General features: G+C 42.2%; 2 protein-coding genes and 1 pseudogene across 7 annotated transcripts; 1 reads left to right on the top strand and 2 right to left on the bottom strand.

Annotated features, from left to right (window-relative positions):
* LOC133913977 (uncharacterized) overlaps window positions 1–4,686 on the bottom strand; it is a 5,902-nt pseudogene extending 1,216 nt beyond the window's left edge.
* A 21,041-nt stretch (window positions 4,687–25,727) lies between these two features.
* On the top strand, window positions 25,728–28,083 carry LOC133888516 (polygalacturonase At1g48100-like). Of its 2 annotated transcripts, none has more exons than XM_062328800.1 (7): window positions 25,728–25,893; window positions 26,214–26,513; window positions 26,640–26,681; window positions 26,795–27,002; window positions 27,077–27,158; window positions 27,332–27,440; window positions 27,546–28,083. In XM_062328800.1, exons 1-7 carry the CDS (start codon window positions 25,741–25,743, stop codon window positions 27,951–27,953), a joined length of 1,302 nt encoding a protein of 433 aa, XP_062184784.1. In that variant the 5' UTR covers window positions 25,728–25,740; the 3' UTR covers window positions 27,954–28,083. The 2 variants fall into 2 exon arrangements, with proteins under 2 accessions (XP_062184784.1, XP_062184777.1); XM_062328793.1 differs by having other exon boundaries at window positions 27,326–27,440.
* Window positions 28,084–28,693: 610 nt separating this feature from the next.
* LOC133913951 (protein MICRORCHIDIA 6-like) lies at window positions 28,694–47,501 on the bottom strand. Of its 5 annotated transcripts, XR_009909156.1 has the most exons (21): window positions 46,937–47,498; window positions 46,729–46,803; window positions 46,045–46,079; window positions 45,872–45,950; window positions 45,688–45,777; window positions 45,522–45,597; window positions 44,656–44,734; window positions 44,419–44,553; window positions 43,811–43,909; window positions 42,138–42,236; window positions 41,905–42,051; window positions 40,872–40,964; window positions 40,342–40,393; window positions 40,136–40,247; window positions 38,452–38,672; window positions 38,293–38,378; window positions 37,989–38,059; window positions 36,910–36,952; window positions 29,351–29,542; window positions 29,124–29,259; window positions 28,694–29,038 (listed from the first exon to the last, which is right to left on the bottom strand). XR_009909156.1 is itself a non-coding variant. In XM_062357151.1 (19 exons), exons 1-19 carry the CDS (start codon window positions 47,268–47,270, stop codon window positions 29,447–29,449), a joined length of 2,022 nt encoding a protein of 673 aa, XP_062213135.1. In that variant the 5' UTR covers window positions 47,271–47,497; the 3' UTR covers window positions 28,694–29,446. The 5 variants fall into 5 exon arrangements, 1 of the variants encoding a protein (XP_062213135.1); XR_009909155.1 differs by having other exon boundaries at window positions 29,124–29,542; window positions 46,937–47,497; XR_009909157.1 differs by lacking the exon at window positions 46,729–46,803 and having other exon boundaries at window positions 29,124–29,542; window positions 46,937–47,497.
* Window positions 47,502–72,089: the final 24,588 nt, after the last annotated feature.

Below are 72,089 nucleotides of genomic sequence, written 5' to 3'. Positions count from 1 at the left end.
CAACAAGGACCTTTGCCTTTCTTAGGATATCAACTGCTTGAACAGTGCATGTCATATTTGAACCTGCAGTTGGCAAAATATTTTAATAGCAGATGATAAAACAGAAGAGCAATTGAAATGACAAAATTCAGGACTTACATTCTATAAGAACACGGCAACCAGAGTTAATTATTGCAACAGCCTCCCCTTGGTCAATCTCATTATGTGATGCACAAGGAAATGCAACATCACACTGCTCACTCCACGGCTTTGCATCATCTATATACTTGGCATGTGGATATGATTTCAAGTACTCCCTGTTTGATTAAATGGAGAATGGTATCTCAAAAACTCGAAATATACAAACAAAAATAAGGGAAAGGCATGTGCCCACTTGAGGCTCCTTTGCTGAGCCTTAATATCCCTTAGAAGTGAATATTTCATATAATCGAACCCATCTTCATCTAACAGATAGCCCTTAGAATCTGCAACAGTCATGACAATTGACAGTTGGGCCTTCATTAGAATTGTTATAGTTACTGTATATTTTGTTATATAATAGGCGTCCACAATCCACCTACTGGTTTGTTAAGCGAGAAAAAAAACCATTTAAAGTCCCTTATACTGCTGTTCAAGGAGAGCTAACAAGGGCAAAAAAACTATCATAACAATATACTAGTATACAGGTCGGTAAGAGTTCACAATATAGGGCCTATTTTGAAACCATATACAAGCACCGTTAAGTTTTATATATTAATGACATGAGATCCTGGTCATGGATCATGATAAATTCACCTAATGCGAGGTGCCTCTGATACCAACAATCATAATCATGCTCTTCCAAATCATAATATCTCATGATATATCATCCTGTGTAAGTAATCCAAAGAGAGCTGAGTCTGTATACCTGAGACTGTAACAGGAATGGCTCCACATGGTAGAAGCTTTTCCAAGACATGCATTGCTATCTTTCCAGAACCACTGATCACACATCTGCAAAATACTGCACAGTATGAAACTACCACATGGCTAAATTATAACACTGATAAACGAAATGGATCTCTGTAAGAAACCTTAATCCTTTAAGCTCCTTGTTTATCTCAGCAAGTAAAAGACGCGCAAAAAATACCTGCATGAACAGACTGACTTAATATGTTGTATCACTTAGAACATGAATAATGGTCCAGTTAACACACGCAGCAAATTATTACTTGTGAAACAACTGTGGTACACACAACACATACACTAGCGGCAATCAAATGAACAGTTAAGGTACCACTTTACCAGCCCATATCCAGTAGCTTCTGTTCGAAAACTTGAACCAGATCAGAAGATTTTAGGTCCTGTAAAATTTCCCTGCATAAGCACGACAGTTGAAATCTACAGGCAAGAGAAACTGATGAACCAAAGAAGTGAAAGCAGAAACTAAACAAATAGCCTCAAAGTAGACAAAAGGGACTAGTGGAATCACATAACATGTTCAGTATGGGACAGAATCTTCAAATTACAATGAATCAATAAGAAACAATAGTTTTATTTTTTTTCCTTCAAGCATGTAGCTGAATTTGACTACCTGCAGACATCATGAAACAAATGTTTGATCAGGCAACTGCCAAGATGATATATCATTGTCCACTGGGAAATGATATGGTCAAAAGCATGTCTAACAGAATTTTCCAATAATCTAACCAAGGAACATCAGTCCCTTCATTTTCTTTCTTTGGTAAATAATCCTTACTTCTTGATGTGTAGTGATGACAAGAACAAGAACAAGAACAACAGCCTTTGTCCCAAGCAAGTTGGGGGTAGGCTAGAGACACCTGCAGCCTTTGTCCCAAGCAAGTGATGACAAGAACCAGGGTAAACAAAAGAAAAGACACCTGCAGCAGCAAATAGACATTATTTCGGAAATCATGCACTTCAGAATGACCAGTGTACCTGAAAATGACCAGAAAGGCGTCTATACTGCCCAAAAAGGTAACCCATTTCTCTTGGACCAACACCAACATCTTCAGTGGGAAAATCCTGCAGCAAAAAATTGAAGTATGAATTACCGAATACACTGACAGTCATGTTTCCATTTAACTAGTGCAGAAATGAATAACTCAGACAAATGCATATTATGTTTGACCGGGAAGTACCTGATCTGGGCCCAAATATCTATACAGCTCATCCATGAAACTTTGACAAAAACGCATTATCTGGCATGAAAATATTTTAGATTTACATGCAGTAAATATTATTGTCCACAGAAAATAAAATACGGCACACATACATACCTCATTATCACTTTTACCCTTTGGATCAAAATCACTTCCTCCAGCAGCACCTCCAAGTTTATATAATGACAAAGCATTCTTCAAAGTCTGTATAGAAGAAAAATAATATTGCGAGGGCATGTTAAAGTTCCACCATAGAGCACCGCAAACATTGAAACTGCACAAAACTCAGTTCCATATGTATGCTATTGGACGCTCATCTTCTTTTGGCAGCAGTGAATTGAGTTTAGCTAGGGGGGCAAAAAACCTTCCTGGTGCTTTTAGCATGTCATGTAAAAAGATAAAAAATATTAAATAACTTAACATACTACAAGTACAAGCACATGACGTATACAGGATGGAAAAGCATGTTGTAGCATAAAAAAAATATTTGCATGAAAAGTGTATTTTAGCCTAGTATATAATATTACCTGCTCAAAGGCTAGAAACTTTGCCACACTTAAGTTCATGGATGGGTGAAAACGAAGACTACCCCTGCATGGACCTAACGCCTGACTGAATTGCACACGGAAACCTCTATTGACATGCACTTCACCTCTGTCATCAACCCATGGAACTCTGAAGATAAAGCATCTCTCAGGTTCCAACAAACGTTCCAAAATCTGAACATATCTGAAAAATTGCCAAATGAAACCATGTTATACTTGAGGTTTAGGCAAATTGTTTCTCAGGAAGGGAGTGAGGGAGAGTTGAAGAGTAACTGGGTGTTCTTCACCAAAACTGGTTCTAAGGAATGAACCACCTCCTGGATAGATTGTATAAATTCGGCTTCATGGGGGTCCCTCCTTAGGACAGATTCAAGTATTGATGCTGCTGTTTTCGACAACGCTGGAATAGACATGCCAAAATTCAGACAAAATTTAGGTATTAAAGGTGATTTCAGCTGTTGGATCATTGAAAGGGGTGAAATATCGTAGAGCTGTTTGGCTTTGATAGAAAATGTAGCACATTGAAATACAAGGATACATGTCACTGGAATTAAAAGCGTAGATGATGATCTCGTTTAGCATATGTAGTGACTAATGGTGACTGAAAGGAAAACTGGTGATTCCTCTCCAAAGAAAACGAAAAATGGAAATCAAGCCTTCAAAATTATTATTTGCTTTATGCTATGTTAATTTCTAGTAGCACATAGAAGCACTTGCCAATTGTGTATTGGTGGCACAGGATGAAGTAATGGATACTAACATTATTTCTCTAAATGCACATTCAAATATAGCATCGCTTTATGATTGGACATTATATGTTACACATAACAGGATAAAGCTTGCGAGAACAAATAATATCTCGAAAACCATGTTATCTACTTCTCAAAATGCAGTATACAGAATTGAAACTGGAAGTTAATATATTTCCTGAAATATCCAAATGATACACTAGTTGTAGCGACAAATTTGTTACACATTTCCTAATTCCTACAACGGTCCACAGGCGAACCTGCAGCATAATCGCAGGAGCTGGGTCAACAAGCTGACAACACCAACCTTTGACATAGACCGGCCTCTCGATCTCGGGGGGCAGCAACTTCTCCTTGGAGGCCATCTGCAACCGGAGCGCCTCCTTATGCAGCAAGCTATTGTTGTGCTCCTCGAGCGCACTCATCTGCATGTTCCTGCTCCCCTCATTGCCATAAGGGTTCCGGCGGTGCTTCCGGCCGTACTCCTTGCACACCGAGCAGAAGATCCTGGTGGTGGTGTCGTGCACGGCGACGTAAGCCCACTTGTAGGTGTCCGCCCACTCCTCCCGCCATTTCTTCACCACCTTCTTCTTCTTGTGCGCTGGCAGCCTGAGCATCCCTTCATGCTCCTTCCCCCGCGGTAGCGATGGTGGAGGCGGCGGCTGCGCCTGCCCGTCCGCCGCGCCTGCCCGTCCGCCGCGCTGGGCTGCGAGCACGAGATGAGGAGGCTCTTGTAGTCATCGACGGGGACAACGGGGTCGTGCGCGGATGTGACAGCGACAAGTGCCGCGCCGGAGAAGGAGCGGTCGCCGCCGGGGCCGATTTCGAGGTCGATTTCCTCGCCGATGCCGCGCACCATCAGGTGGTGCTGTTGCTGGTGCTGCCGCTGCGCCTGCCGCAGCAGGTTGATCTCATCCATCTCCGAGTTCATGCGCGCGCGCGCTGCACCATTCGGGGCGGCTCAGTTCACCGCTGGCACTAGCCGGTGCCGGGGGAATCCAGCTCCGATTGGCGCTACAGAATGGGGGATTTTGGCGATAGGGTTTGGGGAATTCGGTGGCTCCGGCGGACGGGGAGGGTGTTGGGGTCGACGCCGGCGTCGATCTGGGTGAGGAGGAGGAGGCGGGGAGGCGTCGCAGCGCAGACGGTGGCCGGCGAGGGCGAGCGGAAACTGCCGCGACGGCCTCACGCTTCTAACTTCTGTATCTAGTCACATTAAACATGCCGCCCCACGCTTTTTTAGCGCGGCAACGTGCGGAATGCAGGAAGGGGTGGCTCGGCTCGGCTCGCTCGAGCTCGCAGAATGACGAGCCGACTCGGCTCGGTAAATGAAACGAGTTAGAAAGGGGGCTCGGTCCAGGTTCGACTTGGCTCGGTGAAGCTCGCGAGCTAGGGTTTCCTCATCACAAAAACCACCGTCGCCTGTTGTTCACTGCGCCGCCACCATCCACCTCTCCACCGCCCAACGTCGGCCCCCTCGTCCACCGCATCGCCACCCGACGCCGGCATCCGCCGTCCACCATGCCACTGAACGCCGCCATCCAGAGAGGAGGAGACAGCGCTGGCAGCGGAGCAAGCACGAATCGCGAGAGCTGCACTGCCTGCACACGCGACCGACGGCGTGGGTAACGGCGAGCATCACGGAGGTCGGAGGAGGAGGCGTTGCGCTGTCGCGCCGCTGCGCTCGAGGAGGAGCTTCAAAACCACGGCTCGCGGCAGGCGGCGGCCATGGGTGGAGAGATGGCAGGTGGGCGGCGCTGCCGGGTGGAGAGGTGCGGGGCGGGCAGCGGCCATGGGCGGGTGGTGGCGCCGGGAGGAGAAGTGGTGGGCGGAGAGGCCACAAGCAGGCAGTGCGGGCGGTAAAAGAGGCGGCGGCGCTGCAGCACCGGGCGGGCGGGGGCTCTAACCGAAGAGGCAATGAAATGGTGGAAGACGTGCTGTGCTGGGCCAAAGGGGGCTCCTTTGTGGCTCTTGTGTGCGCTGGGCTCCTGTGTGGGCTGGGCTGGCTCGCGAGCCAATAAGCTGCTCGTGAGCCAGCTCGGGCTCGGCTCGATTTGTGACCGAGCTGGCGAGGCGGCTCGGGCTCGGCTCGTTTGGCCTCCGAGCGGAACTGAGCCGAGCCGAGCCTTTACGAGCTCGAGCTGGCTCGCGAGCCTCAAGCTTTATTTCCAGCCCTAAATGCAGGTGTGAGCGCGCCTGGCAGATGGGTACACGCGGGAGAGGACGTGAGAGTGGTAGGTGGGCTCACGCAAGAGCACGCGGTAGCATGCGTGACGTGAGTCCACACGAGGGAACGGAATGAAACGTAGGCACCGGAAATATCGGAAGCGGAACATATCCTAGCGAAAAAAGAATCATTACATATTTTTAAGTGGTAAAGATAAATATATGATATGAATCAATGAATGAAACACGATTATCACTGGATTCTCCTTTCTCAATCTCTTGATTCTATTGCATTTCTGATTGTTCTACAATATATTATCCGCACCCTCTTCTACAACGATTGTTGGTATTTGTGAAACATTGATTTAATGAACTTGTTGAAAAAATAGAGGAGAACATACATAGATTTTATATAGCTTCGGGCCTCTTATACATAATAACTACATGTAATATTTGTGTTGTATTGATTTGAACATGTTACAAAGGATATGTGACTAGTCTAGATGGATTTAAATCTAAGTCTAGATGGATTTAAATCTAATCAGGAACTTTCTTCCTCGGTTTTGAGTGTCTTCTGGTTTGTCAAAAGATTTGAGCAATTTCTTCGATTTCTATTAGCTCTTGTTCAACTTGTCTTCCACGGAGTCTCTGACTCTCTCTCTATATATCCTCTTTAGTCCTCTTTTTTGTCTTTGAAGATAAAACTTCTTGTTTATAAGATGTCTTAGGTACCTACCGGTAGTTTTTTTTATCCAGATATCCCCTTCTTAAAGATAGAGATATACTCCGATATTTGCAGGAAATCTTAGGATGCCCGGATATGGTAACTATTATGTATTCATTATCAAGCCCCCTATCAGTACGTGAAATGAAGCTTAAATGGGTCAAGTATATGGCCAACAAAGATAAGTTTTTTCCCCTGACTATTTCATTGAGTAGGACTCGGATTCCCGATTAGGGTGAAGCATCTAATCAGGTTCTCCAGATTCTCATATCATCTACTCGGGATTCCAAATACCTCCGAGTTCTCAAGCGTGTCCTCGAGAAAGTGTTCCATCTGGGTAGATTTTCTAATCGGCCCGTAAATATTATCTTGTTCTTGCGAAGGTACAAGAAAAATAAGACTCATCACTGGTCAAACTCGAAAGTTGAACTGTCGCAACAGAAATTTTGCATAGTGGTGAAAAGAGTCTCTATGTCACGAGCACGAAAGAGTTGTTGTACCGTATTTTCGACTGTGCCCCATGCACTGAAAAAATCAACGAACAAAGAGGTGCACCCGCGACTGCCTCTTTGTTTTTGCGAGCCAGCTGAAAAGACGTAGTCTCGATGATTGCACATCAATTGAGCGTTTGTGGCTCATAATGTGGACGCGCCCAAAATTAATATTTGGGAGATTAAGTGCTACGTCTCTTGACCAAGTCTATATAAACCTCCGGGTGCCAGAGCTCGGCTACGTCAAACCTAAATCCGATCATGAAATGTCCTCCTTCGTCTGAATACACACCTTCTTCTCTTGACTATTCCCTGGCCTCCCCCTAGTACTCACCCCTTACCCCGTTGTCGTCTCCAACCAAATATGGTTCGGTGATAGAGGTTATCGACGTCTCCTCTGACGAGGAGGATGAAGAGAAGGTGGCGACTAGCGGCATCTCTGTTAAAGACGACAAATCCCTGGTGTCTCCAGTCCAAGATGAGGTGGACTGGACCTCTTGGAGGTGGAAATAGACAAGGAAGAGGTGGTGGCTGAGGCGGAGAAAAGGGAGGCATCCGACAGCGTCTCCATTAAAGACGGCAAGACACCGACTGTTTCATCCTCTCCGTCCTTGTGTTATTCTGGCAAGGACGGCTGAAGGGAGTAGCCAGAGCAGCGACACCAACGATGACGGTGGGGAGCCAATGCCTCTTTTAAACCCTACTGTCGTTAGAGATGTCAATGATCGAGCAGTGACACCGACGAGTTCAGTAGGAGGCCAGAGCATCAATGACCCTATCCTCTTTGTTGACGTCGATGGTTAAAAAGAAACAAGGAAGCCTCTCCTTCCTCTTCGTCGAGTAGATCTTTTAGAACTTCTTGTAATCCTCTTTCCTTAGCTTATCTATAAAAAAGCTCAAAATCTTATTAAATTAAAGGTTTATTTTTCTACTACAACGCCTGGGTATGACTGCAAATCTACTCGTGAATGCAAAGAAATTTCAAACAAGTGTTTTGCCTTTGTTTCTTCTGGGTAGGTTAGGGAGTTTTTGGGATTTCTTATCGGAATGTTCATCGCGATCACCTTAGGTCATATCTTCAAGTGGAAAACATCTTAGCTCTCAGGCACTTCGAGGCATGATAAGGTTTTCTACAGCTCCTAAGATATTTATTCCCTTCTCGTCAGAGATATGGCATGCACGACAAGTTTTGTAGTCTAGTGTACGTGATCCAACTAGTTATTGGGGAAGGATTCCCGATTCCCAAATAGGCAGTCTAGAATCCCGAGTGCGCGTATGAGCTTATCTCATTTTTTTTAAGGCATTGTCTTGAAATAGATAAAATACATATATTGATAATATGACAAATAATATTGACAAAATATATCATAAATACTTACACATAGAACTTGCGAAATTGGAAGATAATCCAAGAATTTTGAAGTATTTGACCATCCTCTGTAGCTAACACATACGACCCTGGTCGGTTAAATTCGACCACCCTATAAGCACATTCCCACTTCAGAGATAGCTTATTGCTATTTTTTTGACTCTGTATGAGTCATAGAACCAGATCTCTAGGTTAGAAACATCTTTTGTGGATATTTTGATCATGATAACGCCAGAGAGCTTGTTGGTACAACATTGATCTTATCAACACATGTGTCCTTTTTTCTTCGAGAACATTGATGTCATCCTGTATTCTCGGTATTTCATCCTTTTTATTGTACAGTTCGACTAGAGAAGATTTGATCTTTAGTTCTTAGGGCAGCATTACTTCGGCTCCATAGATTAGGAAGAAAGGCATTTCACCCGTCACCTTGCTGGTTGTCGTTCGAAGTGCCCAGAGTACGTCAGGCAACTCAGAAGCCCATGCTTTAGTGTAAGTGGATAAGTGGTTGAAGACGCGGGTTTTGATTTCTTGAAGTACTAGACCGTTTGCATGCTTGACCTATCCGTTACTTTGTGCATGTGCCACAGATGCAAAGAAGATTGCAGTGCCTAGTTCATTGCGGTAATTGATGAACGTCGCACTGGAGAATTGAGTGTCATTGTTGGTGATGATCCTATTCGGGACGTCGAACCTTGTCATGAAGCTTTTCATGATGAACTTATTGGCAACCACCGAAGTGATTTTTTCGACTGGTTCAGCTTCAATCCACTTGGTGAAGGTATCAATTATGACGAATAGGAACTTGAAGCCCCCGGGCGGTACTAGAAAGGGCCCCAAAATATCCAGCCCCCAAGTCACGAATGGTCACAACAAGGAGATTGTCTGTAGGGCCTGAGCGGGTTGATGTACTTGTCAACTATGAAATTGACAGCTCGTACACTTTTTTTACTAACTCATTCACATTATAGAGAGTCGTAGGCTAATAGAAACCTTGTCTAAATGCCTTTTTGACCAGAGTTCGGAAGGAAGTGTGAGCTCCACACACCCCTCTATGGATTTATTTGAATAGTTCTCTACCTTGTTTTTGAGAGATGTATTTTATGAGTACTTCGCGAGCGCCTATTTGATAGGAGAACACCATCCACCAAGGTATACATCTTGGATCGATAGGAAATTTGCTCGGTTAGTGTATTGTCCTCAGGCACAACTCAATCTTGAAGGTACTTGTAGATTGGGTCCATCCACAAAACTTCACTTTCAAGCTAAGCCACAAGTTCCCCCACGACTCCTTTTAGGGTATCAATCTCTGGCGAACCCTCGAGCTAGTTATAGGTCTCGTAGACTACCACTCCTTCGGCTGTGTCCTCTGATGATTTCACATACAGCTTCAGGAGTTTCTATATGAAATTCCCAGATTGTCTTGGAGATCGTGAGGATGCTAGTTGGGTAAGACTATAGGAAAGGAAAGACTATAGACATAGGCGACTGTAGCAAAAATGGTTATATTAGGCCATGATTGTGATTTTGGTAATTAATGACAACATAGTCATTGAGACTAAAAGGTTTGTCACGAATATATGTTAGTAGGTCTCATGGATGCAATATATCAATAAGTCATCACAGCCAAGACAAAGTTTGATTGAATTGAAGAAGTCCTTGGAGAATTGATCTCACCAGAATGTATGGTACAGAGGAGTTTGCACTCACCAGAGCATTGTGCACAGAGGCTAATAGCCTCACCAGATAGTCCGGTGAATAGGATCTGAATTCACCAAAGTATTTTGTTTAGAGGCAAAGCGAAGGCTGGTGACTTCACCGAAATGTCCGGTGCTCTATGTGTTAAACTCATCGGGGTATTTCTGACAAAGAGGGAGAAGGCTGAGGACCTCACCGGATAGTCCAGTGATCTGCACAGGGTAACACTAGAGCATTTCTTGCAGAGAAGAATGCAAGTGCAGAAGATTGAAAATTAACCCACCGGAAGGTCCGGTGCTTGATTTGTGCACATCAGAGTATAGCATCAAAGTATTTCCTGCAGAGGCGACTACAAGTGCTAAAGATTGAAGATCAACTCACCGCATAGCCCGGTGATCACAGAGATAGTTGCACCGGAGCATTTCCAAGGAAAAAAAGAGAATGTTTAACTCACCGGATGATCCGGTGTGAATAGAATGAACATCGGATGAATGCACCAGAGCATTTTACATAGAGACTCTGTAAAGTCTTGGATGGCTAAAGATAACTCACCAGAAGGTCTAGTGATGGATTTGAAGGCACACCGAAGTGTCCGGTATTCACGAAGACTTTGAGTGGAAGTCCAATGTCTAGTTTCTGAGGTTGTACTCACCGGATGATATGGTGTTAGTACTACCATTCTCATCGGATCATCCGGTGTTAACAGCTTTTCTGAGCCATTGGAAAAACGGCTAGTTGGCGGATTTGAGGATATAAATACTCATCTACTCAATCATTTGAAGGTGTGGCATGCTGTTAGAGTCTATAGAAAGCTCATACACACTTGATAAGACATCTAAGCAATCAAAGGTGCTTAAAGTGATTATCCAAGGCAATTAAGCACAAGATTATAGAGTGTTTAGTGCTTATAGGCCTAGAGTGTGTTGTAGCTAGGTGTTGCAGCTTGAAGAAGGGATCAAGGAGTGATCATAACTTGTACCGAGTGGTACTTTGGTGCCTTGGAGTCTTGGTGACTCGCTAATATCTTGGGCTTTAGTGGCTCAAGCTTATTGACCCTCCGATTTGGTGTGGAGCAGTGGCAAGACACATGTATAGGGATGCGGAGACCCTTGCCTTGGTGGCTCAAGCTCAGAAGTGATCACGGTGGCAAATGACCAAAAGATAGGCTAGTGGTGAGACCTTGCCTTGGTGGCTTGGTGGCTCATCGTGCTTGAGACCTTGTCTTGGTGACTTGGTAGCTCAAGAGTCATGATCGAAAGAGTCATGCTGACTGAGAGCATATCCTTTGTGAAGCTTCAACGTGGACGAGGTTGACATTCATGTCATCGATACCACGGGATAAAAATCTCTTATGCCGAGTTTCTCTCTCTACCTTATTTATGTTTCTGCATTTACATACTTACAATTTACCTTGCTAGAGTAGGTTCCAATCCTCTTGAGTGGTAGAGTAGACACACTAGATAAACCTAGAACACATTTAGATAGAAATTGAGATAGGTTTATCTTGTGAAATTTTTGGAGCCAATTTGGTTTATGTTTCTAAGTGTCCTAATTCACCCCCCCCCCCTCTTAGGACGTTACCATTCCTCACAATGACGAATTTCTTTACCAACTTACTTACCTCCGTGAGGTAGTCTGTCATGATCTTATCTGAGGTTTGGTACTCTTTGCTAACTTACTTCACCACCAACTGTGAATCCCCTTTCACAAGTAGACAGCGGATGCATAGAGTAGAATCTACTCGAACTCCAGCGAACAGACCCTCATATTCTACTACATTATTCATGGTTGAAATATCGATCTGCAAAGCATATTGAAAGCTTTCTCCTATTGGAGAGATTAGTATAATCTCAGCCCCTGTGCCTTGAAACATGAGTGATATGTCGAAGAATAAAGTTCATACATCTAATAAAGTTACCGCAGTCATCTTAGGGTTGATCTGATTATGTCCATTTGGCCACGAAGTCGGCGAGTACTTGCGATTTGATTGTTGTTCGAGGCATGAAACAGACGTTGAAATGTCTCAGTTCAACGGGCCATTTGGCGATTTGGCCGATTGCCTCCTTGTTGTGCAGGATCTCACCGAGTGAGAATATTGATGGTACGATAACCTTATGAGCCTAGAAGTACAACATATACCCCACTTACAGCACGTGGTACATCATATAGTAGCTTCTGCACCTGCGGATAGCATTCTTTAGGATCATGGAGCACTTCACTGTGGTAGTATACCGGTCGTTGGTTTTTCTCTCGTTTGTCTTACGCTTCTCTTTCCACGACCAATACCCCACTTACAGTACGTGGTCTGTCCGTGATGTATAAGAGCAAATCTTCATTAGGGTTGGGAGCGAGTAGCACTGAGGGAGGGGAAGAAAGATACCTCTTCAATTTGACCATACAAACTTGTCGTGTTGTCTTAGTAACTTGAAGAAGGGAAGTCCTTGATCTTTGAGCTGAGAAATAAACCGGCTAAGGGTCGTCATGCATCCGGTTATTCTCTGAACTTCTCCTAATGACTTGGGAGGTTGCATCTCTTCAATAGATTTGATCTTTGTCGAGATCGGTTCAAGAAACATACCAATCTCATATATGTGTTGAGCCCAGGAATCAATCCCAACACATAGTGACTTCATTGATGATAATCATTACAATATCCAAACTTGATCAAATAAACCGTCTTATAAAATTGACCTTCGAGGGCCGAAGAACCAATTAAACTCTGCAGTGGAACTAAACAAACTACGAAGACTCTAATCCTTTAGGACTCTTTCAAATGCATCATTGTTGTAGAAAGCATCTTAGAACGATCCACCTTCAGCGTACTCCTCAATACATTCTCCAACTCAGTGTTTGGTGATAGCAAGAGTGAGCACTTGTCGTATTCAACAAGTTGTGAAGAAAACAGTATGCATACGAAGGCTTAACAAGAATAAGGCTAATATGGCTCTCTTGCATAATTAGCATTTAAATAAAAACATTTGAAAAGCAATAATAATTAAATGAATAACAAACCACCTCAATATTCCTTTGATCTTGACTCAACCAACTAACCAACACCTCAACCCAAAGTTCCATCCACTAAGATTGAACCCTCAATCATAGTTTCCACCACTACGATTGACCATCCTCAACTATGATTCCCGCCATCATAGCTGACTCGACTAACCAAAACATCAAATTATAATCATGGTAGGTTTTTAGTGCCGCTCAAGACCATGAGCATGGCTGAATATTTAGTTTTAACTCTGCAGAGATTGTAATCTATCCACAAAATGTTTCATCCCATTTTGTCGAGCATCCGTTGGCCGACGGAAAACTCTTACACACTACTGAGGTGTGCTCTAGGAATCCATTACAAAGCCTTTACAATGCCCCTCTCAGCACGTGTCTACCCGCTAAGATTTCACTGTCGCTTGATTCCACCTTAACAACGAAAGCCCCCTCTTGCGCTTTTCGGATCCCAAGATATTGTCCATTCATCGCTCTTCTGTTTGGTCTATACTATGTTGAGAGTAAGCAGATTACTTTGCTAGACCTGTCTCATACCAGACTTGTGGTTGTACTATAAACACAGAAAAGTCACCCCATGAACTGGTCCTTAGATTTGAGCAAGACTACCACTTTTCCAACCATACATCTCATCATACCACCTACTCAAATCCTTATATCATGTTGTTACAAAAAATATTTCATCATATTTTATCATGGTTGCATAGGACCATTATCAAGTTTGTGGAACAATTATCATTATTACCATCCCAAAGCAAGGCTAAGCATCATCTACCCATCCATAACCCAAAACCATAATATCAAGACAAGGATGATAAGGGAAAAACTAAGGTAAAACCTAATCTTGGGATTCCTAATAAATTATTAGCATGCATGTATATAAAACAGAACATTTATAAAACTAGGATAAAAATGATCAGGAACCTAACTTGCCTTCACTAAACTCAGTTGTGTCTTCAAAATCCTAATAATATAGACCTTCTAGCTCCTTCTGAACGTTGGTGTCTATTCGCAACATACGCGGAAAAGCAACAACATATAAACACCAAGATCCAAAAAGAACAAAAAACACACAACAAACGTCATACTCGCAAGATTACACTATTCCGGACAATTCGGTGAAAGAACAGGTCAAAACGGAGCTACGGTTGATAAGTTATTATTTTTTCAAGATTAAAATAGGACTAGAAAGATTATCTACATATGAAATTATGTTGCTAGGAATTTTCTAGAATTTTTTCAAAGCCATTTAGATTTTCTAGCATTTATATGAATTATAAAATGATTTAAAATTGTTAAATATAATTAAATAAACCTATTAAACATTATTAAATATTTGTAGAAATTAACTTACTAATTATTATTATTATTTAGAATTATTTTATTACCGAAAAACTATTTATTGCCCAATATTTACTAATTATGAAGTCAGCAAAACAATTAAATCAATCAAAAAGAAAAGAAAAAGCTAACTGGGCTATTGACTAGGCTACTAGTGCTGACGTGGCGTGACAAGTAAGCAAAAGCGCTGATGTGGTTGGGTGACTGGGTCGATGATGTGGCACTGGCTGACTGGGATTATGTGAACACGTGTCGCACTCGAATTGGCTACTGAAGTAGTATAAGAGTCTTCAAATCTACACTATCGAATCTAGATTCGACGGCTTAGATGCTTTGGCTCTTGGCTCTGGCGGTACAGAAGGTGGTGATGACTTCCCACGGTGGCGCATCACCGGAAACCATCCCGAATTGCACTCCGATGACCTATCTACTCCCGTGAGCGGCGGAAAAAGTTAGGGAGAGCACGAGGAACTCACCTAGGGTATGTGTTGGCATCGGAGAAGCTCTAGAATGGGTGACGGTGCACGGCGGCTTGGAGTTTTGGAGCTCGACAGCAAAGGGCTCCAGCGTCAATTTCTTCTCGGTGACTTGGGCAAAAGATGCGGGATGGTCTGGGGAGGCTCTAGGGTCGCATATATATAGGCGGGAGGCTACCATATCTCCAAATCGACTTGGATTTGAAACTAGAGGCGGCGGCGGCTCAAACTCAAATTCAAGGATTCCAATGTGCTCTGTACTCTATCTCTTGGGCAAAAGCTCGCTCATAGGCTCTAGAATCTTTCCCTTTTTGATCTGTACCTCACCTCTATCTCTAACTCATGAATTTGATCAGGACTCCATACGACTGGCAGTCTCCTTTGCATGTTCATTTCGAACTTGGCTCAAGCTTAAGGCAATCTGACGTGGGCTTAAGCTTCTAGATGCTCTGGCAAATCTGTTTTGGTAGTTGGTGCTTTCTCTCTGGCTTGGACACGGTGTCGATGACACTGTGGTGCCGGCTGCTGCTGCTACTGCGAGCTGAATTAGAGAAGGAGAAGAGAGGAGGGATGGCAGGCTGGGCTGACAGATGAGCTGGGCTAGCTGGAGTTGGGCCGAACAGAGAGAAGAGAGGAGGAGAGAGCTGGGCTTTGGTCCATTCGGCTCAAAAGCTTTTCTTTTTCCATTCTTTTTCTCTCATGTGTATGCACATGTATTTTTATACTTATATAGCGTATATACCACATATATGTATAGGCTCACATAAACAAGCAATCCAGCAAGCAATCAAATATATACATATATATATATATATTCTTCGGATTATTTAACTTGGCAAATTCTTTTATTTCTTTGCAAAAGTTTTATATTTTCTTGGTTTTAGGATTTTGGGCTGTTACAATCTTCTTGAGATTGACTTATATTCCTCGGTAGGACAGTAGGTAACCGAGCAGTTTCCCCATGCCAACTCTAAATGCGCACTTCTCTGGGTTTAGTATGATTGGATTGTTGCATAGTTTGTTGAACGTTTCTTGTAGGTCAGAGATGAGATCTTCCTTCGTGTTGGTTTTGACGATGAGATCATTGATGTAGGCCTCGAAATTCTAGCCGACCTAATCATAGAGTATTATCTGCATTCCCTGTTGGTGTGTGATATTGACATTTCAATCCGAAGCACATTTTAACATAGCAATAGACTCCAAACGGAGTGATAAAGGAGGTATTCTCATCATCCTCTGGATGCATGCTAATCAGGTGATAACCGGAGTAGGTATTGAGGAGGCTTAGATAGTCACAGTAGGAGGTGGAGTCAATTATCTGATCTATTTGTGGCAGAGAAAAAGCATCCTTGGGACATACTTTGTTGAGATCGGTGAAGATGACACACATTCGCCATTTGCTATTTGATTTTTTGACCATGACAGGGTTTGCGAGCCACTCAGGGTGATTCACCTCCCGAATAAAACATGTTTTGGTGAGCCTTATGATTTCCTCTTCAATAGCTTCTTCCTGGCAGGTGAGAACCATCTGAGTTTTTTCTTGATCGGTTTTGCGTTGGGCTAGATAGCTAGTTTAGGCTCAACCACCTCCCTGGGTATCCCAGGCATGTTTGACAGTTGCACGGCAAATACATCGATGTTTGCCCGGAGGAAGATGATGAGCGCAAGTTTCTATTTGGAATCTTGGCTGGAGCTGATCCGAATGGTTTTGGATGGCTTCATTGGGTCTAGAGGAATTGCTTTGACTTCACTGTGTGACTTCACGATGGTCTTAGGTCTGGAGTTTTTTCATCTCCTTGTCGGGTTGATGCTGTGTGGCCATGTTCAGACTCCATTTATCATAGCATAGACTTGCTTTCGTGTAGCCCCCGATGGTAATGACTCCCTGAGGTCCTAGGATCTTCACACACTAATAAGCATAATGTATGTCTGTCATGAATTTGGCGAGAGTAGGTAATGAAATGGTGTGTGAGATTAGTAAGTGTTCAATCCTCTCTTTGGACTCCAACTACAACACTAGTAATGAAAATTCGATATCTGCTTGCGTTGTTAACTTTTGTATATCATCTAGTGCAAAATTACCTATATATCATGATGATATGGTTAATTTTCCTTATTGTAATGCATCTATTTCCTTTAGTATTTGTGAGACTAATATGTTGACGGAAATAGAAGCCTACTTGAGATAAAGCTTAGGTGGAAACGCCTCAAGAAAAATCAAGAAAAGAGGTCCACCTAAGAGAAGATCAAGAACAAACAAGATGTGCTATACATGTCGCCAATATGGATATCATAGCATAGATTGTCCTCAACTTAGAAGTAAAGCATCCCCTTCTTGAAGATGCTCATCCCCTCACACCAATGCTCCTACGTGCCTTATGGCAAAAGGTAAAAAGAAAGTGAAAAGTGAGGTTAATAATGTTAATGCTAGTTTTAATGTTAGTGATAGTGATGAGCTCGGGTTTGATCTTTTGAGCCAAAAGGACATGCCTACAATGATTAAACTTATGCGCATAATAGAAGGCCAAAAGAAAAACCTCGAGAGGCAAGAGGAATTCCTCATTGAGAAAATAGAAGAACTTAAGGCCTTAAATAAGAAATATGTAAAACTCAAATAATCCCACAGTTCTTTATCTAATCTTTATAGGGATCTTAAAGTTAAGCATATTTTTTTGAATGATAAATTAGATTATATGCCTCTAATGGATTTAGAAATGTCATGTCCTAATTGCAATACTTTATCTAAGGACAAATGCACTATCTCTCCTATTAATGATACTTGTGCTTATAACTCTATTTCTCATGTAGCATCTATGGAGAAAGAAAATGTTAAGCTAAGGGCTCAACTTGAGGAGTTAACCAGCAAGTATGTGGAACTACAAGAATTTCATGATAAGCTTTTGCACTCATGAAAATCTTGTAGCTTCTCAAACCAAGCTAGAAATAGCTTATAAGGTAATTCTTACAAATATAAAATTATATGAACCACATGTGGATAATAGCACACATTGTTTGCAAAATATTGATTTAACATGTGCTAGTTCTGGAAATTCATCTAATAAAAATTCTGTATCCAATGATGAACTATCTATTCCTTGGTGCTCTAAAAAAATTGTCTCCTCTAGTTCTACTTGTGAAACTAACATTATACTCTTTGATGAGTATAGTGAGTATTATTGTTGAGGGAAATACCGTGCCACGGATAGTACCTTGAGTCACAGCTCTACACTAGCGGGGTTGGAAACTTGGAAGTCTATGGTGACAAATTTTGTTATAATAGAAAGTTGTGATGAGTTGTATGTCAAGGTCTGAAACGGGTCGCTGAGAGTCCCCGAGAGCAAGCTAAGCGTCTAGTGTGCAGTGTCCCTTTGAAGTGTCAGAACGGAGTGTCTAGTGCAGTGTCGTCACTGTGTTGCTGTGCGTATACTTCCTCCAAAATGTTGGATCAATGCCGGGGGATCGGCCTACGGCAACGCCAACTTCGCCTGAACGAGAAGCTGTTGTTATTAGCCGAGCTGCGCGTGCACGGAATGGACACTACACTAGACGGAATAAATAAATAAATTAGCGGAAAATTAGCAAACGATCTCTTCATTCATTTTGGTGTCGATATATTCGTTAGATGGCGTTTCCATAGCGCATCCATATCTTCATATCTTGATGTTCTGTTTGATGCTATCGCGTCCAATATTTGTATTTTCGTTATAATATATGGACACGTAGTTGAGTTTTTAAGTGTAGGGACGAGAATGATGACTAGATGAGGTAAATAGGCGTATCAACCAAATTTCTCTAGAAACAGATGGTCTTCTCCTATTTTATCATCCACACACCTCAAAACATAAAATGAAAGCAAGAAAACAAGAGAAACAAATCATAGCGAAAAACTATCCATAGAACCATGACTCTCATAGATATATATGAACACTAGGTTTCATGAAAACTCATTTTAAGAGTCATAGCCACAAAAAGATCGCAACTTGAGAATGAACCACTTAGAACCATAAAAGCTCATTTTAAGAGTCATATCCACAAAAAGATCACACTTTGAGAAGGAACCACTTAGAACCAAGAATCAAGTCACCGAGTGAAGAAGGTCTTCAAGTCTAGAGACAAAGGAGATTCAAGACCATTCTATAAGTGAATTTTATACTTCTAGCACCACGAAGAACAACTTCGAGGTGATGGAAAAATCAGCTCTTAACCAAAACAAAAACTTGCACCAAAAACCAAAAAAAAAATTGCAAAAACAAAAGAGCCAATAGAAGAAAACTAGGAGGAGATGAACACAAGCATAAAGAGCAACATGATCTCCATTACTTGTAGAGGACAACCCTCTTTTCGACATATTACAAAAGTATTTTGCTCATAAAAGCTCTCGTCTAATACATAAGCTAAGCACTCCTCACACCCTTCTAAAACCCTAGCTTACAACTCTCAAATAGCTGGCTCACTCCTCTTCTACAGCCATACTCCTCTATCTATAGGCCCAAGGAGGTTACTTAGCCTTTAAGTTTCCTTGTTCCCAAAATACTTCTCTCTTCCAATATACTCCTACCTACCACCGAGGCATTTTGGTCCATCATTTGCTTTGTCCATCGAACATCATGATGTCTTTATGACTTAGCACTGCCTCGATGCAAGCTTCATGATGATGTCACGTGCACTCCATCCTTCCATGATTTTGAGGCCAAACTGTGAAACCGTCTTGCACGTTTCTCAAAGCGTGACTCACCGTCACTTGCTTACACCTTAAACAAGCATCCCAATGTCGACACGTGTATTTTGTCTTGCGATCTTGACCGTTGGCAAGTCTCTCTCACTCCCGATCCCTCGGGTCACCTTGTCACTTGCACCGACATCCCTTTCGCTTGACTTTATCAACACGTCATCTTTATCTCCTTTCTCACACTTTACTTGATCTCTACGTATACAACTAGGATCACCCTTGACTCCACCCGACCTCCTTGATCATCTGACACCAAGCATCCCGCTTAGCCCCGATCGTCCCTCCGTCGACCACCAAGTTGCATCCACTACACATCATAAGACAAGCACAAACATATCTCCAATTCTGTTATAGGTTAGTCAAACACAAAATCCTCAGTTGAAAAGCTCATCTCAGCCAAATCGCGAACACTAGATGTTCTAGCGTTGCCAATTCCTCATCATCGGATCATCCTGCGTGTACATCCTAACCAAACAAGCTATTTTTTGACCTCTGTAGAAAAATTGGTCCGGTGAAGCCACCTGTGTACACAATGCTCATCACCGGACCATCTGGCGATTACAATTCCATCAGAACCCATTTTGTAACCTCTCTGGAATAAATGTTTCGGTAAAACCTTCGGTGTGCACACCAGGCCATCCGGTGTGTACAAAAGCTCTTTCTCGTAAACAAATAGTCCAGCATTAACAACGGATTATCGTCAGACCATCCAGTGCATAGAATCACACCAGATGCACCTTGCAACCTTCTCTGAAAAAATTAGTCTAGCGTGCACTACTAACCATTGCTGAACCATCCGACTTTGCAATGAATTTTTTCTTCTGGGTCAAAACCCTCCGGCGTGAAATCTTCTAAACGCCGGACCAGCCGACGTGTTCAATTTCCCAAGCGACGGACTATCCGGTGAGGCAAATTTTTTTGACTCAGAAACAAAGATGTCATATCTATTTTCTCTTCAAATTTAGTTAGTCATGATCATAATTGTAATACATAGGCATGCTCATGCAATCCCAAAAATCATCAAATCAAATTATTAACCTTATCAATCACTCATCACATATAAACCAAGATACATTTCAACTTGATTTCTCAACCTCCCCCTTGATGAGTGCATTGAAAACTCTCAAAGCATAAAGATTTTGGTTTGAATAATTCAACAAGAGAAGTTCATCCAAGTGACCACAAGCTAAAGAATGTGCAAATCAAGGTCACTTGTCATAATAAAGATTGCAAAAGCCCGAAGAGAAGCAAAGACAAGCCAAAAATGCAAGAACTCACCCTTGATGAATACACATTTTTCATTACACAAGATTGTTCTTTGTGATTTAGTGCATATGCATATTTTTCATTACACAAGATTGTTCTTTATGATTTAGTGCATATTTTCTCCCCAAAAGCTTAGTGCATATTTTTTCCCCTTTGGCAATGCAAACATCAAGGACAAAAGACCATGTAATACATGAATATGCAGACCTAATGAGCTTTCACAAGTATATCACAAAGCATTTGCGAAAGCTAGATACATTGAAGGGCTATGGAGAGTAGATTGTGGAGCTCACAATCGCATAGAGTATAAAAAAGAGACAGTGACATAAGAGCATGAAGCTTTACAAGCTAAGCCTAAAAAATTATTTATGCATTTAAGTTCACATAGCCGAATCATGTTAAAAGTGACCAACATATAAGCATCCACTCGTGCCAAGGCAATACAAACATTAACAACTAGCAAATTTCAATATCGAACTAGGTATACAAGTATTCATGGAAGTAGGCTTTTCAAACGCTCATATATGAAACCAAAATTTAGTTAGATCAAGTGATTTAAAAGATGAAGCATCTAGGCACAATTCTTTGTATTTCATTTTATCCTTAAGTTGTCTCTTAACCAAGCGAAGTGTCACACGACTAGATATAGAAAACACCTTAAGGCTTCAAGACAACCGTATTGGATCACATCTTAGCATAAGAAACTTGATTGATCAAGATTATTCAAAGTGCACAAATTATCAAGTTTTTCATAAGATCATGTCAAGTAGTGTCTTTGCTACACAAGAAACACATGTTGCCACAAGGTTCTATCATGAGTTAAATATTTGGCAAAGACAGGAAACATAATACAATGTTCCCAATCTACAATCTTGAACCAAGAAGGCTAGCAAGATATTTATCAAACTAGCTTTAATACAAGCATTGACTAAGCCAAAACAATTACGAATATGATGATAAAAAATTGTAGCATTTTATAGTCTACATGGTTCATAAAATAGCCTAATTTCATCTTTAGAAAAGTTAGCTTGCTTGAAATGTTTCATGTCAAAACATCAAAAGAAATCTAAGTTTAAAAGCTTGCTCCTCACAACTACTCAACTCAGTCCAAATTCAAAACTAGCAACTGAAAATGCTAAAGACATACAGGTCAAAGCTTCACTACTATGATTATCTTACAAGATAATATACAATGCAAATACAATAAAAGTAAGATAGAATATGTACAATAGTAACTCTCTCTCTCACACAATGCCATAGGGATGACACACTCCAAGCTCTCCCCTTAGATAGGTAAATCTAATTGCATCTAGAGACTTAGTAAAGATATCGGTAAACTGGTATTGGGTATCTATGTATCTTAAGTCAATGTCTTCCTTTTCATTGTGATCTCGCAAGAAATTGAATCTCACATCTATGTGTTTGGTTCTAAAGTGTCAAACTGGATTATTGGCTAAGCTTATGGTACTGGTGTTGTCACACAAAAGTGACACACTCTTGAAGTTTAACTCAAAATCTTTCAAAGTAGCAACTATCTACAAAATCTGAAAACAATAGCTATCGACAGTAACATATTCAACTTCAACAGTTGACTATGCAACACTAGATTGTTTGCGAGAAGACCAACAAACAAAAGAGGTACGCAAGAAATAACAAGTATCAGAGGTACTCTTTCTGTCAATTCTACAACCAGCAAAATCAGCATCTGAAATACCTCAAAGAGAAAGCGAATAGGATACAGAAAACCAAAAACCATACTCAAGAGTGTGTTTGAGATACCTCAATATACGCTTCACCGCTAGATGTCATTGGTGATGCTTGAAAGCGAGCACACAAGCAGACGACGAAGTGGATATCAGTTCTTATTACCGTTAGGTACATGCGAGAGCCAATCATGCTCATGTACTCCCGTTGGTCCACTGTCTCACCATCTTCATTAGGATCAAGCACGGTTGAGATAGTCATTGGTGTCACCAAGGGCTTCGCATCACTTATGTCAAACTTTTTCAACATATCCTTTGTGTACTTCGCCTGATGGATGAATATACCCTACTTGTATTGCTTGATTTGCAACCCAAGAAAGAAGTTGAGCTCGCCCATCATCGACATCTCAAATTTTCTGCTCATAGTTTCTGCAAACTTGGCCACAAGAGTATGAGAAGAGCCACCAAAGATGATATTATCCACATATATCTAAACAAGTAGAAAATCATTGTCATGCTTAAAAGTAAACAAAGTTTTATCCAATGACCCCATCACATACTCATGCTCTAGCAAGAAGGACTTAACCCTATCATACCAAGCCCTAGGCGGTTGCTTAAGCCCATACAAAGACTTATAAAGTTTGTATACTCTATGAGGGTATTTGGGGTGCTTAAAACCTAGGGATTGCTTGACATAGACCTCCTTCTTTATGAATCTATTTAGAAAAGCACTTTTAACATCCATTTGATACAACTTAAAACTCTTGGATGCCAAAAATACAAGGAGAATCCTAATGGCTTCTAGTCAAGCTACAAGCGCAAAGGTCTCTCCAAAGTTTATCCTCTCTATTTGAGTGAAACCCTAGGTCTTAAGTCTAGCTTTATTTCTCACTACAGAATCATCCTCCCACTGCTTGTTTTTTAAAACTCATTTGGTGCCTATGGTATGAACATTTAGGAGTGGCTCTACAAGGACTCAAACTTGGTTTCTCTCAAGTTTTCTAATTCTTTGTGCATGGCATTGACCAAATTTAAATCAGAAAGAGCGTGTCTAACATCATGAGGCTCAAAAGATGTAACAAATGCAAAATCAATAAAATGAGCATGTTAAGTAGATTTGGACCTTGTTAACCTCTCATCAAGGTCTCCAATCATTTGCTGTGAGAGGTATCTCTGATGAATGTATTGAGGAGGCTTGCACATTTTCTCTGTAACTAAAAGGAGATGAACACAAGCATAAAGAACAACATGATCTCAATTACTTGCAAAGGATAGCCCTGTTTTCGGCAAATTACAAAAGTATTTTGCTCACAAAAGCTCTCATCTAATATATAGACTAAACACTCCTCTCACCCTTCTAAAACGCTAACTTACAACTCTCAAATGGCTAGCTCACTCCTCTCCCTAAGTCTATAAATAGAAGGGTAGGGTTGTTCCTAAAATACCCTTCTATTTATAGGCTTAGAAAGGTTATTTTAAGTTTTCCTGTTCCTAAAATACTCATCTCTTCCAATGCACTCCAACCTACTACCAGAGTATCATGGTCAATTATTTGCTCCTTCCATCAAACGGTTGTGGTGTCTTTATAACTTAGCTTCGCTTCGACGCAAGTTTCACGATGATATCATCTGCATTCCATCTTTCCACGGTTTTGAGATAAAACCACGAAACTATCTTGCACGCTTCTCAAAACGTGACTCATCGTCACTTGCTTATACCTAAAGGCATCTCGATATCGACACATGTACTCCGTCTTGCAATCTTGACCACCAGCAAGTCTGTCCCGCTCTCGATCCCTCTGACCGTCTTGTCACTTGCACATGCATCCCTTTTGCTTGACTTTGTCAACACACCATCTTCATCTCCCTTTTCACGTTTTGCTTGATCTCTACGTATACAACTAGGATCACCTTTGACTCCACCAGACCTCTTTGATCATCCAGCACCAAGCATCCTGTTTAGCCTCGATTATCCCATCATCGATCGCCAAGTTGCATCCATCACTTGTACATCATAAGACAAACACAACATATCTCCAATTCCATTATAGATTAATCAAACACAAAATCCTCAGTCGAAAAGCTCATCCCAGCCAAATTGCAAATTTTAGATGTTCTGGCGTTGCCAATTCCTCATCGTCAGACCATCCGGCGTGTACATCTTCACCAAACAAGCTATTTTGTGACCTCTCTGGAAAAACTAGTCCGATGAAACCTCCGATGTACACACTACTCATCACCGAACTATCTGGCGAGTACAACTCCACCGGAACACATTTTGCAACCTCTCTGTAATAAATACTCCGGTGAAGCCTTCAGTGTACACAACGGAACATCCAATATGTACAAAAGCTCTTTCTCTGAAATAAATAGCTTGGCGTTCATAGCAGATCATCGTCGAACCATCCGAGTATAGAATCACACGAGACACACTTTATAACCTTCTCTAAAAAAAAATTAGTCCAGCGTACATTGTTGACCATCATCAGACCATCCGACGTTGCGATAAATTTTCTCTTCTGAGTTAAAACTTCTGGCATGAAATCTTCTGAACGCCGGACCATCCGACATGTTCAATTTCCCAAGCACCAGAACATCTAGTGAGACAAATTTTTCTGGACTATGAGACAAAGATAGCATCCCTATTTTCTCTGTAACTTTGGTTAGTCATGATCATAATTACAATACATAGAAATACTTATGTAATCCCAAAATTATTAAATCAAATAATCAACCTTGTCAACTCATCACATATAAAACAAAGCACTTTTCAATTTAATTTCTCATTAAGATTCAGTTTAGATGTAAACGGGCTCGTAGCCCAGCGGTAAGGCCTAGTGGGCCACATTGGTAAAAAAAAAAGATTCAGTTCAGATCTCAAATAAATCATGGATTTTGATCCCAATGCCTGACCCGTTCCAAACAGGCCTTTTACTCTCTTCTTATCCTTGTTCTATTAACTAGCGGTGTTTCTCGTACGTGTGCGCGCGCGCGCAATCAGAAATGTTAAAATTGAAGTTTCAGATATGTTTTATAACTTAGTGTATGTAGCAAACAAAGCAGCTAGCAAGCTCTCACACATGAGACCCATTACCACTTGTAGACACTGCAACTAGCTAGTAAAAGGCTGATGACAGTATGGTGCCTAGCATTTCTCTAGCCCACGCATGCGAGCTCAAAGCGAACCTTTATTACGACCTTTTTCTTCTCTCCAGTGCAAGTGCAACCTCGATGCACTCTGGCGCCAACCGTGCTACAGTCGTCACAGTATATATATATATATGTACTAAGTGCCATACTTCTTGCAACGGAGTGGGAAGTGAGGTCCGCGGAGATGTGTAGCCTCGTCCCAGCTGCGCTTTTGGTCGGCGCGCTCCTGTGCCTGGCTTCGTCGTCGTCACCTGCGGTGGCGACGAGGTCGCCGGGAAGGACATTTAACGTCTTGTCGTTCGGAGCTGCGGCGGACGGGGTCACCGACGATTCGGAGGTACCAGAAACCGGACGAGCTTCGGCTTTCTCATGGATCATCTGTGCCGATAGACTTGTCATCGAAATTACAGCAGTGTTTGTACTTACGGAACAATAATCTCCTTGTTGTCACCGTGACGTGTCCTTCAATTTCGTTTCGCGTGTTCTCCTTGCCACCTCAAGGCTACAGAAGTAGTTCACTCATTCCCATACATTTGCATACATCAAGCCCTGTTTCAAAAGTCGGCCTTGGGCACCAAACAACATTCTACTTTATGCTGTTGCATGGACATGTGATCTTCAGTTCATTACCCAATCATTTCTGCGTTGAGTCTTCAGGCACTTGTAGCAGCATGGCAAGTGGCGTGCCGGGTCCCGCACGCAACCGTGCTACTCCCGTTAGGGCACAGGTTCCTCGTCTCGCCGGTCACCCTCCAAGGCCCCTGCAACACAAAGCTCGCGCTTCAGATCGATGGCACCATGCTAGCGCCTCCAGAGATGGGTTCCTGGCCGAAGCCCAGGAGGCCTCTCCAGTGGCTCAACTTCAAGTGGCTGCAAGGCTTCAGCATCCAGGGAGCTGGCGCGGTTGATGGCCAGAGCTCGTCGCTGCAAAGCGCCTCACCAGCTACTACTTCTCAGGTTTCATGAGCATGATGAAAAATACTTCCAGTGTTTCCAGCATTCTGGAATGCACATTATCATTGGAGGATATATATGGTGAGCACCAAGATGTTCAGTAATGTGTTTCTTCTGTTTCTTCTGCAGAGATCTGCAGGGCACTGGCAGGCATCAGGGGCCAAACCTACGGTATGAACACACCAGCCAACTGCAAATAAGCACATCACTTATAGCATGGTCTGGAGGGTAAAACTGCACCGATGGTGATTGTTTCTAGGATATTTACCCCCTTTTCTTTTCAGCTTATAAGGTTTTACAACAGCTTCAATGTCAGCGTGCGTGGCATCCGGATCACCAACAGCCCACAGTGCCACCTCAAGTTCGACAGCTCCGGAGGCATCAAGGTGAAGAACATCACAATCTCTTCTCCCGGGGACAGCCGCAACACCGACGGTATCCATCTTCAGAACACCAGGGACGTCGAGATCAGAAGCACGAGCATCGGCTGCGGTAAGCTCCCTCATCTTGTAAATTTCTAACACAGATATGCGTCAGAGAACCTGATCCACAAAGCCGTTCCGCAGGCGATGACTGCGTGTCGATACAGACAGGTTGCTCAAACATTCACATGAAAAACATCATCTGCAACCCCGGTCATGGAATCAGGTGCGTAGCACTAGTACTATTAAAAAAAGACACAGTCTAGGAGGAACTAGTGTTTTTTCATTAAGAAGAAATAGATATCTAAATTCGAGTTGGGGAGGAACTAGGCTTGTTTGGGGCGTAGGAATTTTGTGTGGAAACAAAATAGGGCCTGATCATTATTCGAATAGTTGCAGTGTAGGAGGACTAGGGAAGGACAATAGTTTGGCTTGTGTCTCCGATGTAGTTGCGGAGAGCATCAGCGTGCAGAACGCTCTTTACGGCGTCAGGATCAAGACGTGGCAGGTAAGGGTCAGCATGTACATATGCAGGCACATAGGTAGTCCTACCATCGCCATGGCTGACCTGCATGATCACCTGAAATGAATGAAAAATGTCATTGTGGCTCAGGGGGGCGTGGGCTCCGTCAGGAACATCACCTTCTCCAACGTCAGGGTGTCGAACGTGGCGACGCCCATCATCATCGACCAGTTCTACTGCGACAGGGGCGGGGCGCGGTGCGCGAACCGGACCGGCGCGGTGGCGATCAGCGGCGTGACGTACCGGCGCGTCGTGGGGACGTACTCGTTCCAGCCGGTGCGCTTGGCGTGCAGCGACGCCAGGCCGTGCACCGGCGTCAGCATGGTGGACGTGCGCCTGTCGCCGGCGAGCGCACCCGAGGGACCTCTGCGGGGGGGCCTGTGCTGGAACACCTACGGCGAGGCGCGGGGGACGATGGAGCCCTTGGGCACTGGGTGCTTGCAGAGGAGCAATGGATACGCGATGCCTTTGATCCAGCCTTTTAACTACACATGCTGAGCCCACGAAAGAGTGGAAAATGGATAGCAGTTATCTGAATTATTCGATATTCGTATCATTAAAATACGAATATATATATCTAATTTGTATTTGTTTCTAAAATAGATGTATTTGAATTCGTTTTCGAGAATCTGATTCAAATATGGATATCCGAATTACTTTAAATTCAAATGTGGAAATGAATAATATCCATATCCGCCAACAAGGAATCATATTTTGCTAATATTTTAGAAATTTTAGAGGTGAACAAAATTTATATATTCCAGCCCAATTAAATTGGAACAAATTTCAATCAAATTTTACCAAAAAAAAACTTCTAACATGAATTTCAAATGAAATTTATAAAATTTCGGTAATTCCAGTAATTCCAAATGTTAACGAATTTTTTACATACAAACCAATCGAGTAGATATTTGAATACGGATTCGAATTCGAACTCGAACAATCCGATTTGTATTCGCATTCGAAGATATTCAGATTTCCGTAATCATATTAAAATAAGGATAGTAATATGAAAAATGAATTATTCAATCCATATCCGATTCCATTTGGAGCCTAACTTGCAACTCATATCAATGTTCAATTACAGCAGGGGAAAAAATGTCTGCATTCCAAATGGGGCCTAACTTGCAACTCATATCAATGTTCACAAGGCAGCCGTATATCGAGCAGGAAATCTACAGTTTACAAGTAGTCACCGGGGAAAAAATCACAATTTACAAATGAAAATTAACAAGATGAACAATCAATTCATGGACCGTCTCAAAAGAAAATGATGTTATGGATACAAACCAGATAACTAATACACCATCATGTACAAGTTAGGTTGCACTGTACCTACAAACATATGGTGAGTGATGAACCAAAGGCTACGAACAGATAACAGTTGCAGTACAAGTTACATTGCACTGTACCCTCATGACTCAAGGAACAAATGATTAAGTACCGCACGACAAATTTAGGATCGCCACGACTATGAACTGATAACGGTTGCAGTTCTGCACAACATCGTAAAAGGTTGTATTCAATTCTAACTCTAACTACAGAGTGCAGAAGAAAGTACCAGATCAAAATCTTCTGCAGTTCTGCACAACATTGTAAAAAGCTGTATTCAATTCCAACTCTAACCACTGCAGAGTGCAGAAGAAAGTACCAGATCAAAATCTTCACCTCATTTGACACGAGACCGAGATGTATTGATGTGGGAAACAGCAGCCCATTATCACGAAACCACTGCTGTATAGTCCAATAAATGTTACATACTTCTACAACATAGTACATGCCCGCTTTCCATCATCACAGGGCCCTACAAAGATTAGTGATACAAAATTTTACATCTCTACCAAGTATGGTAATCAGAAGATATCAGTTGTGGGATCATTTCTTCCCATAATCACCATTGAAGGTCTCAAACAGTAGTGAGCTGATCATAAAGTCAGGCGACAAGCAAGAGGGCGTAACCATCCACGTGGAGAAGTGGAGAAAATTGTCAACTATTTCTCTTTCTTCACATCCAATGATCTAAGCTCTTCCAACAATTCCTGATACTTCTTTCTTTCCTCTGCAATTTGAGATCGGAGCTTTTGTTCCTAAAAACATGAGAATGATATTTATTCTTTTTATCAATCAATCCTCCTATATGTCAAGCTCCAGAGGCAAAAACATCTAGGCGAAATGTACAAGTTCTCCAAAATGTCAAGCTCTAGAAAAAAACAGCACTGAGGATAAATGAAATAGGGACACCAATGGGGGACTATAATACAACCAGTGAGATCAAAAACTGCAAACTATGGCACTAGCAGAGCAAAATTTCAACAGAACTAATCAGGCAGCACTTGAATCTTTCGCAAAGCTGTAGCTTTAACAGGTAAAGTAGACCATGTTTTAACAAAGTCAAGTGCAAAGTTTTTGTTTTTTTTTCTCGAACATGTAGGAGAACTATGTATTATTGTATTAAAGAAGAAGCCCACGGTTTATATACAAACTCACCCCACACACTAGAACCAACATGTCATAACACGCCTACAACCTGAGCAACCATGCACAACTATCCTGGCCACAAGGCCCTAAGGCCTTTGGCACCAGCCACACACCAAAGCTGTGCCTCGTCTGAGCCGTTGCGTAGCATTTCTTGAACCCTCTGAGAAGCTCCGCTGAAAACACAATCATTTCGGTGATTCCAAATCCACCATGCGCCCAGAATGATAAGTGAATTGATCCCCTTCCGATGAGGTTTCTCAACCCTCGATGCACATGTCGCCACCAGTTAGCAAAGATCAATTCAAGGCCATCTGGTGCCAGGTTTTGCAGTCCCACATGCCTAAGAAGGTGAAACCGTACCTCAAGAGAGAATATGCAGTCTGTGAGAATGTGTTGGACCGTTTCATTAGCTTGATCACATACCTCAAGAGAGAATATGCAGTCTGTGAGAATGTGTTGGACCGTTTCATTAGCTTGATCGCAGAGAGGGTAGCGTGTAGGATGTGGCAAACCACGCCAGGCCAAACGGTCAGAAATCCAACATCGACTCCGAACAGCAAGCCAAATGAAAAACTTGCACCGTAGGGGAGCCCATGAGCGCCAAATGCGCCTCCATGGCTCGAACCCAGCAGCACCAATGAAGGCCTTATATGCGGACTTGGAGGAGCATTGTCCAGAAGCCAAGTGAGCTCAAATGTGCAGATCTTGCTCCTCAGGATGTAACTCAAAAGTCTATAATTAAACCCCAAAGCTGCAAGTATTGGACCAGCACCTCCAAAGTTAAGCCCCCTTGAATATCACAGACCCAACGACGGTCTTGCAGCGCTTGTGCCACCGTCCGTTGTTTGGTAATGCGCCTCGGGACAGTGGCAACTAGTGTCAGAGCCACATCAGCCAAGGATTCCTTTCAGGACGTGCTGCTACAAATGCCCCTGGTTGACGCTGCGGTCATTTCATCTCCTCCGAGCCCATCCGTGGCTTGCCGAGCGAGGTGCGCTTCGCCTCCCAATGTCAAGTCGCACCCTGTCAAACGCGCTCCGCCGCCTGGGCCGCAGCCTGCCCTCCGTTCGGAGGTTCACCGGGTCTCCATCCCAAAGCTTGACCCAGACGCGGAGGGTTGACGGACCATGTTCAGCAAGCATTCGCGGCGTCGCCTCACTCGTCCTCCACGGCGGCCTCGCAAACCGGTCTCGAAGGATTTGCTTGGGAGATGCTTTAACTATCTGGCAACGAGTCACCGGGCTACCCTCTGCATGCACCGCACTCACTGTCGTCATTGTCTGATCTCGGGGCACATGACCTACAAGTGCCCACAGCTAAGAACTATCTCAGTGATCAAGGTCGTTCACCGTCCACCACCTGTGATGCACGTCTCAACTGCCGCCGCATCTCACCGTCGTCAACTTCTAGCATCATCATGTCTGGTGCGCACGACGTGCGCCGCTCCTCGACTTCGGCAGCCGCGTGCTCTGGTGGCTCTGAGCCTGGCATGGTCATGGTGGCCGCCAGGGCCGTTCTCGCTGCTGGCCGCGCAGATGTCGTGCCTCCTCGGCGGCGCAAAGGTCTGATGTCCCATCGTTGGGATCGGGTGGGGATCGTGAGGCCGGTTCTTCTGGGCCTTCGTCCCCAATGCTGCAGGAGACGACGGCCCCCTTGCTGGCCGCCGCTGCTGCTCAAGGAGTTTTGCGTGCTTGATCGTTCTGAGCGCATCATGCAAGCTAAGGTGTCCCTCCGCCGTGCGGTCTTTGTGACAGTCATCGGCACCAGACCGGCAATTTCTGCACAAGAGGAGACTGAAATTGCTGATTTTTTCAACCTCGATGTCGCGTCCTTCTCCATCCACCTCTCCAGGCCTGAGGACTTCCTTCTGTTGTTACCTAATGCACACTCGGCGAAGGTGGTCGCCAATGGTGGTAGGACGATCCACACACCACGTTTCAGCCTTCGCGTTAAGCCTTGGTCGAGAATGGCATATGCAGATGGGCGACTGCTCCCCTTTAGGGTTGAGCTCTCGCTCCATGGCATCCCAGCTCATGCGTGGGATATGGCGACAGTTGAGCTTCTACCCGGGTCATGCTGCTGGATTCAACACCTCCACCCTTCCACTACTGACCGCTCCGATCTCTCAGTGTTTAGACACATGACCTGGACATGAAATCCTAAGCTCACTCCATCATGCAAGGATCTTCTCGTCATGGAGCCAACGGATCTGGTGGTCGCGGTTGGATCTTCGGAGAAGAGGGCCTTGGCATACCCAATCGATATTGCCATGTCTGGCTACCACAACTTCTCCCATCCTCCTGGACCGTCGTCTTCCCCAGATGTTGATGGTGGTGCTCGCCGAACCCGCAGGAGTCCTAACCCCCGGCATGGCAGCTCTCATAAGGGGCGTAGACACTGGGCCGACACTAACGTCAGCTCGGGCAGCGATGACCGGTTCTCAGCTGTCGACGACGGCATTGATGCCAATGCAGCCGACAGGGACTCTGACCACTATGCTGAGTATCGTGGTGGAGATGCCGACACTGGCAGTGGTTATGTGGACGTCGAGGCTGTCGACAGTGGTGGGGAAGCCAACTCTGACGGCAGTGGTGTTCCTGCCGAGGCTTTCAATGGTTGCCCCAATTTTCTCCCGGCAATGGAGAAACAGTTGAGACCCGCCGCCACCGAGGCAACCCATGTGGCGAACGATGCTACTACTCAGCCGGCTAGCTTGCCTCACAACACCCAGGCTTCCCGGTTGTCTCTTCGATAGACAAGATGGTTGATGATGGCCAAGCTGTCCCTGCTACAACTCCCCATGCCAACGGTTCGTGCCCATTGATGTCCTTGGTTGCTCAACCAGCTTCAATGGTCCATGACCCAATTTTCGATTCTCAGACTGGGCCAGGCTGGGATCTTGCTAGGCTTTTGAGGCGATCAAATTTGTTTCGGTGCACAGCGAGATTGCTCCTCCTATCATCGCGCAGCTAGAGGTTCATGCTGAGACAGGCGTCCCCACGGGTTTGAGTTCTCTTCCAGACGCTCAACTCGTGAGCACCAGGCCACTAGAGGTGGCCAGCGCTGGGCCTTCGGTACCTTGCCGCTACGTGTCCAGATATTGTTCGAGGGTCTACTCCAGAAAACCCTGTGGACCGAGGCAGGTCGGTGTAGACCTTTCCCTCAACTTTGTGCAACCGGAGCCTGCCACTCCAACCTCCTTCGTGGCCATGATGTCGAAGCCGTTGACGTCGTGCTCCGCATACCGACCATGCTAAAGCAAATGACAAATGTCCTGTCGCCGACTTCATTCCCAAGCGCAGCAAGCGTATTGCTAGGCGCTCTCCGAAGGACGTGAGCTCCATCCAACAAGCCTCGACGCGTGTGATACGCAAACTGGGCCTCGTCGGTGAACATGAACGAATCAGCCAAAAAGTACAAGACAGTTACGCTGGGCTTTTTGCTAAGCCGCTTGGCCGCGCCCATATCATTGCGTTGGCGGCAATCTTTAGCTGGTCCGCTGCTGATGAGGGCCAGGCGAGATCGGTGGTACTTCTAGCTTCGGTTTGCTGAGCTTCACGTTCTAGTCGTGTGTGTTTTAGTTTCCCAATGAATGCAATCAAAAATTTGATTTGGAACGTCCATGGTTTAAACTCCACCACGCGATGTGATGTAGTTCGTGATATCATCGACTCGTGCCGGCTTGATCTTGTTTGTCTTCAGGAGACTAAGTTAGCCTATATATCCATCCATAATGTTCTATCCATTCTGGGATTAGAGTTCGACAAGTTCGTCTTCCTCCCCACGGTGGATACGAGGGGCAGCATTTTGGTGGCCTGGAAAGGCAGCACGTTGTTGAGGAGGCATCTCGTGTTGATTTACTTCCGGTTTCTGTCAAGCTCAAGCTACTTGAGGAGCTAGCTTGGTGGTTCATTGGGGTCTATAGACCCTAGCAAGATGCGGACAAAATTGCTTTCCTCCAAGAGCTTCGGGATGTGAGAGCAATGTGCCTTGGCCCTTGGGTTGTAGCTAGAGTTATAATCTAATTTACCAATACGAGGATAAAAACAACTTGAATGTGAACAAGGCCATGACAGGGCGCTTTTGTCGGTGGATCGATGACCTTGGGCTCAATGAATTGCCTTTGCTAGGTCGTCGGTATACATGGTCCAATGAGAGGGAGGCTCCGGCCCTTGTGAGGCTTGACCGTGTTCTTGCACTGCTGATTGGGAGCTCCTTTATTCAGATTGTCTATTGCAAAGTCACGCAACAAAATGTCTGATCACTGCCCCCTAATTTTGGGTCTCCAGGATGGCATCAAAGGAATGCGGCGTTTTCATTTTGAGGATTTTTGGCCCAAGCTAGCTAGTTTTCACGACATGGTTGCAGCATCATGGATAGTGCCGGTGGATGCATTGTGTCCCCTTGAGCATCTTTCCATCAAGCTCAAGCGCCTCACACCGGCCCTTCAATCTTGGGGCCAATGTCACGTTGGGCATGTTAAGATGCAACTATAAATGGCGAAGGAAGTGCTCCATCACCTCGAGATAGCACAGGACTTGCAATCTCTCTCCTCCGATGAAGAATGGTTGAGGTGTGAGCTGAAACGGCATTGTCTCCATTTGGCTTCTCTTGAGAGGACTATTGCTCGTTTACGCTTGAAAATTGGTTGGTTGAAGGAAGGTGATGCCAACACATCCTTTTTTCACCTGCACGCTAGTTTCCGCAAGAGGAAAAACTTCATTGCCAAACTACAATCAGGGGACCAGATTGTGACAAGTCAAGCTAACACGCACAAGGTTGTTTTGGATTTCTACACTGATTTGCTTGGGACAGCCGAACATCGGCCTTTCACCCTCAATCTTCAGAATCTCTACCAGGATGCCTTGGATCTCTCTTCGCTGGATGCCCCTTTCACCAAGGATGGCTTCCACCGGATAAAGCCCTCGGTCCCGATGATTACACGGGTCGTTTCGATCGTTGTTGTTGGGAGTCTAATAAAAGATGATATCATGGCAACGCTGCACACTCTCCAGCAGGGGCGTGGGCGCAAAAATGGGTCTCTTGAACTCGGCCTTCTTGACCCTCTTGTAGAAGAAAGTTGATGCCATTCACGCTAGGGATTATCGACCAATAAGCTTGATTCATAGCTTCGCTAAGCTTGTTGCTAAGATCATGGCGATTTGCCTCGCTCCTTGGCTTCCTTCTATGGTGTCTCCCAACCAAAGCGCCTTTGTCTGAGGTCATAACATCCATGATAATTTTATCTTGGTGCAACAAACGGCGAAGTTGCTGCATCGACAAAATGAGTCACCTATTATTGAAGTTTGACATCTCTAAGGCTTTTGATTCGGTGTCATGGCCTTTTTTATTGGAGGTTCTTTCTCATTTGGGTTTTTGTCCGATCTGGTACAATCTGTTGTGTTTTCTACTGTCCACCGTGACTACCTGGATCTTACTCAACGGGGAGCCAGGTGATGAGATCATGCATCGTCGGGGGTTACGGCAAGGAGATCCCCTATCTCCTATGTCGTTTATTATTGTTATGTATGTGCTCAACTCCCTCATCTCCAAAGCAAATGAGGTTGGTTTGCTGCAACCTCTACCGGCACGCGCTCTGGGCCATCGGGTGTCTCTGTATGCCGATGATGTCATTCTCTTCCTTAGGCCGGTTGAAGCTGAAATCCATCTCATCAGGGACATTCTTGTTCGGTTTGGAGAGACCTCGGGTCTCAAAACCAATCTACAGAAGTGGTCAGCCGTCCCCATTCGCTGTCAAGAAGATGATCTCGAGGTGGTTCACGGCTCCCTCCCATGCGTCGTGGCTGATTTTCCATGCAATTATTTGGGGCTGACACTCTTGGTCAAGAAACTTACAAGGGCCGACCTGCTGCCCTTGATTGATAAGCTAGCCGATAAAATGCTAGGTTGGAAGGCTGCTCTCATAACAAGAGCCGGGAGGTCGATCTTGGTCCGAGCGGTGCTCACTGCTATGCCTATCTACCATCTTATAGCTATGGATTTACCCAAATGGGCAATATGTGCAATCGATAAGCGCCGACGTGTTTTTCTTTGGAAGGACCGAGAAGAAATCAATGAGTGCCACTGTTTGGTTGCATGGAAAAAAGTTTGCAGGCCCCTTGAACTTGGCAGCCTGGGTATACACAATTTGGAGCTGCTGGGTTGGGCACTGCATATGCGTTGGTAGTGGTTCCAAAAGACGCAACCTGACTGGCCTTGGGCCGGATTACAGCGGCCATGTTCGCCATCTGTCACTACTCAGGTGGGCAACGGTCTCTGGACCTTATTTTGGACTGATCAGTGGCAACGTTTTTGTTTAACTATGCTATTTTTAGAATGTTAAGTAGATATAAGGTTTGATTAGAATATTCTTCAATATTAACGAAAACACTAGCATTAGCCATTAAGTAGCTACAAAGAGCAAGAAAGACAAAATTTAACATAACAGCATGCAGAAGGTTCTTTCAACGCTGATGTGATGATGTGAAACCATCTGTCCACAGCTACAAATGCAGGGAGAGGAAATTTGACTCCCCACACAAAGCAAAACATCTCATAATAATTTATTTGCACCATTGCAGTTGTCCAACATCAAGCAAGGCTAAAAATCCATTTTCTTAAGTTGGCAAGAGATGCAAACAAGTCCACAATAGCTAAACTTTCATAGTCTGGGAAGTGATGGCCACTATGTAATTTCAACTCATCGGAGTAATTATGTCTACATGACATATCCAGACAAGCCATGTATAATAAAGGTACTGTAAGCTATCTTTTGCATTTGCCTCAAGAAACATTTGTTAGGAGTATAGGATCCTTTACGTATTCATTAGTAGTCATTTTTCTATTCACACTCATTTACTCTATATATTGCCCCCATGGGGCTATTATTCAATACAAGTGCAATTCATAACAACATTATCTTTCACAAGGGTGAAAGAACAGTTAGATGCATGGTTTTACTCGCAAAAGAGAATACCTTTAGGACAAGTTGTTTCTCTGATTCCTCATATTGCAAGCATCTGGGGGAAATGAAACTGTTAGCACTAAAATTGCCATCCAAAATTTGCATTCAAATAATAGCAAGTATTTGGAATTCAATAATGCAAACAGAACAAAATTGACTGCAAGGACAAAGCTGGCACACAGGACATGACGCAGTTAAGGCAGAAAATAAAGTGTTCTTATCAGCAGCTAACCAACTGAGAGATTTTTATTTTGACCCTTTTTATTCTAATATTTGGTACATTTCCTGTCACACCAGGTGGCGTGACAAGCAAGAACTTTTTGAATAGGTGGCATGATAGTAGTCAATTTGTCACACCATGACGTCTGACATAAGCAAAGGGGTTAGTTCCTAGAAATATAGTTAGACAAGGGTTATCTAAAATATTAGAATAAAAAGGGTTAAAATAACAAAAAAATTACCAGCTGACTACGACTATGCCTAAATCCCTAAAGTAGATCAAGATAAGATAATTATCTCTTTGTTCTTACATGACCGAGCACGACAACACCTCAGGCATAAATGAGCAATTGAAAAAAAAAACGACCACGGGAGAAGGCATCCCATGGCTTTGTCTTAAGAGAGGTATTCAAACGACCTACGAGTACCCGCGTTCGAGCCCGAGTGGGCAGCCTCTCAACTGGAGGCTTTACCAACCGAGCTATCTCTTAGTTCTCAAATGAGCGATGGGAGTATCGAACCCTTTAAGGGGGTACTCACATGGCTTTGTCTTAAGAGAGTGGAGTATTGAACCCTTTAGGGAGGTACTCACAACCTACGAGCACCCACGTTCGAGCCTGGGCGAGCAGCCTTTCAACTGGAGGCTCTATCAACCAAGCTATCACTTAGTTCTCAAATGAGCAATTGATAATTCTTTTATCAGCAAAAGCATTCATATTCCTCATACACTACATCAGCAGTAAGATGAATTCTACATGGGAAAGGGCTTGCTCTTAATTGTTTGAACTCAGTGGTTAGTTCCTCAAAAAATGACATTACAAGAGACAAAAGGAAAATATGTATGAAAATGTTCAAGTTGCGGTATTACTTACTCATTACGCAACTTGTCATTCTCCAGGGTCAAATTCTTGTACTCGTTAAACCGTTTTCGTTGAGAAACATCCTGATTCCGTCGAACAAGAACAAATTAGTCATATAAGAATACTTTTAGTACATAAAAGTATTAATATTACACTCTGTGCTCTATCATAAATAAATAAATAAATCTTGCTTCTGTAATGTTCGTATAGAAATAGACGCACAAATAACCCTAGCTCAGTTGTTAACAGAATAAATCTTAGACTGCATAATTATCAGCTGTTAGTCTTCCTTTGCCTCAGTCCAGTGAATACTTACAACTCCATCCATATGATCTACCCCATCTCGGTCAGCACTGTCTGTCATAGAACCAATTGAATCTAACTTTCTCTTCAATCCCATCTCTGTTAAAGAGTCACAACATTAACAAACACAGCGACATTTTACAAAATGAACCGGAAGAGATGGATTACCCACTGTTCTTTGAAAGGGAGCCAAGACTATTGATCCTTTCTCTTGCTGCAGAGGCTGATAATCTAGGTATAGCACAGCTGCTTGTCGGAACATCAGCTGCAAGCAACCGAGGTGGAGCACTGACTGGGGAACTACCAGCATTCATATGACTGGCACGATTAAGTGCACGGGTTGCTTTGGGTAATTTTTTGTTGTCATAACCAATACGATGGCAATGAAGGTCCCTGCAAAAATAATTCATTCAAGCATGAAATTGTCAATGACATTAAGACACCCAAAATAAGAGCACGGCAATGACAACAAAAACCAACAGATCAATAACAATTAAGAAGACACATAGCATCTATATTTGTTTATCACACAAATTTTACCGAAATGCAAGAAGAGATGAGGCTAACAGCTGGTTATTATATCTCAAATGAAGTAATATTTAGCTTTCACAATTTACAGAATCAACTCGTGTCTCAGATTCAAACAGGTGATGAATCTCATGCCTCAACAGGTACATGGATTTAGGTATATGACACCAATCTCTTAGTATCTTCTGTAGCAATATCTATGCTGACTATTCTAAGACATGCTTTTAGATTTGTAACCGAAAATATAATTCAAATTTCTGACACATACTGTGGCAAATCAAAGACATAAATGTTGTTGCCAATATTGGATCAAGAATTTTTATGAAGATTTTCTGGAACAACTACCTCTATTAGGAACCATATCGAAAATTCGGACATCCTGCTTATGAAGCTGAACGTGGAACAGTCGCTGGGCGGAGCCCTCCACCCCTGGGAGCAAGGAACCAAGAGCAGCCAGGGGGCTTGAACAGGTTTGTGCTAATTGCTTAAAAGTTAAAACTAGGGAAGACTGTCTAACTAGATGCAAACTGCACAAAAGCACTGACAAAAGCTCGATAGCAAACATAAGTCGCTCCAACGGATTGGAAATCGAAAATTACGCCTAAGTCTTCGTAGCTTTATTTCATGTTATTGTCAGGACTCCAAATATTTATATAAGTCACCATAATGCTCCTTTGCTTAAGGCAGCATCAAGCCTAAAGCATAATATCACATTGTTAAATATTTTTGTTCTTTTTAGCAAAAGATACTATATAGCTTAATCCTACTGTACAAGCCTGATTTGCTATGCAATTAAAGCGCAAGGTCAGCGGTCAGCCCCTTGGCCCCAACCTTGCTTTTCAAATCTTAAAATGAGAAGTCAGCAGTTCTGGAGTTACATTCTGCTTTATCTAGTATTTCTGCTTAAAATAGGGAAAAGTCCAATTAAAAGCTGGACCAGACCAAGGCTGACCCTCTGTGAGAACAGCTTTATTTCCACATGCGATTATGTTGTCTGCAAAGCAAAGACACTGCCTCACAGTTGTGAGGGTTGAGGATTCCCTTGTTAGCAAAAAGTCAAACAATGCTTAGAGCCTCAGATTACATCCCATAAAATAGAATTCTTTGTATGGAAGACTAGGAAAGTGGGAAGCTCTCAATCTTTTGAACCACGAATGTGCAATATAAATTGTGTGTGCATGTTCAGTTGTTCACGGGTGCATGTGTGCACGCACTTAGCCTTGTGTGTACATGCACAATGAATACGTGGGTTTTAGGATATTGAGAACATGACAAAGTTGACATCAATATAACATATCTTTAGAAAACAAATAAACTAAAAGCATTACCAGTATTCATAAGTCATATCTTTCAAGCGAATCTCAAGCCTTTGATAAAGGACTGACTTCTCGAAATCCTGCTTGTCATGGGTAGGTTTGATGAAGTTCGCCTCCAGAATGCCTAAAAAACCGATAAAAAAAATATACATATCATTTTTATTCGATGTCTTGCATTGGTCCCCCTGCTTTGGATAACTCAGTGGTATATCTCATACCAACAACTCCTCGCCCTTTCCCATATGAGTTGTTTGCAACTTTCCAGAAGGGCTGCAAAAATGTTGGAAATTTGACTTACTCACTATGTGGAAGCAACACAAAGTTTACCATGTATATGTCATTCTGAAAAATGATATATCAGGACATTCTGAACTAGGCTATCCAATTGATGACTTCCTATGGAAAATTCATATAAAAGTTGATAGCATAGCTAACCTGGTGGAAAACACAAAGTACAAGATAATGCAATGACAGAATAAAACATTGTGGGTGGGCTACTCTCTGCTATAATAACAAGTTAATTCTCAAAAAGAGTTATTTACGCTGATCAAGTGCTTAAGCTACTCTCTTCTAAATTAAAAATAACATTTTAACAAACTAAAAACAAAATTTTCAAAAACATACAAATGCTTCTGCTTCAAACCTCAAATGAGTATATCACAGTTCACGGCAGACATTAAGAGAGCAACAGGAAAGAAGCAAATGGACCATCATGCACCATGTGTCATACAAAGAAGAAAGCTCTCACCGTTATTAAACGATTCTTGTGATATACGTTAAACCCTTGTACATCAATGTCTGGTGCACCTTTGACAAACCCAATGGTTGTGATTACAGATGACTAAAAAACATGAGGCCAATCAGAGATATTCTTACTATAAAATAATTTTTTCCTGATATAGTAAATATAAACATAAGCTACACGCAGACATGACCAAAGGAACCAGGGCATATATACTGGAGTTAAATCACAGAACTGCTCATGGGTTGCCTGATCATCAGCTAGGACATATTCATTTCCACTTTCTAGGATATAGCCATACCCAGAAGGTCAGGTATAAATAGATTAAAAACTTATTCTACCTAGCAACTAAAAATGAGTTAGAGAAAACACAAACATCATGAGCTAAACTAGATATGTATGACAGGCATGATACAACAACACAAAGGTGACAGTTATGACGGCACTTCCTCAAGATCCATATGGCATTTCTCGAATACAATATAATTCCATGAGAGCTAGCCACAAGACATGGTTTCCTAGAGAGATTCAAACATATAGGTCATGGGTGCAAATCCTCAAAAGGTACAAAAACAAAAACCAAGCCTGCCTCAACTATACTTAAAAAAAAAGGTTGTACTTCATGGATATGGTTGTGATGGACAAAGAACTAAATAAGCCACATTTCTATCAAGATCAAACATTGTTTCATGTACACTTTCCCTTTTATTTTTTTTAACACAATTTCATGTGGAAGTCACACTTCTACAAGTGACCACCAATACGAAGACTTACAAGGAAATCCATAACATATCAGTAGTACGCCATCAGCTATAAAATAGTTCATGATTCTCACAACACCAACCTAGCCTATAACACAGATGTAAATCAGAAAAATTATAGCTGATTCTAAGCAATTGACTGGGCAGACATTTCTAGTTCATCAGATGAGACAAGTTTCAAAAACAGTTTGAATCAGTAAAAGGGTTTATTCCATCAATCAAAATGGTAAAAATGCACAACATGCTTTGCAAAATGCCAAAATGCGAGTTACACGTACCTCCGTAAGTCCAGCAATTTGTGGTTTATACAACACGCACTCACGGTACATCAAATCGTTAACAATATTATGTGGCTCCACATCACATCCACGCAGGATAATTCTGAAACTATCAGGTACACGAAGATACAAGATAGAAGCATATGCCTGTTTGAATCCGAATAGAATGATAATGTTAGTTCAAGAAAGAAATAAAACAGTAGCAAAGAGGTAAATTGGGATCATTACTTAACTCTAAGAGAATAACGAAGCCGAGTTGAAACATAGTTCTGTGTTACGGCCTTCTCCGAATTATGTTTCTTCTTCTTGTGTGCCCCAGTAATAAGGATGTCCTAAGATAGTAGATATATAACAAAATGTTCTATGACAAATGTACAGGCAATGGTAGATCTGGTCATTTAATAACCCCCAAAAAATGCAAGGGAAGACCAATAAAGCATGTAGCATGTAGGATTAACAGGCACTTTTACAGTTCTACTAGTTAGCATGTAGTGAGAATTACAAATATCATTGTACCAGACACAAACTTTCACAATACTTCTTAAACATGTATCAAATTTGTGCCGGTTCCGCAGAGTCACCATTTCATGTATCTAATGGTAATTTTCCCATGATGACGGCACACTTCGCTTGTATTCCTGATTTCCTGTTGTGCTACTCAATAGTTGTCTTACCTTATGAAACTAAGCAATCAATTATCTTATTTCCTCCAATTTGTCTACGGATCGAATACATGTGTTAAAGACGTGCTATCAATGTTTTAATTAGATGAACATATCAGTTTTTTATTTATAATTTATATAGATGTTTCCCATGTAGTTATGGCTAATATCATGAAGAGCGTATCATTCCTCACACAAAATTGCTGTTAAAAGACAACCAGAAAAAGGAAGGCCCAGTGCTTCCTTGGATACAGCCTAGTAGACCTGCTTCCCAAGCACTGGTCAAACTGTCATTAATTCCATCCATCTTTTCCTTCCCATTTCCCACAAAACTGTCAATAAGACAGAAGAAAAACGGAAAATCATCCCCAAACAGAATACTTCTCAAGATAAAACTCTTGTCTTTATCTCTATATCATATCTTAAAATCAGTTTATTATAGTACTCTCAGTAATATGGAGGCCCTTGACCAATTTCGTAGGAAATACGATAAGGATCAGCTAGCCACTTCAATCGTTTCGAATTGTTATGCTAATGATTGTAGGTGTGCACATGCTTACAGCCCAGACAGAAGATTGACTATGTATCAGTGCCAGACAAAGAGATAAACAGCATCTTGGCCCGGGGAGAAATCAACATGGGTGACAATAGAAGAGGAGGATTTTTACTTCTTTAGCTAATTAGCTCACGTCCAATAGATCAGAAGTAATGTTTTCTACCTTTGCCCCACTTCCATCAGATTGAAATAAAACCGAAGAGCATTCCAACATCTACACAAAGACACCTCTCATCTTTCTTTACATGGTCAGGGGTGGGGACGGAAGTCAGCCACCTATGAAGGAGAAGCACCATCATTTTTGCTAAGTTGGATTTTAGTTGGTTTTCTAGTTCAACTGTTCAAGTAAGATTTAGTTTCCTTCTAAAATACGAGTTATTTGAGCAAACCAACAGTTATTCTCGAGTTTCCTTTCTCCACATACTAAAAGACTAATTCCAGTGAAACATAAAAAGTTGGCAATTGTCACTATCAAGTGAACTGCATCAGTTAAAAAAGCCAAGGTATTGCATTAAGATTGTAACAACCAGAAACTTTTAAATATTTGAAGGGAAGAACACTAAGATCCTAAAGTTGAATAAAAATTTGGAAGACACCACCTGTGAACAGCTATGGAACTGACATCTGTAAACATCTACATCATCTCCCAACAACCAATGTAGCTCTATCAAAGGACAATATTACTAACCTTCTTATCAGAGTTGAAATCAAGCTCCATATCCCCATCATCGTTGAACCAGAGGTTGAATAAAACTATCTTTGTTCCATGCTCTCCCATATCATCAAACTGTATCAGAATTAAACATAAACTTGAAAAAAAAAATCTTAACTATGGTGATAAAGTGGCCCTAAACAGTGGAGATCCACCAACATATAGTTAACACTTACTGTACAAGGGAACTATCCCATAAATAATTGATACGAACTCGGAAGACTGCTTGGTTAAATTCGAAATGAAAGAACCTATACATATATCCATTAGCACATAATGCCATAATTTTCTAGCAAACATAAATTCATACCAAAGTTTAAGTTAGCCATTCTATGTATCAAGCATTGTGGGACTGGTCTCAACACATTCATAGAATGCTACAGAAAATTCAAGTGAATGAATTAGCAAAATTGTCGGGGCACCGCAACATTTCTAGACCGTCTCCTTCCTTAGTGCTATTGGTCATTTTTCCAAACCTCTCAATTTTCCATAACTTTTCTCCAGCTCATTTTTTACAGGATTACCAATATCATTCAACAGTTTGACATAAATATCTCAAAGATAGTGGCATATTTATTGCGTACTTGTTTAAGCAACTCAGTTTCACTGGCAAAAGGGGACCATTTCAGAAGGATTGCCAAATTAGATGAGAAGAGCTTCTGATCATGGCGCAACATCTGAGTAAATGAAGCAGTTGTTGGATCGTACCGATAGTCCACCTGCAAGACAGCAAAGCAAACACAAGGTCATAAGAGGGTACTACAAAAAATAGCTCAAACTGCAGAACTCGCAATCAGTCGAAAAAGAAAGCATCAGACTACCGTTGGCACCAATACATCATCGCAACCTGTTTCCATCAAAAATGTATAAGAAAGAAGGCCGATACTTCTTGTCCGTGCCCTAGAGAAGCAGAAACATGTTACTTCAGTAGATACATGAGCTGGGTGGAAAGACGTTTTATTAGAGATAGAGGAGAATCTAGAGGTGTCATCCAATTTTAAATAATATAACAGGACGAAGCCAAAGTAGTGGGATCGGTGGAGTTTAGCATGAGTATCTGACCAACAACATGCAGTAAATAATGTAAACAGTTAAACACATAGTTGTCATATCAGATTCTACTTATACTTGTTTCCAGGTAACATGAAATCTGAAAAACAATACATGCCACCATTTTCTAGAACTCATAGTTATACAACAACAACAACAACAAAGCCTTTCAGTCCCAAACAAGTTAGGGTAGGCTAGAGATGAAACCCATAAGATCTTGCAAGCCTAGTCATGGCTCTGGCACGTGGATAGCTAACTTCCACGCACCCCTGTCCATGGCTAGTTCTTTGGTGATATTCCAGTCTTTCAGATCCCTCTTTACAGACTCCTCCCATGTCAAGTTTGGTCTACCTAGAACTCATAGTTATAACAGAAACATTTCTATTAAGAAAAAGGAACATTGCAACAGGCCGTATGGGCGTATGGCCACTGTGAACTGCGATCATTCAACATTTCACCTTATTTCACTTCTATTCCTTAGAACTTTGTAGTCTGTGTTTCTGAGAAAAGAAAAGTTCTACTCAAGTTTCCCCAAGAGTCCCTTATGTTACCAAAGATAAAGGTAGCATCACGAAATGCTTGTTTTAATTTAATGTCAAAAAAGATAATTTCCAGGATGAATGCAAAAGAAAAGAACCAGTTATTTTGGTTTTGTGTAAAAACAATCACATCCGCTCCTAGCCGCATCGTGCTAGTCTTGAAACCATTTCCATCTGATACAAGAAGCAATAGTAAATTCAATGGTAGGGGATTCAAGACATCTATCTCACAAGGAAATAGACGAAAGGACAACAAGACCATACATTGCCCAATGAAAGCATCAGACTGCTTATCTGAAAATCCAAAGCTCATGCAACGTCTCAGCGCCTCTGGATCCATTCCCCCTCCATTATCTTGTCCATGTGAAACACCACGAAGTCATAATCCAGATAACATTTTCTATGAACTTAACAGATTAGGATGTATTTACATTATAAATATGGCAACCTTGAACCAACAATGAGGGGTTCCCATCCCGTGGGTTTGTAAATTTATTAACACGGACAAATGTTGCCCCATTGTTCACCTGAGAGAAGATGCAACCAAAATAACCATACTTAGCATTCATGTTGTATCCTAGTTTCTTTTTGTATATGAGAAAAATGATCCTTGATGATTACCTCATCGATGGCATTATCAAGAAGCTCAGCAATGGCTGCAGAAAAATGGGGGGAAAAGACAGCATTGAACATGAATCAGTGAGCATATAATTGAATTTAAAAGCAAAGCAAGCAAGAAGGTTTGGATCACGATGCTATATATGGGTGATTTGTCCAAAGTCAAAACAGTACGATACAACTAAATTGTAAAAACCTAGATAATCTGCTAGATTTTGGAAATGCTAATGTTTTTTCATAGGTACACAATGGTTTAAATCTCTACTTATGAATGTTATGTAAGCAGTGGATCACTTGCTACAGGCTTGTGCTACCAGTTTATGCCCTCAAAAGGTATATTTTAAGTCCACCATTGTAAGAACAAATGGGCTTGCTACCTTTTATATGGCAAAGACAGATTTCAATTTTAGTCATCAGAGTTATCAAAATATCCTTTTTGTGTTACTGTGAGTACTTCATTCAGAAGTGAGGTTAATTTTATTAAGCGAACATTCCAAACTGTAAGTTTCCAGCAAGAAACAAAAGCTGTCGACACAAGGAGAAAAAAATACAATTAGTAGAAATACAATTATGTCAATTTACTAATTCGTGCTCATGAAAGTCAATCGATTTCCTATATTAAAGTTGCTTCCAATAGTAAGTCTAGCCAATCCTACAAACCGAGACCATGAGGGGGTCATCTCATACCACCGAAAGCCCACTTGTGGGAAGTAGCATTTGAGTGCAGGAATTTGGGATTTATCCGCAGCCGGTTCCGGCCACCTGCACGCACCACCAAATTGCAAGTCTCTCAGCGTGCTAACCAAGCTGCCTCCACCAGAATCAAAGGAAAGCAAAAGTATAGCACAAATTGGGGAGAGACGCCCCCACGAGATTTATCAAGCCAATAGCCTACCGGGGTTGTCGGCGTCGGGATTGCGGCGCGCGACGACGTAGTCGCCGGACTTCCAGAACTGGCGGCTGAGGCGCGGCGGCGGGAGGGCCCTGGGCGGTGGGGAGGCGGTTGGCACGGACACGGGCTCCTCGGTCTTGACGGGCACGAGCGCGCCGTATCCCGGGGGGTGGGGCGGCGGGAGGAGCAGCGGCTTCACATCGACATCCGCGAGCAAGTGCGGCTTGATGTCGGGCGGGGAGGACGGGGCGAGGGCGAGCGCGCTGGCGCTGGGGACGGGCTCCTCGTCGTCGCTGGAGAGCTCTATCACCTCGGCCGCGGCGGCGCCGGAGCTCATCGATGTTAGGGCTGGCTTGACGCCTGTCGGTTTCGCTCTCTGCGGGAGGCTGGCTGGGCACGGAGCTCGATTTTCGGGTTCGTTGGGCAGCTGAGCTCGTCCCGTGCGCTGTCGCCAGCCGAGTTTATTTATTCCATTCTCGTCGCGGGCGTTTATAAGAAGAAATTCGAAATCCCACGGGCTCTCAGGAGAAGAAAGCTAAAGATCCGTAAATGACGCCGGGATCTGAATGCCCGAGATTGCTCTCAGGAACAAGAGCCAGCGCAAACACGTCGCAAAACGTGATCCTCGGTTTCCAAGATGTAGTTTTCCATTTTGCTCTTGTAACATATAGTACGTACATGCTTCTGCCTGGCCTGAGAAAATTTGGAGCAGTTCTTAAGGGCCATTTTGTTCATTTTCCGGCTAAAAAGTGATACTCTCTCTAATTTTTCCTTTTAGCTTCTAAAAAGTGTTTTTTTTACAGTTATCTATATTCTATATTCCTATAAAATACACAAGTTGTAATAGATCTGATCGATCTCTATCATTCACCTAAGTTGATCAAACGGCCATCATGTAAAGTTGAATCTTATTTCTCCTTTCAAAGATACATTTAATCTCTCATTATTTACCTTACATACCTAAACATCTAATATTTTTTTTCATACAGTCTAAAAATATATTTAATCTCTTATTATTTATCTTTCATATCTAGATATCTAATATTTGTCTTATATATATTTACTGTCAGGTTTCTCCAGAGGGTGCGTCGCTTCCCGCACTTTACCTATAGCATCGGCTTTTTAGCGAGTGTGTCTTCGCCCGCATGTCGCCTCTACTGCTGTCTACCACAAAGGTCACATCTGCCACGTTATCTTTACACTAAGGTACTATATAAGAATTATTTTTATCCCCTCACAAATCAATCACTATCTTAATCCTCCTTATAGCATTGCTACAAACTACTAACTCTGGATAATACGATCCCCTCCATCTTTCTATCTAGGTATTCATCATTCTTCTCTCTCCTAAAATTACATAATCATGTTGTGAATTTTATGTATACGAATCTCTCATTTGTTATGTTATTTTTAATTCTTTTGGTTATTATATCTTAAATTAATTTTATATGTGTAAAAATATATGTGCAATTGATAATAAGAATATAAGAAGAGACAAAGTTGCATGTACCTACCCCAATTAGTGCTTGGTATAGTTTTCAATACTAAATTCTCATGTGCATTCGTCATATGGGTAGGTGAGGAGGCAAACACATTTATGAGTACAACTTTAGACGACATGAAAAGACATTGTGGCTTTCCTTAATATCGTGCACAGGTCTAAAATGATAAAAGAAAAAATGAATGATGGAGGACTTACCTAGTTAAGCATGTCTAAAGTTGATGAGTACTCATAAACGGATGAGCAATCCGCTAGTGTCCATCCTCTAAATAAATAAATAAATGTATGTATGTATGTATGTTCTAGACAAGTGGCAAGCATGCATATTTTGTAACTAGAATTTAAAGAGGTTGACACATGGCAAACATGGAAAATAGGACTGCCACGTAGAAAGTACACGTAAGAGGAAAGTATGCACCGCATCGAGGATATTGGACCATAACATTTATTGACATATTCTGCTCGCGAGAGACTGACATGTTATTGATATACAACACTTGATTATACATTTTTATGAATATTTGTTTTAATCTTTGTTGTGGCACAAATCAGATCATGTTCTTACATGTTCATTTTTCAGACGCTGGTACTCTTTAGAGACAGAAAAGACTCTTTAATTTATTTTGTCATCTTAGAATTTGTGCTGTCAAACTATCTAAGGTTTGATACATTAATATTTAAATTTCCCAATATTGACTATATGAAAATCATAATACAAGATTTTAAAAAATCGTAAATGTATAAGATTATTAATACATATTAAAATGAAATTGTAAAAAGTACTCCAAGATGCATCTTAAATACCTCAATGATGAATAACACGAAATAAAATGACGGAGGAGAGAGTAAACATGGAACAAACCAACTTCCAGTCACCCTTAGACATGAAAGCAACATAAAGGCCTTTGAATTGTACGTGGGCACCACGTACTCCAGACAAATGATTATCACAAATCATCATGGTTTTTGTGATTAAATTTATTAATATTGTTGCATCACCATCCATCTTTTTTCTTCTATTTCATTCATGATTAAATTGCAAGTGGAGTGTGCGAAAACAATTTGTCGATATAGAAATCTAAGAGAAAACTATTAAGAGGACAATTCATCACAAAGTTCTGTTTGCAATAAGCAAGTATGCACCGCACAAGGATATTGGACATTTATTGACATATGCTTTTCGCGGCATACTACATTTGTTTGTTTTTAAGATGTCGTTTTAGCCTTCAATATATAGAACAAGATTGTAATAAATTCTTTCACATATGATCTATTTACCTCTCTCGATTTCTTCAACATTTAATCAATGGTACATAAGTCACTAATTCACCACACTTATTAAATTGAAACTTCACTTTTCAATAGCCTTTAATATGGATACTCTAGTAAAACACCACCTTAAAAACCTAAACGATATATATTTAAGAACAAAATCAAATTCCTAAAATGATATCTATTTGAGAACGGAGGTAATAACCTATTAGTGTTATACGAGACTTGTTTATAAATTTTTATGAACATTTGTTTTAATCTTTGTTGTCACACAAATTAGATCATATTCTTAGATATTCATTTTTGAGATGCCAATACTCTTTAAAGAGAGAAAAGACCATTTAATTCATTTTGTCATCAGAGTATCTAAAGTTTGACACATTAATATTTTGATTTCTCAATATCAATATGAAAAGCATAGTATAAGATTTTAAAAAAAAATCATAAAATGTATAAGATTATTAGTACATATTAAGATAAAATTGTAAAAAGTACGCAGGCCACTCCCAACACTCCACTTCGCTTATTTCTTAGACATTAAACAACTATATCATGTAGGATTTTTTATGAGGTGACAATAAATTAAAGAAGAAAGATGAAACTAGTTTCTTCCTGAGGAAACAACCTAGGCATAATACCCAATACAAGGAACAAGTTAAAAAATTCATTCTGGTACTCAATATATATCTTTGTGTATTGCATGAAACAAACAAATAAATGAATATCAATAAAAAAAAATTAAACGTGGACACATATTTTAAGATGTGGAAACTACTTGCATTGAATAGATAATTTATACACTGATATCAATGTGAGATGAAAAGAGATAGACGTTGCTCTAAAAATATTTGCATTAGGTGTGACTGCAAAGGTGCATCTTGAAGGCGTCAATAATTGAATACCACAAAACAAAATGATGGAGGGAGTAATTAGCATAACAAACCAACCTCCACTCACCCCAACACATGAAAGCAACATAAAGGTCATTGAATTATGCGTGGGCACCACTCCAGCCCAATAACTATCACAAGTCATCATGGCTTTTGTCATCAACTTTTTAAATATTGTTGTATCACCATCCACAATTTTTCTTCTATTTCATTCTGATTGAATTGCACGTTAGAACTTTGACAAACAGAAGTCTTGGGATGTAGGAGGGGAGCAATGGCTTCACATTGGATGGTCCCTATGGTTTGATGTTGCAAAAGAGCATACAGGGTGCAGCGCGCGCGAGCGAGGGCTTAGTGCTAGGGACACAGATGGGTTCTATGTCGTTGTCGCTGGAGAGCTTTAGAGCTCATCAGTGTTAGGGATTGAGACTTGTTTCTTCTCTATGGTTGTTTGTCTCACTATCTATAAGTTATTGATATCTCATTTAGAGCCTGTTTGGTCCGGTTCCAAATTCTGCTAGAAATATTTTGGTTCTAGATTCCACTAGAAATGTTTCTTTATTGAATCAGAATCATCTTTGAAAACTATTTGGCTAGTTGTCTAGATTTGGTTTCTTGAAATAGGGGATGGTTGTGAAATGATCATTGTCGATTCATTATTTGTTTGTTTTTTTCAATAACAACATTGAAAATGAGTGGTTCTAAGTGATTTACAAAATACATAGATGATTACAAAATATGAGTGTTATAGTAATACAAGCCATGAGAATTGTGCTATCTTTTAGATAGCATTATTGCTCTCTCAAGATCATCACGAAACATATCCATATTAATGTCACTTGCATCGGACGTTGACATATCGAACACATTTTGAGATTGTGCTTGTCTTGAATATCTTCGTGGTATCGTGGGCATATAATGAGGATCTTCATCACATCTCTGAAAATATGTGTCATTTGAACCAGGTTTTGGGAATATCTAAGCAAGCATAACATTTGATATTGTTTATACAACAAGCATAATGTATTGTTAATGAGTGTTTAGCACAGCAAAGTTCGTGTTCAATTCCTATTTATAGTAATTACTATTATTTGAATCATGTAGAAAGAAGTTGCTCAGTTCACTTGTCTGGAGGCATGGATTAGGTAATACCATCAATAACTTTCTTATTGGAATGCTAAGGTTATTTCTTAATTTTATGCCAGGCAGAAATAATTTTGTGCATAGAACATCTAGATCTAAACTCAAAGGTAGGGATAACTACAATAATCATAGGGAGAGAGAGCGAGGAGGAGTCTCACCTTGAGGGCACGCGTCGGCGATGCGAGCATGGGTGGAGCAGACATTGGGGGCAACTTGATGGCACAAATAGCAACACGGGCAGTGGCGGTGTGGGTGGAGGCATGAACGGGCGGCGTGTAAGGGCACCAAGCCAATTCGCAACGGGCAGAGTACTTCATGTTGGCCCAGTGGCATTTTGAGTTAATTTTGGGTAAACTCGAGGGGAGGTGCGAATGAGAATAGGTCATTTCTCTAAGAAACGTGCGAGGGGCGTTTGGTTTGCCACATGCTGATTCTCACGAGAAACGAGGGAGTTTCTCTGAACCAAACACCCCTTAGTTATTTGGGGTGCACATTTATTTATGGACATTTATAGAGTGGTAACTGAAAAACTTAGGTGTGAGTTTTGGCAACGGAAAATTATGAACTCTCCTCTCTCTCTCAACACTCTTTTGAAAAAGACTATAGCCGGTAAATCTTTCTTTCACTCACCCATCTCTCTCCCCAACACGTTCTTTCAGAAAAAAAAAACCCCTCTAGTAAAAAATACCTTTTTAGTATGACATGGTCTTCAATTTGTACCTTAGACAACTATATTCTATTAAAATATATTTATACAATTCAATAAATATATGAGATCGTGAAAGTATTCAAAACAAATCTACACGTATGATTTTCATATTTTCAAACCAAATGTTTTAAAAGTTATTGATAGTCAAATTTTCAAATGTTTGACCGAACTTTGTCCAAAATGTAAGTATTTATGACTAGAGGGAGTAATATATTACTACAAATTTTCAACTCAACCCATTGTAGAAATTTCTTCTTGATTAGGTGAATTTTCAACCTGATCTAAACTTTTTCTACCCAATTAAGGTTGTGTAACTTGATTAAAAAATTTACAACTCAATTTCCAAATTATCTACTCAAGTCAAGATTTTTCAACTCAATTCAGAATTTTTGAACTAGATTGTTTTTCTAAAGAAACTTGATTTGATAACTTGGTTTTAAGAAAACTATTTAATTTGGTAATTTTCAACTTAAATAAAAATTCAACTCGTCTTGTATATACCTTAATTTATAAAGAAACTACTCAATTAAGGAATTTTTAACTTAATTAACAAAGTTCAACTCGTCCATGAATTTTCCCAATTTCAACTCTCCATAACTTTCAGCCAATAATCACTTCATTTGGTTTTGATGGGAAAGGCTAAAAGAAAGATAAAAGGGTTTCTAGGGGTGCACTCTGTTTTTCCCTTTAGCACCGAATAGGAAAAAGAACGGGAAGAGGATATAAATTCACTGGGCGCGCGTAGAGCAAGCAACATGCGATAAAACCAACTGTGACTTAAGCAGGTAGTGAGCGCGGAGCGACTATTTATTTAGAAGTGGTTTGGTAGAGCTTTAGTTTTCAGATCCACATAAGATTTAGTGTTTGTACATGAATATAAAGTATTTTAATATATTTTTAGTCTAGAATATAAATAAAATGTCCCATCTAAGCATCCCAGTGTACACTAAGCTCCAGCCTATAAATTTCTAGAGCTATAGATATATTACTTTAAAAATATTTTAAAACTAAAACTCTACCAAATAAACCGTTAGAGTTTTCAGTTACTAGCTCCTTATCACAGGATCGAAGGGAAATTGAAGGACGCGTTGCAAAGTTGGTGCGGCAAATAACTCACTCTAAATAATGTGGAACAAAAGAAGAATGCCCATTTTGCGCACACACAGAGAATGTCGACACTTGGCAAGCATGCACATATAGGATGACAAGGAGCGAACATGAAAAAAAAAAGAGTTTAATATGTTGGAACATAATGCAACACAAGTTCAAAGTGATAAATCAAATATGTACTGCCTGAAAATTTTAGTTGTAACATTTATTGTCCTTTGCTATTAGTGAGATATATGACTTGTTAGTATTGACTCCCTCTGGTTATAAATTTAAATAGTTTGGAACATCGATATGGTCTACAAGTTAAAACTTTAACCAATAATTTGGATTATATATATGAAAGTACTTTTCACGATGAATCTACTAACATTAATCTTATATTATCAATCTACCTAATTCTTTATATATTGATGGTCAATCTACCTAACTTTGTTGTACCCCTTTTTTGGTTCACCTATGCCTCTTGCATCGGTCCTTGAAACAGTAGTGACACACATAGATTATAATAGAATAACATCACAATCATATAAACAATTAAGATATATCTCTATCCAGATTAAGATATATAGAGATCTTATATCTTAGGATTCAAACATCCACGCTTGTCCACCCAGTGGAGAAGTTGAACAGCCACACGAGTAACTAGACTCAATGCCACATACAACTTTGGAATGAACGTTGCCTTAGACTTCAATCTATCATATCCATCTCAAGTGAAATTATAATCCAGCTCTTTAACTAAACAACAAGCAATGATAAGTACAGAAGGTACCATCAAGTAGTAACATTACTCAGGTGTTGATAGATATTTAGGGATATAATCAAGGTATAAGTCCGTAAGGCATAGGTTGAGCACAAATCAAGTTTTGATGCAATCGATTAGGTGTACAACACAATTCAAAGCATTTTAAACAACCATTCAAAATTGGTGTCATTAATAAGGGAGTTTTGGCCCTAGGAAAAACTATTTATTATCTGTAGTGCCCATCTTTTAAGTTGGTAGGCACAAAATCCCAACCAGACTACGACATCAAGCCAGCTTTCTCCAAAATACGGGCACCTAGCCCACCCGCACATCAAGGGATACACACACCGCAAGTCTAAGCATTGTTTGGTCGGAACTTTATACTTCATGATCATGGACAGTATTATTTGAATAGATTTACACTTTACGGATGTGTACAATTTTATCCACATGATATGCTCAGCCTCCAACCGTCAGGAGTGCCAAAGCGAATCATGACGAGGCTTCTCACCCATGCTTGTTCAATGGATTCCCACAGTGCAACACCCCATAGTGTCCCAAAGTACCATGAGCATTTGAATTTATGAATATAGCAATTATGCATTAAGTCAAGTTTTAGTTGTCTTGTTTATTAAATGTAAACCTAGGTTCATTACGATAAAGTGAAGGATAAAGATGGCGGCCTAGAGGGGGTGAATAGACATTTTTCAAAAATTACATTAAACAAGTTGAAATTTCGTCTTAATGGAATTAAATACGAAATTTAAATATACTTTAAAACAAGTAACAAGATGCAATCCTATATGAGATATAAACATTGGGATTAACACAAAGCAATTTATGAACTTACAATAAAGTAAAGTAAATATTCGAAATAACCGAAGAACGGAGAGACGATTAAGTTATTGCCGAAATTCGGATCCTTTAGGGGATTCTACGTCTCCGTTGAGGGGCTCGGTCACACTTGAGCTGGGTATCTTTCAACCCTTTTCCTCCTAAAGTTGCACAAAGCACTCCTCGAGTTCCTTATTTTTTCCATTGCGGAGGCAAAATTTGGCCTTCACAAACTTCCTCACAACTCATCATAAACGTGTTGATGCCTCGTGAGAAAATCCTAGTTGTCTAGGAGTCCTCAAACTCTAAGAGAAAAGAATGCAAACACCAAAGCTTGGAGAAGACACTTAGTCTTCAAAGACCCACTTTTGAATTCTAGCACTCAAACTTTCTTTTGCAAATCCCACTCAAAGGTGGAACACTTTCTTGGGAGAGAGTTCTCAGATTCAAAATGGGTAGAGGCTTGGAGTGAGAGGGGGAAGGGGTATATAAAGAGACCCCTTCAAAAACTAATTGTTAGACACATTTTCAGGCCACATCGGATGTTCCAAACTCCATATTGAAACATCAGATTAGTTCAAAAAGTCAGATTTAAACTTTAAAAACCAACTCAAATATAGTGAAAAACACACATCGGAACATCCGATGTAGACATCAGAGCATCTGTGTGGAAAATTAAATTAGGACCGAAAGGTCTATGTTTGCTAAAACCAGATGTTTCGACCATATCGGAACATCCAATTCAACTATCGGAACATCCGATGTTGAGATTTAATTTCAAACTGAGATCTTTGAACTTGATAAAGTTGGACGTTCTGACTCACATCGGAACATCCTATATTAACAGAAATCCCAAACAGAGAACCCTGACTTCTGAAAATTCAGAACATTCGAAGACATTGGAACATCCAATATGGAGATCGGAACATCTGATGTCATACAGAACAAATTTGACTCGGTAACACATTGAGAGCTTGTGTCGCTTTCTAGACTTAGTTAGATATTTTTGAGCACTAAGATTAAAACCAAACCACAATATTGCACCCCTCTTAATAGTATGGCGGTCCTATACTCAATTTCAAAAACAAAATAGTATTTAAAAGAGTAAACCATCCACCGTCTTCTTTCTTCAATTTTTGGGGTCGCCAACATTGTGTTGCTTCACTCGATGGGACTTTTACCTATTCAAATACTCATTGAATATATTAGTCCCTTAATTGTTTATTGTCAATCATCAAAACCCACATAGAGGGCCTAGATGCACTTTCATAAATGATTTATTACTTGCCTTCTTGAAAGTCTTGTTCTTGTTGACCTTTCTCACAGTTTGGGTGCTCCTTCAAACAGGTCTTGCTCTTCAGTTCCTTCCTCTCCCAATGCTTCGTCGAGCATCTTCTTTTTCTAGATTATGCAAACTAACATCGACAAACAAAATACCATCTAAGGAACATACGAACACAAAGACAAATCAGAACCAATTAACTTCAAAGCAAGGGAAGAACATTGAGGCTAAGCTAAAATGGTTCAGGCATCGGGTTGTAGAGGGGTAGAGTATCATGTAATCTACTACTATGTGAATCTGAAGTATGAAGATTAAGTATGGTTTTAGATAAAACCAGATCAAGTTATTATTTTACACTACTATGTAAACATTAAAGAGAAAAAGTGATCAAATATTATAACTAACTCGATATAATTCTACAAGATAATTATGGGTGTGGTGGTTCCTAGGGTTCACTATGTGTTAGTATGCGCATGTGTGCCGGTATGTTTCAAAGAAGCTAGGGTTAAATTCCCTAATTAAGGTTATCATCTAATGCTATCAAGCTTTTACTAGGAAATTAATTACTAACTAGACTATTATTATTTCCAGTAAGATTATACCTAGTGCCTAATACAAGGTTAGCAAATTAATCTAAAAGCTCTTGAGAATTAGCTCTAGGGATAATTGGAATCGAAGTTGAAACGTAGGAGAAATATGCTTTAGAAGATTGTTCGAAAGGTTAATTCTAGAAAAAGAGAAGGAGACACAATATTCTAGAGAATATTCTATAGAATTAAAAACAAGTTTTCTATTTATTGAAGATTTCAAAAATTCTAAAATTGACCAGAGACTGGCATGTGGGGTCAGGACCCATGGTCAACGATCAAAGGTTAAAGTCATGGGTTGACTGGGCGTGCGGTTAATGGTTATTGTGTTGTAGGCTGAGTTTGTAAACTTGGTGTTGGCTCACCGTGGACGAAGTCCATGGGCCATGGATTGACGATATAGTCCAGTGAGTGGTCCATGATGGACCGAGCTCATGGACCACCCTACTGACTCAACGTGAATCGGGTCAAAAGGTGGTTGAAGCGGCAAAGGGAGCTCCAGCATGTGGGGTCTGTTCATCGGATCACACACACACACACAAAGAGAGGGATAGTGTAGAGACAGACAAAGGGAATGAAACAGATTGTGCCTTCATGGTCCTCTACTCGCGTCTGCCATGATCGAGTTATGGAGCCCGTACCAGCAATATTAAGAGGGTCAAAACAACTAAGTAACTGTCAAAATTTGTCATGCTGGCCACCGTGATCTCACTAATAGCAACAACTCAAGACGTGTATCACCCAACAACGACGACAATGAAAGGGGCAAATGAGGCCTCTTGGCTCTTATGAGATCTGAACAAAAGGCGTAGCACTTGGGCTTTGAGGACACATCTGCGTCTATGGAGAGAAGATAACTTGACGATAATGTCCTTTGGCTTAAGAAGCACAGATAACGCTAACGGCATGCGACTACGGTAGAAATCCAAGACCAAATGACAGGGCTCGCGCTGTAGGTCTTAGTGGTGAGCGAATGTGCGTTATAGCTACCACTTGGCACAAAGAACTTTTAGGCTACATCACGGTTGCACTACGCATCAAGAGGTGGCTGGCTATGAAGAGCCATCCAAATCACACTCGGTTTAATTGAACCTTTTGACATACCACGTGCTAACACACATTCAAATAAAAAAATTCATAGCATTTGATGAATTAAAATGAACACAATTAGTATTCCCCATACGCATCTCAAGACAAGCCCAAAATCACACACATATCGTTTACAACATAAACCTCATCACAAGATGTAGATATATTACAAGTTTTAATTATAATACAAGTTCATGAGTTCAAGTGCGACAACTTGAAATTAAAGCAATGCATACAGGAATAAGCCCTCGTTCCATTTAAACATGAGCTAGAGATTGTATTATATGACAAGTTTTCTATAGCATTTGAATATCTACAATGCAATGGAAGTCATCGCAAAATAAACAAAAGACCAATGATGTTTAACCCACAAGCACTATCGGGGTTAGCATCTCAAGACATCCACTACTCTTTCCCTTCACGAGCATCGATGGGGTAAAAGTAGCCAAATATGGCTTCTTCCTCACCTGCAAAAATTTTAACATAGTATCATGAGTACGAAGGTACTCAAAGACTTATACACATGAATTTATAAATTTTTGACTCCAAAAAGAATTCATTTGGATGAATAGCTAGGAATAGGCCACAATGTAATTATTTGCATAAAGGTGAACTTTAATTAAACCATGAGAGTAACTTGACATGATAGACCTAAGCAACTAAAACAATTAAGGACAACACCTAAACCTTCCCAATTTCCAAACTTAGGACAACAAGTAACCATGGAAAATCAACTTATATTCATACCATAGCATCAACAAGTCACATCATGAATTCAACTCGACAAGACATGATAAATATCATAAGATTAACACGTGACTCTACAATTGATGTCCAATGTACATAAGCATGCTAATGACTGAGAGCACAACTATTCAAATAGTTTTTACACCCTGTAGGGGAGTACATCTTTACCCACACGACATGAGTCCAACCTCTTTTCCTCCGTGACAACCTTGTTCTTACCCATCCTGGCCCGGTTAACCCATCCTCATGATGTCGAGGTTTACCTAGCTCCCCTCGAGCACCCACTAGGCTCCACGCCACCACAACTTCTCCACACACAACATTTTTTCACACACACCATAGGGTCATGAGTCAAACACCGGTATAGCATGAGATAATTAGCTCATTCATGCCATGATTGAATATGTGGAAATACGGAAAATGCTTAAGATCAGTGCTTCATCGACCCAAGTGGAGCTATGGTGTTCAAGACTCCATTCCCGAACACTCCTATCCCCTCAAGTTTCGTAATCCAACGTCCATCCATTCTCCGTAACTGAACATAATCATGATGTAGTATAAAGCCTTATCTCACGAACAATGACAATATTCTACCGCTCGACTTTTACCGATGACCTAAAGTATGACTAAACATGTCGATAAATTAAAGATATGGCTTCTACTCATCATTCTTAGATTACAGGGAATAGGTAAAAGCAAATAAACCAAGATAGGCCATCCATTCAAATAGGTTCGACCCATCACAACCCGAGAACGTAGATACCGACACATCCAACTAGAACACACATAATAATAGCAATTTCATCCACAAAAGCATTCACAAAAGTAAGAGAGCAACATCCATAGATGTTGCCTTGATCCTCAAGTGTTTCCCCCTCAATCGCCACCTCAGGTTCAACCTCGTTCACACTCATGTTGCTCTTCGGCTCGTTATTCTCTAAGAATGGAAAAGGTGCATCATAACAAATATGAATGAAATACTCCAATATGCATAAAATTTGGTGGAGATATAGCGCATGGAATATAATGCCAGAAGAATTACTCAATTTGGAGTTCATATGCTCATGAGATAAACTTTTTAATGAAGCTCTGTCCAAAAGGAATCTCATGCACCAACCAATAATTTTCCTAGACTGAGTTAATCTTAAGAGTATTTTTAGTAGTAGATTCGCATTAATTGGATTTTTATTAATTTCTTCATGAATTTTATAGGTTTGATAAGCTTAAATAAACATGGCAAATAAAAGCATAGTAAAAAGGTATATCATGTGAACAAGTATTTTTCCTAGATAGCACAGATCATAAGGAAACTAAAAAATTGATTTCCCAAATTTTGGACTTGGCATGATTTAAAGAAGTTTCATCACAATTAATCAATTACAAATGATTAGATAACTATTTCATGAGTGCACATATTTTTAAGAGGTAGAGTATGGCATAACAAAATTAACAGAATTGAATTCCTAATCTGTGGAGCTATATTTTTCCCTATGATTTGTACAAGATTTGGCCGATTTATCAATGTACATGTAATTTATTTCTGCATTTTCTAAATAATCCAAAAACCCAAAACTCTAACTACTTTTATACCTAGGGTTATCCAACTCCTCTTTGGATATATGGGTCCAGGGCCCCATTGACCTAGGTCAAGTAGTTCATTCTGATCAACCTAATCGGGAGGCTTGTCAGCGATCACGTCGGCGACAATTCTAGCAACGGAGAGGGTCGCGACTGGCTTCTTCGGCTTCATATCGGTGTATTGAGTCGAACTGTGGGACATGTAGACGATGGTGGTGAGCAGTGGCAGCGGCAACAACGCTCAGCCTACGGCACGCAACACGTTACCGAGGAGGAAGGGAAGGCACACACATGTTTCACCTCGAATTGGGCGAGCTCGTGGTGCAGCCGGCTTGGACGGAGGGTGGTCGTGGTGGGAGAGTCTATGTTGAGGCTAAAGGAGGGGTTGTCGGTGTTTGCAAGAAGAGTGACATGTTCGCGGGCTTCCGACGAGACTACGATATTTGGCGGCAGAGGATGGACCAGACGAGCTCGACGGAGAGCTCACCCGAGCACTAGGAAGGCCTAGCAACGACAAACAAGGATGAGTGGTGGTGAGCGTGTCCGATGGGGAGCTCAGACGTGAGTGGAGAAAATGAGGGAGAGAGAGAAAGAGACGAGGGAGGCCGGGCCTTTGCCCCGGTTACTTGGCGGCGGAAGCGAACGATGACGACCCAAGGTGTGAGGAGCAGAGAGAGGGGAGGGAAACTGTGCTAGGACAGTGTCACCAGCTGGTCAGGAAGCCATGACCGCATGGCACACAAGCTCTGTTGTGCCCGAACGTGAGGGAGGAGAGAGAGGAAGAAGGTAAGGATGTAGCGTGGGTTCTACGAACTGTGAATTCAATTCAAAACTATTCCCTCTCTTTCCCTGTTGAATTAGGCCTTCTAGATGCCATAGATTTCTAGACCAATTTTTTTGGTGACACTACAATTCATACTTATCCCAATCCAACTAGTTTCAATTCAAAAGCCTGTGCTAAAATTAAATAAAAATTCAAACAAATTGACAGCTTTTGAATCTTTGCATGTATTTTTATGATCTCAATTTACTTTCCCAAAATCTGGGGAAATTTACTAATATTCATATTAATTTCTATATTAATATGAATATTAATAGCCATATGTCCTGTGTATGTTATGAAGGATCTCGATGGATTACAGATGATGCTTTGTTCTGATCTCCGCCTCCCTCCTCTTTGGAACGAGGCCCCCGTCCCTTTATATAGTAGGGAGGAGGAGTATTTACATGTGGATCCAAACAGAGAAGCCTCTACTCATCCTAATATCTAATCCAGACCATCATTACGGAGGATTAGGTGTGCCCATTTGCTCTGAGGGCACCATACGTCTAGTTGTTGTGCGTGTAATGCCACGGGACGGGAGAAGGTCCTTCTATGTTGACTTTACCCACTTGCCTAGTCGGGTTGCTGATGACGTCCCATCCGACGTGCGCCGCCATGCCAGTCCTTCAAAGTTCTATCCCACAGTATTTAATGCTACGAGGCGGGACAGGGCCCTTTGGTGCCAACCCCATCCACTTGTCTGGTTAGGCTGCTAACAATGTCTAATCCATTGTACGTCGTCGTACCAGCCTTCAAAGTTCTATCCCCCAGCATTTAATGCTACGGGACGGGACGGGACAGGGCCCTTCGGTGCCAACCCCATCCACTTGCCTGGTTGGGCTACTGATAATGTCCCATTCGCCATGTGCCGCCGTATTTAATGCTACAGGATGGGACAGTACCCAACTGCGCCGTCCATGACTTGTCATCTGGTGCTGGTGCATGGAGAAAGAAAAAACACTTGAGTTGATATTAGCGACTATACTCTGGACAGGTTGCATCAAATCTAGCCCTGCGACCAGTGGGGCTGGTCGCGAGTGTAAGTGGTGGTATAGGGAGACTGGTCGAGCGGGCATTCAGACTGGTCACTGTGGTCGCCCGATCGACCATATCTTGGAGAGTACGTGGCTCTAGTTGTTAGGCCCCCTGTGGGGCTCGTTTAGTTAGGGTACCCCTTTACTTAATACACTGACAGTAGCTCCCAAGCCTCTCTATGACCGTGATCTGACCTGGTTGTGCCACTCGGGTCTTAGGTAGACGTAGTCCGTCCCGAGAGTGGTCGTTTGATGTCGTCAGTTCCTTAAACTTGACTCCGAATTTCATGTCATGTGAGGAAGCTTTAAGTGTCCTGAGAGAGAGAAAAAGGCCAAGGGATGAGAAGAGAGACATTGGTCGCAGCTGGACCTGAGGGACTCTTGGCCCCATCAGTGCGCCCCCTCAGGTTTCGAGCGTTTTTGAATGTCGCGCCGGTGTAGGTTTTTAAAGACAAGTGTTTGATGGCCTTCTGATCCACCTCCTTGCCTTACCCTCTCCCCTCAGGTCTCCCAGTGCCTAGAGCCCATCCGTTTCTATCATGTCTTACACTCCGCTTCGTAGTGTAGGCAGACCCTCCGGCCATGGCGTGCTCCATTCCTTCATCGCCGAAGGGGTCAATGATCTTGGATGACTTGGTGGAGATAGAGCTACCTTCGCCTTCGGATCCGCCTGTCGGGGCGTCTCTGGAGGCTACTTCTGTTGCGGATGCGCCTGCAAGGTTGGGGTCGGCACTTGCGAGACTGGAGCTGGCGACCACCATGCTTCTGCCCCTTCAAAGGAGGGCACCTTCTACTATTCTTCCTTGTTCTCCCACTTGGGTGGATCCCTCGGCCCAGGTCATCGATACTTCTGGTGACGAGGAGTGGATCGATTGGGAACTTCTGGAGAAGGAGATCGATGACGAGGAAGAGTTGGAGATGAAGAGGAAGAGAGGTCTTCAGGGCGTGCCGGGGTTGGTCATCAGCTCCAGCAAGGCCTTTGCCTCGGCCTCCCTCCCTGGCTCCTACTCATGTCGCCGCCCGATCCCTAGAGTAGTGAGCTACCGCACCCGGGAGGAATATAAGAGGTTTCATGACTCGCTCAGAGGTAGGTAGAGATGGGAGTCCGGCAGACTCTTTCTGTCAACTTTGCTTTGGTTACTTGAGCCAGGGAGGATTGGGCAAGCCTGTACCAGGGTAGTTGGTCCGATTGGATGTATCAAGTTGGCTTGTACTCCTTCATTTTTATGAACGGAACATGTTTGAGGTTTCACGATGCCCATCCTTGTCCCCTTCCGCTTGCTAGCCTGGTTCTTAGGGCGTAGAACGGATCATAGCTCGACAAAACCCATTGGTGGCGACTAGCGCTCAGCCCGAGTGAGGGTGGCGGATCCCGTAATGGCCGTTTAAGCGTGGTTGAATGCCGTGGTTGGAGAATTAATTAGCCGGGAGCCCACTGCTGGTCGAGGAGTCCTGCAAAATAGGGAGTCTGGGTTTTTTTCTGAATTTTTTAGAACTTATAGGTCGTATTTCACGCTCGTCCGGAAGGCCCTGCAAAAATAGAGAAATAGGCCCGTCTTCGAGCAACTCTACACATAGAACTTGTGCAATAGGGCGATGTTCCAGGAGTTGTGTAATTCCCGACCGTCCTTCATGGCCAACCTGACCGCACCAGGCCGGGTGACATCGATCACCTTGTAGGGCCCTTCCTACTTGGGGGAGAGCTTGTTCTAACCTGCCTTATTCTGATTTTTTCTAAGGACGAGATCACCTACAACCAGTGTTCGTTCTTGTACCTTTTGGTCGTGGTAGCGTCTGAGGCTTTGTTGATATCAGACGACTCGAATTAGAGCACGATCGTGGAACTCTTCGATCAGGTTTATATCATCCTTTTGTCGTGCCACTTGGTCGTCGTCCGAGTAATTGCTGACTCGAGGCAATTGGAGGGCTGTTTCTGAGGGGAGCATGGCCTCCACACCAAAGACCAAGAACAAAGGGGTTTCGGTCATAGCCTGGTTGGGGGTTGTCCGCAGCGACCAGAGTACTATAGGGAGTTCGTCCGCCCAACGCCTCGAATAGCCAGGGTTCAAAAAACCGTCGGTAACCGCCCAAAAATCGCGGTTACCGACCTTCCTAGTCCGGTCCTGTTTCAGAAACCGAACGGTAACCGAAATTTGAATTCAAAAAATTCGAAAAAATAAAACAATTCAAAAAAATTCAAAAAAAATCTTAAAACAAACTAGACACAATTCTAAGACCTTCTGTGAAAAAAAATTTCAAAAATAATGTCGTTTGCATCATATTCTATAGGGAGAAAGTTTGAAAAAAATGAAAAAAATTGAAGCATGCGGCTAAATTATTAACTCACGTTAAGGAAAAGTGTAACATGCAAACACATATTTTTCTTGTATAAAATGTATTTTAAGAGAATCTTTAAAATTGATTTCACTTTATTTAGAGTTTTATTAAATTCTCTATGATTTTTACAAAGTTCACAAGCATAAAGTGAATATGTTAAGAAACAGCACTGTAATTAACTTTTTCAGGTCTAATATTATTTTTTCTACGTAAATCATAATATAAATAAGCTAATTAAAGTGGTTTCACTAATTTTTGAGGTGTGATGGGTCAGTTATGAATTAATCTAGTCGCAACACATTTACACAATCATGCATGTTACAATAACTAATTCATGAGTTCATATATTTTTTAAAGATATAGTATCATGTAAGAAGACTAACAAAATTAGTTTCATGATTTTTGGATTAGCAAAGAGTAAACTATGCATTTAACTTGGTTTAACAAATAAAATTTCTCACAGAAAATATTGAACTTTTTTATGAGTATAAATACTTTTATCATGTAGATCATGTTACAAGGAAGCCAACAAAATTTGTTTCACTTGATTTGAAGCTCAGATGAATTAGTTATTGATTTTACAAGATTGAACCCTTTTTTAGGTTTTTTGTTGAACTGCGCTGAAATTCGATAAAACCGCTCGATAAATCGAGAAAACCGAGCGGTTACCGACCCAAACCGCTCGGTAACCGACAAAATCAAAAATGTGAGAAAAACGCTCGGTAACCGACCCAAACCGCTCGGTAACCGACCAAAACCGAGCGGTTACCGAGAGGGCAAAAACACGATTTTTTCGCAAAACTTCAAAATTTGCCGAATGAATTTTCTCCGAATTTTTTTGAATTTTTGACCTGTAATCGCGGTTACCGCGGTTTTTTGGTTACCGCCGGAGGTCGGTAACCGACCTCCGGTCGGTAACGTGAACCCTGCGAATAGCTTTTAAGCTGATCAAAGACCCGGGTTTTGATTCCTTGTAGTACCATCCCATTCGTCCTTTCGACCTGTCTGTTGCTTTAGGGGTGTGCCACAGACGCATAGCAAACCTTGGTCCTAATCTCATCGCAGCAGTCTTGGAAAGCACTACTGGCAAACTGAGTTTCATTGTCCGTAATTATGAGGTTTGGACTGCCAAACCGCACTACTAGTCCTCGTATAAACTTAATTGCTTTTGTGGTGGTGATCTTCCTGACGGGTTCGGCCTCAATCCACTTAGTGAATTTGTCGATAGCCACGAACTGGAATTCAAAACCGTCTGGGGCTTTGGGGAATGATCCCACGATATCGAGCCCCCAGACAACAAAAGGCCAAGAGAGTAGTATGGTTTGCAGTGCCTGGGTTGGTAGGTTGGTATTTCGACCGTGGTACTGACACGACTCGCACCATTTCATCAGCTCACAGGCATCCTAGAGGGAGTGGGCCAATAAAATTCTTGCCGGAACACTTTTCTGACCAGGGTGCGGTATGAAGTGTGGTTACCACATATGCCTCCATGGATATCAGAGAGCACTGTGCTCCCCTCTTCCTGAGTGATGCATTTCAGTAAAAGGTCATTGCTCTCTTGGTGGTAGAGGCATCCCTCTAACAGGGAGTATTTGTGGGCTTACCACGAGACCCTTTCTGTTGACGCATCATCGTCAGGGGCTGCTCGATTTTGAAGGTAGTTTAAGATCTGATCCATCCAGGTCATACCCGAATTGAGTAGGGCGACCATATGATAGCCGCCCGAGGCTGACAACACGGAGGGAGGCGTTGCCTCTAAAGATGTTGCCTCGGGTGCTCCGTTTTCGAGCGAAGCATCCCCTTCACCTTGGCTTGAGACCATGGTAGATGGTCATGAGAGTCTTTTTTCAAAGACTCTGACCGGGACAGTTTAATAAGAAGAAGCTAGACGGGCTAGCTCATCGGCTAGGAAGTTGTCCTTGCAAGGGATGTGTTTGACCCCAAAGCCAATGAAGCGTCGCTCTAGTCTCCTCACTTCGGCGAGGTATGCCGCCATCATCGGGTCAGAGCACCGAAACTCCTTTTGTACCTAGTTTATGACTAGAAGCAAGTCCCCTATCGCCAACAGTCGCTTAATCCCAAGTGTGGAGGATTCTCGCATTCCGGACAAGAAGCCCTCATATTCAACAGTGTTATTAGTTGTTGGAAAATATAATTGAACTACGTACCTGAGGATATCGCTGGTGGGTGAGGTTAGGACCACTCCTGCCCCGGCTCTCTTTAGTGTAAACGACACGTCAAAGTGCATGGTCCAGTGCTCGTCTGCCTTTGGTCTTGGTGCCTGCTCGGACTCGATGGACGACCACTCGGCTACAAAATCGGCCAGTGCCTGGGACTTGATAGAAGTCCGGGGATGAATTGGAGGTCGAATCCCCCGAGCTCTATTGCCCATTTTTCCATTCTTCCTATCGCATCTCTGTTATGGAGAATTTCTCTAATTGGGAACGAGGAAATCACCTTGATTTTGTGATCCTGGAAGTAGTGTCTGAGCTTGCAATAGGCTATTAGGATGGCATATAGTAGTTTCTGAGCCTATGGGTACCGGACCTTCGCATCGTGCAGGACCTTGTTGACGTAATATATTGGTCGTTGGAGGCAGCAATGCTTCCTGTATGCTTCTGAACATCTTTTAACCTGGTCGGGGATTGCATCTGGTCGATTGCTCTGATCTTGTCGGGGTTTGCCTCTATCCCCCACTAGGATACGAGGAATCCAGCAACTTCCATGATGGAACTCCGAACATGCACTTCTCCGGGTTCAGCTTTATGCGGTATTTTCAGAGATTGTCGAATGTTTCTTGGAGATCTGCGATTAGGTATGTCTTGGTTTCGCTTTTGACGACTATATCTTCTATGTATGCTTCGACGTTTCTCCCGAGCTGGGGTCAAAGGACGAGTTGTATACACCATTGGTAAGTGGCACTGGCGCTTTTTAATCCAAAAGGCATTTGTACATAGCAAAAGACCCCAAAGTGTGCAACGAAAGCTGCTTTTTCCTCATCTTCCCTATACATACTAATTTGATGGTACCCTGATCGTGCATCTAAGAAACATAATAGATCACTGCCAGTAGTTGAGTCAACCAGCTGATCAATTTAGGGAAGTGGGAAAAGATCCTTCGTGCATGCCTTATTGAGGTCAGTGAAGTTAACGCACATTCTCCACCCACCATTGTGCTTTCGGACCATGACTGGGTTAGCCAGCCATTCTAGATATTGCACCTCCCGTATGAAGCCTACTTCGAGGAGCTTGTCGATCTCCTGACGAAGTGTTTACTTTTGGTCAGCTGCAAACCGACGCGCTTTCTACTTTACTGGTCATGCGTCAGGTCACATGGACAGCTTGTGCTCGATCACACCCCCGGGGAATCCGGGCATATTAGACAGACTCCATTAAAAGATGTCCGTGTTCGCCCGGAGAAAGGTGATGAGCGCGAGTTCCTATTTGGGGTCCAGGGTGGCCCCTATTTGGACCGACCTGGTTGGGTTGGTGTCATCCAGGCTCATCGCCTTGAGCCGATCGTCGGGGCAGGCGATGATGTGGACTTTCTTCAGTCGCTCGCTGGGTTCCGCGGTCAAGGGATGCGACCCAGGAGTCAGTTCGACCATGTTGAGGCTCCTCTTGTAGCAGTGTAGGGTTGTCTTGACACTGCCAGTAATGGTGATGTCCCCTGTTGACACAGGGATTTTGATCGCCTGGTATGTGTAGTGGGTAATGGCCATAAACTGGGCCATCGTTAGTCGGCCTAGGATCATGTTATACGCAGTCCCGAAGTCAGCCACATCGAAAAGGACTCTTTCGGTCCTGAAGTTGTCCGACGAGTCGAAGGTGACGGGTAACTCGATTTGCCCCAGTGGCTTGGCCGAGGAGCCCGGAGTGATCCCAAAGAAAGGTGGGGATGACCTCAATGAGCTTCTCAGAATCTGTAGGGCGTCTAGTGCATCGGCGAAGATGAGGTTGATCGAGCTTCCACCGTCAACGAGCACGCGGCCCAGGCGGATGTTCTGCACTGTGGGTTCGACCACAATAGGGTAGAGACCAGGGCGTCGGACGTATACGGGGTGGTCAGCCTGGCTAAAAGTGAGCGGGACCTCCGACCACTTTAGGCGCAGGCTTGGATATGACATGGTCGTCCACACCTCCCGGACCACCGACTTGTATTCCTTATTAGATGAATACATCATGGTGCCCTCAAAAATATGATGGACCATATGATCGTCCTGCTGGTACCCCAGTGCTGACTTGATGAGGACGTCACTCTTTCGGATACACACACACTGAGTATTCCTCCAACAATAGGTCCATTAACACGAGCTCGTGCACGTCAACTAAATCATGAGGTGAGCTCGTTCCTTAGTGTTCCTTTATATCTTGATAAGGATGGGATGCTACTGAATAATTGTGATGTATTATTACTTAGGAACACGGGAGAAGAACAGCAAGGGCGCCCAAGCCAAGGTGGAGGTCCAATCAAGTTCGAGTCCGTTTCGGAGTCCAGGATCAGCCTGCACTAAAATCATCGCCCAGGACGCATACGGACTCCGTTTTCAATGTTCTACACATGGTTGGAAAGCTAAGGAGATAAGCTTTCAAACGGAACTTGTCCCATGTCCAAATTCTTTCTGAGTCAACAGGAATCGTCGAAATAAGGTGATGTCCAGAATCTGTCAGGGTGCTGCGCCACCATCTTTTGGGCTGTTGGGCCGTGTAACATGTTGGAGTCCATTAGTGACACGTCCAGGGGTCCTTGGCCGACCCTAGTTTTTTATATACAGTAGCCGCCGCCCTAATTAGGGTTGGGTTTTGCTTAGATATTGATCTACACACAGTTGTGAGATTTTCGCTCTTGTTCCGGACCGACTAGGCCGCCGCAAGTGTTTGTGGAACCTCGACTTCGAGTGCTTGAATTCAATTCGCAATATTTCAGATTGCATCTTCTACGTTCTTGCTTGTGTTCTCGGTACGCTTGCAGGGATTGAGCCTTCTTGGCGAGGTCAACCGCGTGACACGGTTGATAACCAACGGAGCTGTGGTGTAGTGATTGCAAGGGAGACTATTTGTTCGAGTCGAAGCCTTTGGATCATCAACGTCGAGTTCTCCACCCACCGACTTATCGCTACCTATCGGAAGATCAGGCCAACAATACTCATCAACTGGTATCAGATTTTCAGGTTGCCCGTTAGGTAATTTCGTTTTCCCCTTTAGATTAGTCTATTTTTCATTACCTAGAGTCCAGAAAAAGCAAAAAAAAATCCGGTCAATTTCCGCTGCCCTAGAACCCTTTGTGCCTTTGCAATTTTTGTTTTCAGTTGCGCGTTATTGAGTTTGTGTCCGTGGTCGAGTCTTGTTGCTAGTTTTAGAGTCGTGTTCTTGGTTTTTAGTCAATGCTCCGTGCTGTTTTGATCACGCCGCTATCCCATCGCCACCATCCCCACCAACAAGTCGAGCCACCACATTACTCGATTTGCCACCGCGAGCCGCCTTGTGTTACTTTCCGCCACGCCAACCCTAGATAGGTCGCAAGCCGTCTTGTATCAATTGCCCTGCCACCGCTGCCATCCTTGTTTATCTCGCGATCCTATTGCTTGCAATACCTTAAAGAGGTCAATTTCTGCAAGAGTTGCTTGAAAAAAAACCCTAACTCGACAGGGGTTCAGTAAAACAGCCATAACTTTCTCATACGGACTCGGAATCAGGCAAATTTTTTTTCACGGACATCTACAGAAAAAGTTACATCCGTTGCTCCCCGGCCTTGCCGGGTTCCGCTGAATTTTTTTCCCAAATTCGGCTCGGAAGATTGAGTATTCGAGCCGCGAAGTTTCCGCACGCTTTTCAGAGAACGTGCTTGATTTTCTATAGGCCACATCTTGCATCCGTTTGTGCTGAAAATTTCTGTGGTTGTTGCTTGTGTGCTCCTAGTTCAGAAAAAAATATCAGAAAAATACAAAAAAAACAAATTTCGTGATTCCTACTAGTGCTAAAAGACAAAAAAGAGGAGCACATAGAGAACACCCAGATCATTGTGCTATTGGCTTTGTCTTTCTCTGATCATCCTTTTTTAGCTTTGTTTCAGCTGTTGTGCTAGGACTAGGGACAGGAGATAGACCAGCAACTGTGATTCATACTTTGGACACTTATTTAGCTTTGCTCTTCTGATTACAGTTATTGCTAATCCTTGCTACCATATTGTGCCTTCCAAGCTCCACCTCCTTTGATCCGAACAGGTTCACTCTTGCAATCATCCCACGCTTCCAGACTCGTCACTGGTTGTTCCTCCTTGCTGCGTTGGTAAGAACATTTGTAAGAGTGTGGTAAGACGCTTGAGTGTGTGTGATTCCACCTTTCACAACCTAGTAGTTGATAGGGATAATATTTGTTGTCCTTTGTTTTCTACTAACCATGTCAGGTGATGGCTCTCCGTCGGATTTTAAGGATTGTGTGTCCAAGGAAGAACTCAACAAAGCCTTGCAGGATCATACTAGGCTATTGACAGACATTAGAACAAGCATTGCTAACCTCGTCATGCGAGTCAACGACCTTGAGTTGCGTTAGCCACCACAGGATGATGACCATTCACATGATGATGATACTAATGATGGTGACCAAGAAGATTGTGAGGTTTTTGTTGGGCAAGATGCGCGTGCTGAGCAACGTCCTCATGCTGAACAATTATGTCGTGGCCAACAACAACGTCGTCAAGGTAATGGAGGTAATAATGTTAATCGCAACGGTCGCGATGATCCTTATTCTAAGATTAAGTTTTCAATGCCTCCTTTTGATGGTGCATATGATGCTGATGCTTATTTGAATTGGGAAATGACGGTTGATCAAAAGTATAGTTCTCATATGGTTCCTGAAATGCATAGAGTTAGACTAGCCACTTGTGAGTTCACGAATTATGCTATTATTTGGTGGAATGGTCTAGTTTCTAGAGGCTTAGAACCTGAATCATGGCCTAGACTAAAGCGTGCCATGCGCAATAGATTTATTCCTCCTGATTATACACGTGAATTGAAAAAGAAATTGCAGCGCTTAAATCAAGGTTCTAAATCTGTGCATGATTACTATCTAGAGCTTCAAATTGCTATGCTTCGTTGTAGTATACAAGAGGATGATGAGGACACCATGATTCGTTTTTACTCCGGGTTGAGATGTGAAATTCAGGACCTTGTTGATTATAAAGATTACAATACTACCAATAGGTTGTTCCATTTTGCTATCTTGGCAGAAAAAGAACTGCAGGATCGACAACAGGTGCAGAAATTGCGGAACAATTTTGGGAGTACATCTACTTCGCGAGTACTACCGGGACAAGCAACAACATTCCCTTCTACATCTACACGATCTACTGCCCCCTCCTCCAACACTCGGGCGCATTCAGCAGGAGCACCACAACCATCACGTGAGGTGAGTAAATCTACTGTTTCACAGGATTCAATGCCACGCTCTTCTTCAGGTGCAGCTACCACGGGTCGT

Source organism: Phragmites australis, chromosome 1, assembly GCF_958298935.1.
Source record: "Phragmites australis chromosome 1, lpPhrAust1.1, whole genome shotgun sequence".
NCBI lineage: Eukaryota > Viridiplantae > Streptophyta > Magnoliopsida > Poales > Poaceae > Phragmites > Phragmites australis.
This window is presented reverse-complemented; position numbering and strand designations above follow the sequence as displayed.

Coding starts and splice junctions, on each gene's coding strand:
- LOC133888516 (XM_062328793.1), top strand. CDS start 25,741: ATGTGTAGCCTCGTCCCAGCTGCGCTTTTGGTCGGCGCGCTCCTGTGC. Junction 27,003..27,076: donor AAGCACGAGCATCGGCTGCG/GTAAGCTCCCTC, acceptor GCCGTTCCGCAG/GCGATGACTGCGTGTCGATA. Junction 27,159..27,325: donor AACCCCGGTCATGGAATCAG/GTGCGTAGCACT, acceptor TTATTCGAATAG/TTGCAGTGTAGGAGGACTAG.
- LOC133913951 (XM_062357151.1), bottom strand. CDS start 47,270: ATGAGCTCCGGCGCCGCCGCGGCCGAGGTGATAGAGCTCTCCAGCGAC. Junction 44,735..45,521: donor ACACAAAACCAAAATAACTG/GTTCTTTTCTTT, acceptor CTGCTTCTCTAG/GGCACGGACAAGAAGTATCG. Junction 38,673..40,135: donor GATATGACTTATGAATACTG/GTAATGCTTTTA, acceptor TTATTTTTGCAG/GGACCTTCATTGCCATCGTA.